This window comes from Pygocentrus nattereri, chromosome 12 (assembly GCF_015220715.1).
Source record: "Pygocentrus nattereri isolate fPygNat1 chromosome 12, fPygNat1.pri, whole genome shotgun sequence".
NCBI lineage: Eukaryota > Metazoa > Chordata > Actinopteri > Characiformes > Serrasalmidae > Pygocentrus > Pygocentrus nattereri.
The window spans coordinates 28,774,110-28,836,072 of NC_051222.1; the positions used below are offsets into that span (position 1 = coordinate 28,774,110).

General features: G+C 40.5%; 5 protein-coding genes across 5 annotated transcripts in view; 4 read left to right on the forward strand and 1 right to left on the reverse strand.

Annotated features, from left to right (window-relative positions):
- Window positions 1-1,199, reverse strand: part of rad23aa (RAD23 homolog A, nucleotide excision repair protein a) — a 13,199-nt gene extending 12,000 nt beyond the window's left edge. Inside the window, exon 1 of the mRNA XM_017720559.2 lies at window positions 922-1,199. Within this exon, the coding sequence (XP_017576048.1) occupies window positions 922-987 (66 nt within the window). The 5' untranslated portion in view covers window positions 988-1,199. The remainder of the gene's footprint in view (window positions 1-921) is intronic.
- A 4,715-nt stretch (window positions 1,200-5,914) lies between these two features.
- Window positions 5,915-18,473, forward strand: rnf11a (ring finger protein 11a). The gene is made up of 3 exons (XM_017720558.2): window positions 5,915-6,384; window positions 12,890-13,059; window positions 14,068-18,473. The coding sequence occupies exons 1-3, from the start codon at window positions 6,286-6,288 to the stop codon at window positions 14,237-14,239; spliced, it is 441 nt and encodes a 146-aa protein (XP_017576047.1). The 5' UTR covers window positions 5,915-6,285; the 3' UTR covers window positions 14,240-18,473.
- A 2,084-nt stretch (window positions 18,474-20,557) lies between these two features.
- On the forward strand, window positions 20,558-27,196 carry LOC108441197 (class I histocompatibility antigen, F10 alpha chain-like). The gene is made up of 6 exons (XM_037543550.1): window positions 20,558-20,766; window positions 21,927-22,187; window positions 23,823-24,107; window positions 24,340-24,612; window positions 24,776-24,874; window positions 26,709-27,196. Exons 1-6 carry the CDS (start codon window positions 20,703-20,705, stop codon window positions 26,726-26,728), a joined length of 1,002 nt encoding a protein of 333 aa, XP_037399447.1. The 5' UTR covers window positions 20,558-20,702; the 3' UTR covers window positions 26,729-27,196.
- Window positions 27,197-30,908: 3,712 nt separating this feature from the next.
- On the forward strand, window positions 30,909-43,990 carry LOC108441259 (class I histocompatibility antigen, F10 alpha chain-like). The gene is made up of 7 exons (XM_017720684.2): window positions 30,909-30,938; window positions 31,718-31,840; window positions 38,507-38,767; window positions 40,494-40,778; window positions 41,012-41,284; window positions 41,374-41,473; window positions 42,502-43,990. The coding sequence occupies exons 1-7, from the start codon at window positions 30,917-30,919 to the stop codon at window positions 42,518-42,520; spliced, it is 1,083 nt and encodes a 360-aa protein (XP_017576173.2). The 5' UTR covers window positions 30,909-30,916; the 3' UTR covers window positions 42,521-43,990.
- On the forward strand, window positions 43,288-58,798 carry LOC108441263 (class I histocompatibility antigen, F10 alpha chain-like). Its single transcript, XM_037543549.1, has 9 exons — window positions 43,288-43,368; window positions 45,805-45,963; window positions 48,373-48,480; window positions 48,598-48,631; window positions 49,161-49,421; window positions 54,560-54,844; window positions 55,941-56,213; window positions 56,398-56,479; window positions 57,453-58,798. Exons 2-9 carry the CDS (start codon window positions 45,937-45,939, stop codon window positions 57,469-57,471), a joined length of 1,089 nt encoding a protein of 362 aa, XP_037399446.1. The 5' UTR covers window positions 43,288-43,368; window positions 45,805-45,936; the 3' UTR covers window positions 57,472-58,798.
- The last annotated feature ends 3,165 nt before the right edge of the window (window positions 58,799-61,963 follow it).

The following is a 61,963-nucleotide window of genomic DNA, read 5'->3' on the forward strand; positions in this document are numbered from 1 at the left end:
CAGATGGACTACAGTCTGTAATTGTAGAACTACAAAGTGCACCTATCCATCATTTGTGCACATACTGGTGTGCCCAGTAAGTATATATGCAAAGGTTTAAAAACCCCAAATCAAATACATGCTTCGTTGATGTTCTAAGCGAAAACACCCCCTCTACAGAGAACAAACTTGGCAGTTTTCTGCAAGTGTAGTGCACAACTTCCATTTATTTGCTGAATTTTAATGGAAATTTTAAAAAAAAGTATTAAACTAAATTTTAAAAAGAGCTGTAAGATACACCATAATTTCATTGGAAATTTTTTAAAAATCATATCATTATTAAATTAATTTAAAATGAGGCATAAAATACAAAATAAGTTTTAAAAAATGTTTTTTGGGGTTTTTTTTTGTTTGTTTTCCAACGTACCTCTCAGCAAATAAACAGAAAACCAACCAGACCAGACTTCTGCATTCAACTGTGCAATTAGTGATCAAAAAAATTACGAATGGGAAATTCTGAACAGAAATGTGACAGAATCGACAATCGTATCGATCCTGAAAGCATCGTGTATCGTTGCATCCCCAGCCCAGAGGCGGTGGGCGGTACCTTTAACGCAGTGACCGGAGTAGTTAAACATGTCAGCGCCACAGTGAGAATGACTAAGAAAGGCGTGACAGGGAACCTCCAGAGAGAGTAATAAATCCCCCGGAACGGACGAGGCTTGCGCTGGCTTCCTATTCGGATTTTCCCGTTCCACCTTAAATGGTGCAGCAGTAAATGCTGCATTTAAGGTGGAACGGGGAAATCTGAACAATAAGCGGGCGCATAAGAAGCTGACCCCAGCTTCGTCCAAAACGGGTGGGTAAAGCGTCAAATCGCCGCGTGTTCTCGGTCAGAAACGCGCAGGCGAGGCTCGCTGTGCAGGAGAAAGTCCCACTGACCGTCTGGTCGTCGTCGATGTCGATATGAATGGTTTGTTGTTGCAGGGTCTTCAGTGTGATCTGCATGGCTGCCAAGCTCCGAAACGCGCTGTCCAGTGAACTCTTGTCCTAAATATTAAGTCCTGGTGCCCTTATAGAGGTGGATTGGACTCCGAGCGGAGGAAGCATTAGAGTTTAAGCGCTTAGCTGTGCGGTTATTTAGCTAGCAAGCTAAACACGCTTCTGTCAAGTGCTCTCCTTCATCTTCTCAGGTCTTCTTCTGCTCCTCTTCCAGCGCAGTGCGGGGATGGACAGCGCCCAGAGCGCCCCCTGCTGTTCGTATTCATGAAGTGAGCTCAGGGGGAAGGGTTTTAAACAAAAACAACCGCGTGATCAAAGGTGCGATGTGTAGGATTTCGGGGATATATACGCAGAAAGGGAATAGAGTATACCTAAATAGTGTACTATACAACTGTTAGCTGGCTGAGAGGCCTTCTAACCGTGCTGTTATTTCACCATAACATCACAGGTTTTTCACACTGTCACGCCGCTGAGACGCCGTTGCTAAGCAACGACTTTGACAGCTGTAGGAGACGCTCAAGCCATTTGAACGTTTTTTACTTCTCACTTTGCCACGAACAGAAAACGGACAGTGTTAAGATCACATTTGACCGACAGCCGATTTGGTCAGACTCTGAAGACGAGACGACACTAAATTCCCAAACTGTCGTCACCGCTGAGCCGCTTTTCAGTCGGCAGCTGTGACAGAAAAACACAAACAACCCGGAATCAGCCAGAAATGAACCCAACACCATTCGCCAAACGTGTCGTCTGATCTTCTGACCAAGTCAGACTGAGCCGTAAAACAGCCGCAATTAAAAAGCTGCGCAGTGGTGATGACAGTTTGGGAATTTAGTGTACGGAGCTGGAGAACGAACTGCCGGTTCTACAGCGAGTGAGCTGACATAGGAACACTATAATTTGGTGAAGGAACTGTGAACATTAAAACATACTGAACGCCGCGTTCACGGCCCAGTTTATTAATGTCTTACTTCATTTATTTAACTGTTGTATAAAAGCAGTACAGCACTCGAGGTCGTGCGTTTTCGCTCTAACTGTGATGATATTTCACGATAGCACACTCCCTCACCTGTTCTATTGCTTAATTATCACCTGTAACTGTGAATTGTTGTGTTTTCGCTTAAAATGAGCCCTTCATATTTACATGTGGGGCTTCAGAGTCTCGTTAAGGAGAGCCTGGCCACTTCTTATTATTGCTGTTATATCAAAAGCATGGCTGCCAAACGCCAGAGGGCACCCGCGAGTGAGTCCTAAATGAATGGAGCTAAATGGCAAAAAAAACGAAAAGTTAAAATAGTTTCTGACCATTTGTTCGTCGTCCTTTAATTGTGGACAGTAGAAGAATGTATTTCACTAAAAAGTAAAAAAAAAATAAAAAAAACTTATTTGTAAATTTTCCTTTTTCTACAGCAAACAGGTTTTGTAGGATGCTTATATTACTGTTGCTAAGCGCTGATTGGTTTAGCGTTACTGTTGCTAAGCGCTGATTGGTTTAGCGTTACTGTTGCTAAGTGCTGATTGGTTTAGCGTTACTGTTGCTAAGCGCTGATTGGTTTAGCGTTACTGTTGCTAAGTGCTGATTGGTTGGCATTACTACTACTGAGTGCTGATTGGTTAGCATTATCAGAGAAGAACCAAAGGGAGCCAAACCTCTGAAGACATGTTTAGGTTGGTGGTGTTCAGCAGTAAGTAAAATGTCTTAGATCTGCTCATTCATGACCCCTGGTTCTTATCACCACCACTGTAAAGAAATCCGAGTCACTAGGTTTCTCTGCAAAGCACCAGTCCACATCAAAACACTCTGAATGATCTTCCTTACAGCTCAATGATTGATATTTTGATGACAGAGATTTTGAAAAATCTGTGAGATTACCTTTTGACAATCATCTGGAGGTGATGCTCATTATAGGTTATACAACATAATATATTCCACATTATCCCCTTATTTACTTATAGCTGACATTGTGTTAAATGATTAATTGACAGTAAACAACTCTTTTTACAAGCATTTCACCAAACTGAACTACAAAGTTGTCACGCCGATGACGCCACTCTTGCAGATCCAGATGAAGCAGCGCCAGTACTAAGTCATGGGATTTGAGGTTCAACAACATGCTAGGCTTCACTGTTATAAGGCTCAGCAAAAGGTTTTGTTGCTGTGAACTCAGCCTGCAGATGGAGTGGATCCTCAAGGAGCTGATGAAACCCGCTAAAACAGCATCATAAACCTGGGAGAGTTAAAACGGTCATTGCAATAACAGGCAGCGTTGCTCAAAAATGAAAATAAAGCTTAAAACACCAGGATCGACAGGAAAAGGCACAGTTGCTTTATTTAAATGAAGGCTTTCCAACAAACAAGCATAAATCCGAGTTGGCCCACGCAGCAACTGACCAACCCACAAAAACCCTCATTTTTAGACTCTTTTCTGGGCAAGGTCTTATCACCTGACTCCTCTTTGCCCCTCCCAAATATTTCAAGCATTTTAATTTGTACACCATTATCTCCAAATTTCTTGTTAACTTTGAATTCCATTATTTCCAGTCCACTGTGTCTTACACCGTGTCTCTGTTTATCTATCATGTCATTATTCACATCTTTATTAACGTCATCATTTTTCCTTCTTAAGAAATCTTCCATTATTTCCAAACTGAGAAGTAACATATTTTTTTAATTAATCACAAACCAAAGTATCAAATCAAACTTTATTTACTTTATTTACTAATTTACTACTGTAAGTCAGTATGGTTGCCGTTCAGTCTCTCTGTGTATCTGCTTTCGTCCTTCAACATTTTTCCTATTTTAATACTTGTGTGGAACAACAGGGTTCTTCTCTGCATGTGTGTGGATGAGGCCTACTTGGCACACACCACTGCAATATGGAACACACTCAGGATCACCCACCCACCCACACACACACACACACACACAAAAAAAAAAGTGCACATACACCACAGACAGAGCCATACAGTATTATATATCGCTGTTGTTGGAAGAAAACCTCATATATCCATTTTTAACATTTCTAAGTTTTTGACATATTTTGAAAATACCTGTTGTCCTTTACATTGTATGTAAATTTCATGAGGAATGGACTAAAAGAAATGACCCAAAATGACCTAGAAAAATGACTTTCACTGACTTACATTAAAAGTAAAGTATTTTTTCTTCTCCTGTAAAGTTACCATTCTGGAGATACGAGGTTTTCTTCCAGCAGCAGCAATAATATGATTAGCTATAATTAAAATCATCTATTACTTTGAATAAACCTAAAGATTCTTCCATATCATTTAAAACTCTCCCTCAAAACACTAAATAATTGGAAGTTTGAAAAGTGTCTTCCCACGCTAAACTAGAGCAAAGCTGTTTTAGGTTTTAATCCAAATCTTTATGACATTTAACAGTAAAAATCTTACTAGTGTAGCGTCCGTGTGAAGAGGGTGAAATACAGAGTTTTAAATGTGCAACTCATATTAAGCGAAAGCTCGAGGAGCAGGGAAGAAAACTGTTTCAAAGACTCTTTATTTTTGTGTGTTTGTTTTGTGCATCTCACACATATTCTCCAGTGGTGGACAGTAACTAAGTAAATGTAATTATTTTCTGTACTTACATAGTTTTTTTTTTGTGTATCTGTACTTTACTCAAGTTTTTCCATTTTGGGCGACTTTTTCCTTTCACTCCACTACATTTCAGAGTCTAATATCCGACTTTTTCCTCCACTACATTTTGAGAAATCTGTCGTTCCTTTTGGTTTCTGTGCGTATAAAAACGTAACATGTCAAAACAATAGAAGCGCAAAGCCAGAGCACCAATCAGGGCCCAGCGGTCACTTTGTTCTGAGCTTGTTTTGACCTGTTGGTCATACCGACCCAGTGCAGCACGCGGTTCAACGTCAGCGCAGCAGCGTAAAGATTTGGGAGCACATGCGTCACCTAAACGATGAACTAACCTAACTTTGTGTAAATAGACCACAATATAGAAACATGTCCACACATGCAGTCGTGACTGTATAAATTCAGAAAAAAGAAACATGCCAAACACTTTCATTTTATAGTAAATCAGTTTGGGCTGGTTTATGTTTATGAACAGACGCCTACAGATCAACATAGTAAAGGAGCTCATCTGTGATCCTGAGTTTAAAGCCAGTTTTTATTCAGCTTGTAACTAATTTACAAAGTCATCTTAAACTGAAACTTTGCTTGTGTGTAAAAAGTGATTTCAGAGCCACTCGGTTCTCCCTGATGGAAACTGTTTACCTTCAGTGTTTTGTGCTTATGATCATTTTAATAGACGTCAGCGTCACTAATTAATGACGTTCTATTAAAAGACTGGTTTACCAAGAGAGACGCTGGAGGACTTTCACCTGAAATGAGTTCATGAAGCCAGTCTGGTTATAAAAATGATAACAGGATAACATCAGAGCCAGAATTACTCTTTTAGTACTTTTACTTTTGATACTTAAGTACATCTGAAGGTAAATACTTTAGTACTTTTATTCAAGTGGAGGTCTAGAGTAAGGACTTCTACTTTTACTGGAGTAATATTTTACCTTGGGTATCTCTACTTTAACTCAAGCACATGATTTGTGTACTTCGTCCACCTCTGATATTCTCAGACCCAAACAATAATTTGCAGCACATTTGGCCAACATAATCAACTTCGATGTTACACTCGTAGGCCTACTATTAAAAAGTAAAATTTTACACGTAAACAACCCAAATTCCTGGTGTGAATTAGCCCAGCTTGTGAGACCTCAGTTCTCAGTAGTAAGGATGCCTTTTTCAGCTTATTTTACACGTGTTTGTTGGCATGCTAAACTGAGACCAGATTGCTGTTTTAACACGTACGAATGTAAACGTGCTTCCGGTATGGAAACCTGATGGTAGACTACATTTCCCATAATGCAGCGGAGGCCCTACGTCCGTTCCAGCAGTTTGTAAACACAGCGAAAGGAGAGATGGAGTCGTCAAGAGGTCTCACCTAAAAATATTGCTCCGCTGGATAACCAGGCCACAGCGTCCGTACAGTAGATGTCAGGCATGGGGTTTTAATCTGCAGGGCTTAAAATAACCTCCGAGAGTTTTACTGCAAGGATTATATCGCGATTTTCGCTCCCTTTTCCGTGAAAATCCAGTCGGGGGGTCTGTGTGTTTTTCACCTAACTAACGTCAACGTTAGCTGGCCAGCTAAACAGGAGGCTGCTTAAAGGAAGACAACACAGGCAGCCTGGCCAGCGGCTCTCTGCTCTCCCAATCGTCGTGGATTTTGATTAACATCGTGCAGGAGTCTCTCTTCTGAACATTTAAATGGGGAACTGTCTCTCCTCCCAAGGTGCCGATGACTTGTCTCTTCTGAACGAGTCCGAAGGGGCGAGTCTTCCAGGAGAGCCTCCACCACCCTATCAGGTAACCACACAACCAGGACCTTTTAGCCTCGAACAAGAAAAATAAACACGGTAAACGTGGCTTTGCGTAGAAGTGAACCTCCCCCGTATCGATTTGCGCCCGTAGCTCGTTTCTCAAGCGAACTGTGGATTGTCAGGAGGATGAAGCCCCCCGTTTTGCTTTCTTCTGCTTCCATGAAGGCCTAACTCAGTCTTAAGGCGCCCAGTGTTAAATTTGCTTAGCTCCATATCTCCATGGGATGTTCCCTGAGTTGAGCACAGATCAAAAGATGGTTCAAAACGAGTGTTTTTGTCTTAATAAATCTGGTGCTTTGCTCACACAGGACTACTGATTATGATCAAAGCAGTAAAAATCCAAGTTTGATGGTGAATACAAGTGTAAACATGACATCTAATTCAGAATTTCATCACTCCAGGCCAATCATTTAGTTGTTGAACACAAATGGCTCAGCTGACCGATGAAACGTGTGAGTGGCATCCGATTAGCTTGTAAAGTTCATGGTTGAGCGTTTCATGGAAAACAGTTCCAAGGTGTGAAAGCTGAGATGGTTTCTTTGTTCCTCATTCTCTTGAATCTCTTCAGGCCACCTGTAGACCCTGCAAAGCTAACGTGGGAACGTTCCTGCCATAAGCATCAGCACTAATACAAATTAACTTTGTTTTGTGCTCTCCAGCTTATTGTATGTACCAGCTTTCCGATTGACTTGTTAACAAAAACAAATTCTCTAGGAAAGTAGGGCACAGAATCGGGCCGGGCGATATGCAGTTTATTCCACTACACTGCCATATTGACTTACCATGATCCTGTGGTTCAGTTTTACCAGCATTATTACTGATATATGACAGTGATAATGATCTGCTGGCATTTCTTCTTCATGTTGCCAGTTGGTTTGCTTTTAGTATTTTTAATAGTGTTTTGTGCATTTTAGTCACGATATCCAACCCGGCACTGACTTTGTGTTTCAGATGTGTTTTCAGACGTGCTTTCTGTCTGGTTCTCAAGGGAATCCAGACTATTAACACTTTTAATATAGCGTACATGTCTAATATTAAAATGGGATGTATAAATCAAATTTAAAGCTTGTGTTTCTTATACAAAACATGACAAACAGGCAAAATCCCTCTACTGGTAGGTCACCATTGTCACACTGGGAGGATGTCATATGGGTGAACTGAAGTCAATCCTACTGAAGAAGTATAAATATATATATATATATATATATATATATATATATATTTATGTTTTTGAGTTAAAATGGATATTTAGCTCACTTACTTACAAATAATACAATATTTTGATTGGTTTATACACCATATTTGAATAGTTATAGACACGTACACTACAGAGAGCCTTGCATGTCTCAACAGCTGGGCTTCGCTTTAAGAGAAGAAGATGGAACAAAACAGTCAAAACAAAGCTATGTCAGGTTTATAAGGCCTTCTTTTAGCATAGAGTATCAGCAGCGTCTGGAAGAATTCATTTTATTTATTCAGATTTAAATATCACCTAATAACCTGATCCATATCACTGGACTCCAGTGCAGAGGATGCATCACTTTACCTTTACCTTGACCCAAACACTCATACAAAACAACAACAGTAATCATATGACTAATAAGTTTGTTTTGTGTATCAGATCAGTTCCTAATAGCATTACTCTACTCTACAACTGTAGTAGAACCAAAATCCAGATTGTCTGGAAAACCCTGGATATCTAGATTGGGAACCACTGCTTTTCGCATTCATTCTAATAATAATTCATCAGAATATTTTTTTTTTCTGAAGCACACATTCATGACGATTGTCATGTTGTCAAAGAAAGCTGATTTTATTCGTTGAAATCAACTGGTTGTGTACAATATACTTTAACCCAGCTGTATTTGACGTGGCTCAGATTACAGTACAGGTGTTTAAAGCAACTGGGTGTGGTTTTGGCCACTGCACTGCTGCATTTAAATCAGTATCACATTAGGTAAAGCACAAAGAGCACTATTTTCATAAGCCTTCAGACTTTTTTATGAGCTTAACTGATAACCTGTGTGTCCTTCAACTTGAACAGACTGCCCTATTATTTCATAAACAAATAAGGCAAAAAGAGTGAGACTATAACTGTGTGTCCTTGTCAGTGAAGTTAAGTACAAGTTCTCATGTCAGTAAGCTTTTGACCTAAATCTGTCTATGTAATGAATTTATTTATATATATATATATATATATATATATATATATATATATATATATATATATATATATATATATGTATGTATATATATTAGTGTACGTACTGCAGTCTGTAACTGTAGAATGGACAATGAGCATAGAAACAAGGAGGTGGTCATAATGTATTGCCTGATTGGTGTGGGTTCATATATTCTGTCTGCTAATCATTTAGAGTACTGGGTACGTTTTCCTGTGGTGTATTTAAAGAGAATGAAAGCAGAGCCATCAGTCGATGTTGGGTTTGTAAGACATTATTTTAGCATCGTATTCGTGGAACAAACAGTGTCATTAACTTTGTTAATGCTAACTGCGATATACTTTAATATCTTGGTATATTTGGAAAACGTCATATTAAGTGTTCTCAGTATTGCTCAGCCCTGCCTGTTTGTGAATTTTAAAAGCTACTGTAAGCGTTTGTCTTTTATTGAGTGTGTTTAAAAAAGGCTGTAGACTACATTAGATCTTACTTTCATTGACCAAAAGTTCCCCCCCCACCCCTCACCCCCCCAAAGTTGGACAGCCCAGGCTCAAACTGGTTTGTACTGCAACCTGTGACCTAATTAGTGTGGAATTTTTCTTATGACATAATTTGTTTGGGGTCACATGCTTCACCCAGCTGGCTACAGCCAGATGTTATCAGACATTACAGTTTCTTTGTGAAGGTTCAGATGTGCTGTGAGATGCAGTCCTGCTTTGGCTCAGATTTTCCAGACGCAGATTAATGCTTTCATAGCTGATTTCCACAGACAGGACAGTTTAAAGCCACAGTCAGTGTTTTTTAAGAACGCAGTTGCCTGTAAACTGATCAGTGTTAACTCAGTAAATAGGTAGACATCTGAATTAGGCCCATCACAATCATTACACAATTGTCTAATAGCAGTTATTTGAGGTGATCACCATTATTTTATCTAACTACAGTCATTTTCCACAGTCTGTAAATTTCACAGGTGTTATGCTGCAGCAAACCAAATGTGAATTGGGTGTGTTGGGGTGAGGCAGACAACTGTAAACAAAGGCGAGCAGTGAGTGCATTTATTAAAACTTCATGGGGTTTATGAAAACAGAAAAAGTTGTAACTCTTAATTTGGTACTGTAACCTCTTTAGAGAGCGGCGCTGTGTAGCGTTTGTTTATTTGTTAGCGATGTAGCTCATTCCGGCGTTTTTAACATGTACTATATTTTCACTCTCAGGCAGAACGTAGCTTTGCCAGTTTAGTTACTTTAGGTTTACATTTTAAGATGCAAACATTGGACAAGAAAAGATCAATTATTAATCACAATAATTTAAGTCACAATTGACCATCAGCTAAAACCTCATGATCATGACAGCCCTACATAACATTTAGCTGACAAGGTCAATAAAAATAATTGTGATTAAAAACTGCATACAGTAAAAAAGACAATTAAATTGTGAAAGTACAAGTCTGTCATGGCCAGATTGGCTAATAAGCTATCTTGCTTCTGAGCTGTAGCTTCGTGCTGATGACGGAAACAGCTCCAGCTCAAATAAACAAACATTACTCACTGCTGCCCTCTAAAGGTGTTTATATATAGGACTTTCTCTCCCCCCTGATACTCATGATGGCCGTGCAAAATGTGTAATACCTCATAACACATTTGATGCAGAATTACAGGCTGGCAAAGTGAATTTACAGCTTGAGCTAGATGTAAATTAACCCTTGATTAACCCTTTTCTTATGACCCTTTGGTAGTGCTGTTATTCATGGTTTCACGGAAGTTCAAAACAACAGCAAGTAAAACGGCTTGGATGCTTTTCAGTTCAGTCTTATTTTGATGCCTTTTATCTTCAAAAGAGCGACCCCATTATACTTGTCTCAGTATGCGTGTTTTCTGCTTTCGTTTGTTTACATTTATTTATTTGAATCCAATGCACTCAGTTTATGTATTTTTGTGACATAAACATACACTTGTAAATGCTAATAATGATAGAAAATAATTGCAGTCAATATAAATAATTGCCATCAGTTGATAATGTAATAATTGTCATTGGCTTATTCTGGATAAATAATAATAATAATAATAATAATACTCCAAGTAGACATTACAAGCAAATCTAAGGTGGCATTCTGTCCTGTACCAAATGATGTAACGCACACAAAAAAAAAACATGCCTACAACAGCTTTACAAGACCTCCATTGCAACCCACTGAGATTCATATCATCCTGCCCAAAAGAATCTGTTCTGGTTTTACTGTTGATTGAAATTCTAAACTGGTCTGTCAACAGTTTGTAACTATTTCAGTTCACTAAGCCTGTGGGAGACTTTGTCTGTTCAGTTCCACACACACAGCTTGGAATTTGCTTAGAGTAAAACTGCCCAGACTCTGCGTGAAACCAAATCAGCCTTTACTACCGGGCAGCTAGAACACCTGGGCAGAAAATAACACTGCTGTGGAGCTTGAGGAAGAGAGAGCATGGATAAAATACTCACAGTGGTTGATTATTTATTTATTTATTGATTCATGGATTGATTTAGACCCCCCGTGACCCTGACGGAGAAGCGGCTTAGAAGATGGATGGATGGATGGATGGATGGATGGATGGATGGATGGATGGATGGATGGATGGATGGATGGATGGATGGATGGATTTAGTTCTGTAGTTTGTTTTTCTGTTGTTTTTTTTTTACAACCCCAATTCCAATGAAGTTGGGACGCTGTGTAAAACATAAATAAAAACAGAATACAATGATGTGCAAATCCTTTTCATCCTATATTCAATTGAATACACTACAAAGACAAGATATTTAATGTTCAAGCAGATAAACTTTATTGTTTTTTGCAAATATTCACTCATTTTGAATTTTATGCCTGCAACATGTTCCAAAGAAGTTGGGACAGGGGCAACAAAAGACCGGGAAAGTTGAGGAATGCTCAAAAAACACCAGTTTGGAACATTCCACAGGTGAACAGGTTAACTGGAAACAGCTTCAACTCTTCTGGGAACAACTCTTCCAAGGGTTAGGAGTGTATTTATGGGAATTTTTGACCGTTCTTCCAGAAGGACATTGGTGACGGTTGAGGTCAGGACTCTGTGCAGGCCAGTCAAGTTCTTCCACACCAAACTCGCTCATCCACGTCTTTATGGACCCTGTCTTGCTCTGTGCACTGGTGCGCAGTCATGTTGGAACAGGAAGGGGTCGTCCCCAAACTGTTCCCACAAAGTTGGGAGCATGAAATTGTCCAAAATCTCTTGGTACTGAAGCATTAAGAGTTCCTTTCACTGGAACTAAGGGGCCGAGCCCAACTCATGAAAAACAACCCCACACCATGATCCCCCCTCCACCAAACTTTACACTCGGTACAATGCAGTCAGACAAGTACCGTCTCCTGGCAACCGGCAAACCCAGACTCATCCATTGGATTGCCAGATGAAGAAGCGTGATTGGTCACTCTAGAGAACACGTCTCCACTGCTCTAGAGTCCAGTGGTGGCGCTTTACACCACTGCATTTAACACTTTGCATTGCGCTTGGTGATGTAAGGCTCAGATGCAGCTGCTCAGCCATGGAAACCCATTCCATGAAGCTCTCTACACAGTTCTTGAGCTGATCTGAAGGCCACATGAAGTTTGGAGGTGTAGCGATTGACTTTGCAGAAAGTTAGTGATCTCTGCGCACCATGCGCCTCAGCGACCACTTCGTGGCTGAGTTGCTGTCGTTCCCAATCTCTTCCACTTTGTTATAATCCCACTGACAGTTGACTGTGGAATATTTAGTAGTGAGGAAATTTCACGACTGGACTTGTTGCACAGGTGGCGTCCGATCACAGTACCACGCTGGAATTCACTGAGCTCCTGAGAGCGACCCGTTCTTTCACTAATGATTGTAGAAGCAGTCTGCAGGCCGAGGGGCTCTGCTTTACACACCTGTGGCCATGGAAGTGATTGGAACTCCTGAATTCAATGATTTGGATGGAATACTTTTGGAAATACAGTGTATAATGCGCATAAAACAGCAGTGTCTCTGTTTTTCATTCTTCGTTTTGTGCTATAGGACCCAACAGTAGCGTTGTACTGATGCTATTGAATATTTACACATTTGAAAATGAGACATTTAATAATTGTCACACTATATGTAATAAAAAAACATATATTACTATATGTAATAAAAAATGTAATAAAAAATGCCTAAAATCCGGATCCAAAGATTTCTGGAACCATTCATGCGTGAAGTTATCATGACATTCATTCAAGGTTTTTTTTTTTTTTTTTTTTTTTAAACCAGGATAGTAATGAAATGCTAGTTTGTGTGTTCATGTACTCTGCAGGAACGTGTACAGATTCCCGTGTATCACCCCACACCCAGTCAGGCTCGGCTGGCCACCCAGCTGACAGAGGAGGAGCAGGTGCGGATTGCTCAGCGTATCGGCCTCATCCAGCACCTCCCCCGCGGGATCTTTGACCCAGGCTCCGAACCCTCCGACAAGAAGATCAAAGAGTGAGTATTGGAGGTCTTTCACAGCTGCGAAACTTGAAACATAAACATGTAGATTAATCTGTATTATTGTGTGTGTGTGTGTGTGTGTGTGTGTGATTTGAACATGATTTACGTCAAAGAGTAGCCAAACATTGCTATCTGGCAAGGTGGAAGTGATAATTTGGTGCAAAATCGAGTAAAAATTTCCCCCCCAATATTTCTAATGTAGTCAATCAGCCAAGACATGTTTGGTGTCAGATGTTTGCTTCTTCAGCTTTAAACTGGAGCTACGAGTCTAATGTAGCTAAAAAATTGAAATGTACACTACACCGATTAGCATTGAGCGAATTGTCTAAATCATTACGCATCACATTTTCCTGAACAAGCGTTGAGATATTAGGTACTCTCAAATAGGCTTTTATGTTTCGGTTTCTGTTATGTATAAAATGAAACATGGACTAATTGCAGGTTTACTCCAAGTGTTTTTAGCTATTTAACACACTTTTGGTCAAAGTGTGTTGCCTTTGTTTGCGTAAGGCTAATTAGTGGGATTTAAACATCCATTACTTGTTAGCTTCTAATGATTATTGAAGGACATTGTGTCTTACAAGCAAGTAATCCTAATACATCATCTGGAAATCAACCCAAAAAAAAGCTTTTGAGTGCTGAGCTGTGGTGATACTCTACAGTCAAAAATCAAAAATACTGCGCTCCTTAAAAGACCAGTACGCAACTGACCCATAACATCATTATTCATAAAATTAAGCTACTTAGCAAGCCAAAAAAGAAGAATATACACCGAGAGACAATATACAATAATAATGTCATTGCAGTGGATATTTCTTTAGACTTTAGGTCATAAACAAGTACATTAAACAAAATACTAAAAATGTCTCTGTTTCATTCTTTTGGCTCCATTTTATTATTGGTCATCTGAATTTTTAGCTCCATGAAAACAGTACCAGTGACAAAATCTTCATACCAGTTAGATACTAACTAACAGCCTGTGACTGTGATGTCCTGTCGCAGGTGTGTGATCTGCATGCTGGATTTCGAGTACGGCGACCCGATCCGATTCCTGCCCTGCATGCACATCTACCACGTGGACTGCATTGACACGTGGCTCATGCGTTCCTTCACCTGCCCGTCCTGCATGGAGCCTGTGGATGCAGCGCTGCTGTCCACCTATGAGACCAACTGAGAAGCACGCCGACACTCACCGGGGAAATACGCCTGATACAACATGCCAGTGCAGTCGGCCAAGAGATGCGTGCTACACTGGGGAGTAGCAGGTGGCAGCAGTTTGTGTGCCCATACAAAAATGTAATATATTGAAAATATGTTCCAATTAATTTTACTTATCATTTGGAGCATATTGACTAAATGTGGCAGTGTGTTCCATTTTCCTATGGGAATGTGTAAGCACAGGGTGAACATGAGATACGTCCAAAGGATACAGGGAAGCGTGCCCTTGATCAGAGATGCGATTTTAACCCATTTTCATGAAGTTAATGTAGCTCAAATGTGGTGTATGGGAGCGTAGAACCTGACCGGATCAGCTGTAAAGGAGATGAAATATTTAAAGGACGTGTTAGTTGAAGGGCAAATTGTTACAATTAAGTGTGGATGGGGTGTGTTTTTTTTTTTTCTTCACTGCACCTCTTTTTTCATTTTTCCAAATGTGCAATACGAAGAAGAAGAAAAAGAAGGAAGAAGAAGAAGCCAGCCTTTTTTTTAATTGGGCTCTAATGGGTTTGCTGGGTGTGGGTCTTTAGATGTTAAGGCTGTGAAAATCCTGAGGCACAGTGTTCTTTGATGAAAGCCAGTAGTCAGAGCTGTTTAGTTAGTGAGAAAATGAAAATGTGAGACGCTAAAGTGCCATGGCTGACATGTCTGTCTCATCTGTGTATACATATATTGCACTTCACACTTGAGTCTGCTGCATTGCATTTCTCAGTAAGGCACATTAGACGTGGATAGTTCCAGCACTGCACAGTGCTGTGTTTTCTTGGCTCTACCTAGGTCTGAACAATGTAGGGGTGAAGACACGTTGCACTATTTTGTGATAAATATTACATTATGTGGGGAAAAAATACCAGGCGAACTATTCAAAATGATGCTAGTTAGCACTCTAGCAATTGAAGGGGTTTGAGTTAGATGGAGAATTTAGTCAGGAGTTCTATTTTCTGGTTCAATGGACGAAACACAGTTACGTTGGTACATATGGCAATTGCAGTATGTGTGAATTTAAAACACATTACTGAACCCTTATTGACCAATTTGACATGATTGGTTAAAGCAGTGGTCACCCACCCGCCTCCTGGACATCTGCTGTCCTGCAAGTTTCACCTCCATCCCAATTCAGCTAATGGAGGACTTTAAGATGGTTCAGACGGATTCTTATTAGAGTTGATGCTAAAGTCTGCAGTGAAGGCAGATCTCCAGGAGCAGGGTTGATGACCACTAGGTTAGAGGCTCAGTTGCAGATCGCAGCCTTCTGTGATGTCCTTGTGAAGGCTGATGTCACCACAACGCATAAGGAAAGATATGTTGTCTGATTCAGCTCGCCAGCCCGTTATCAAACCCTCAGTGCTTTCTAATACGTTCAAGAGCAGGAAACACTAAATTGTGCAGTTCACAGAAGTGCTTCTCTAGTGAACACCAACATGTACTTTGCACCAGACATGGAAAGCCACCACTATTTTGAAGGACAGTGATCCTTAACCTTTTTTTTTTTTTTGGTTTTCTTTGGTGGATTGTGGAATCCGTTGCTGCTGTTTCTTGGCTCTCGGAGTAGAAGATGCTCTTTTTGTGCTGATCTAGGACCAGCTTAAAGGGTCTCTGAAGGATATTCCAGTGTTTTTAACCTAATCTCAGCTTGAGGTGTCTGTGTGATTATCAGTAATTTGAATGAATCTTCCTGTAGTTTAAAAAACAAACAAAAAAACAAACAACAGCAGAAAATCTATTGACTTAAAACTTGCTTACAGTGGGCAGTTGCTGAATTCTGTGTTTAAATGTATGAAACTGTATAAAGCAAATTTGAAACTTTTAACTGTTACAGCTCTCAGGATGCGTCAGACATGAGAGAATGTCTTAATAAACCGTTCTTATGAACTTTTATCCAACTTTCAAACACTTGAGTGAAAAATAAGGTTACTTGTACTTTCACCATTCTGCTGTGCATTGGTTCTATGAAAACTCTGTGTGCACCACTATGCTGGTAACAAATGAACACAGATTATTCCTTCTGGAAGAATAGAGCCAGTAATAGATACCTGCACCTTAATTGACGATTACTTTTGACTGAAGAATTCAAAGTGAAAGTGAAAGTCATGACTGAGTTCAGCTCACTGCCCTTTGTCCTCTGTTATGACTGAGTTTTCAGTGCACTGTTTCTCTGTACAGTTAAACTAATTAAAATTAGTATCCGTGGTAATTAACTGCTCACTACAAACGCAGCAAACTGAGATTATGTTGAGACTACAGAACAGCAAACCGCTGAAACTGACCTCAGATCAGCATTAAAGAGCATTTTCCTTCCAAAGCTGTTTTCTCATGTTTTTTGCCTTTACATATATACCGTACTGTATGTCTCTTTATCCAATCCGCTTTGCCTTGACCTTGTGCGCTGTTGAAGTAGAACATCGGGGTGTAGTGTTGTGTTTTTGTTTTTTCTTCATGTGATCATATGTGATCTTAAAGGAATATTCCATAGATTTTTCTAGGTTTCTGCATAGTTCAATTGTTGAGATGTAAACAAAATAGTTCAGAGTGGCTTCATGTGAAAAGGTGAGTTTGTAGAAAGACTTACCAGCTTGGTTTCTTTATAATGGTGATGATCGGAACCAGCAGTCCAGTAAAGCCACAATGCAAATACAGGCATTTCATTTACTGTTTATCTGTGACTAGCAAGCCTGCAAGTGTCTTAAGTTTTAGATGTAAGGTTGAAATGGTAAAATAGTGGTAGGTCAGAAAATAAGTCTTTTTTTAGTGCAACTGCATCTCAAAGCTGTGATAAAACAGTGCATCACACCACCGGTAGCATATTCGCAACCGTTTTGTGTAATAGCTTCCTGCAAGATAGCTTTCAGGATCATTAAATGAGTCGGACGTCTGGTTCCTATCACCACTGTTGCGAACAATTCTGACCCTGTAAGCTTCTCTAGAACTGAGAATTTCACACCAAACCAGCCTGAATGACTTATTTTATTTGCCAATGATTTAATTATGGAGAACTTTTTTTTAAATCTGCGAAATTTCCCTTTAAGTTACCTTGAGAGATGTTATGAGGATTCTTTTGCCTTTGTGCACCTTTTCTTAATTTCCTTGGCCAACCAAAAGCCGACGTCTAGAGATAAAGCTTTAACGTAATTCTCCTTCCTTTTTTGTAATGTTTTTGGAAAAAAAAAGATAAAAAAGAAAGAAAAAGAAGACCGACCAGTGTCATGCGCTTTAGTTCCCGTGTTCTGGTTTTGATACTGCTTGTTGTAATGTCTTTTCTATGTGTCGGCAAAACAAAAGAGGGAAAAAAGCAAAAAGAAATACAATTTTCTGTCGTCTGTCACACTATCAGACATCTATGCTGAAAGCGGAAGAATCGTGTCTTTCCTTTTTAAGTATAGGGCTGAGTTAATCAGGTTAATCTGACTGAACTGTGTCACCTAAGCACTAATGTACAGAATTCCAGAATGTGAAGGCCTGTATTCATAAATCTCGTAGAGCTGATCCAGGGTCAGATACTTTCCTGCATGTATTGCCTTTGGCCACAATGATGTGAAATAGCAAACCTGATGCAGAAACGGCGCCCCCCTGAGGAGGATTTTATGAGCACAGTGCCTCAATTCAGCCTAAGAATGCTGTGTTTAGATAAGGCGACGTTTAGACAGCAGGAATATGATGAAGTGTCTATTCTGGGGCTGTTTTTTTTTTTTTTTTTTTTTTTTTTTTAGGCAGGAAAAGATATATATGTTTAACATGGATATGTGTAAAAAATGGCAATCTGTCTAAACGTAGCCTGAACATTTGTAGGATGTGTAAATTACTCTTGTTTGACAGTCATTTAAGGTTGAATATGTTTAGAAATGTAGCTCTAGAATTTAGTTTTTCCCTTTTTTTTCCAATGCAAGATGACAAAACAGTGATTCAGTGAACTCCTGTGAAGTACAATCATCGTTCGTGACTTTGTCTTTTTCTTTCCATCTGAATATTGACATGGTTTGTTTGGTGCCACCTGCCAGTGGTCAGTTCGCTGCAGTTACGTTAGTGTTGATTATGGCCGGCATTCCTCGGAATGTCGGATAGGGGTTTAAATTAGTGTGCGTTTTGTATGTGTGCAAGGATGGCACAGCTTTTAGGACTATTACAGACAGCATAATAAAAAAGTAAATAAATAAATAAATGAATTAATAAATGCCAAACTCTTCCAGATTTCAGCTTGTGTGTGTTCTGTGGTCCAGATGTACTGGTTGTACTGGTTGATCTCTTCCTGAATGCGTTTCGTCATAGGCCGACGTTTATTCCTCATATGTCATGATGTTCATATATCACTGTATGGTATATGGTCAATTACAGAACCCATCAAGGAACTGTTATAGGACTCATGCCTTTTATTTACAAATAAAAGTGTCGCTCAGCGGACAATAAGCTACACCTGGTCCAGATCAGGGGTGCTGCCTTTGCACCAAGTCTCATTAGGGCTGAAAATGTTTAAGGGGTGATTCCACTGATTTTTTATTTCTGTGTAACTCAGTCGTTGAGATGTAGCCAAAGTCGTTTAGAGTGTTTAGATATTAAAGTGATTTTCTTTGATTAAAGGAGTCAGGAAGTCACAATGACTTCAACCCTAATTACTATCCAAAATCCTAAACCTACTAATTAATGATTAGTGAAAAAGTGGTTTAAAGGTTTTCCAGTGCCTGTCTTTTTTATAACGCCCTACATGTCCACTTTCAGGAAAAAAGGAATGAAACTGTTACTCTTGTCACTGGGGTGGTTCCCTCAAGGGTACATCTCAGTACCTTTAGTCAGGGAACATAGCTGCACTCCACACACCCCGTCTCGTCTCCAGCCTTTTTATTTTATTGTTTTAAATCACAAATCAGTTATGAAAAGGTACAAATATCTACTATTCACCTGTGAAAAACCTATTTAAAGTACACAGTTTGACCTTAAAACCTTGTTGTACCTTTGAGTGTACAATTACATGGTTTGTACCTTGATGAACGAAAAATGTTCCTGCCCAGAACCTTTATTTCTAACAGTGTACAGATTAATACGTATACAACACATAATATAGTGTAATAATATAATATAATAAACAATAGAGTTTAAACTTTATATACAAACTGCAGCTGTAGATGAACTATTGTTTCTAACTACCTCAACAAGGTAGGAGTGTCTAATAGAGTGGACAATGAGTGGACACAAAACTCCGGCAGCGCTGCTGTGTCTGATCCACTCATACCAGCACAACACACACTAACCAGTACCATGTCAGTGTTACTGCAGTGCTGAGAATGATCCACCACTTAAATAATACCTTCCCTCTTTCTCTCTCTCTCTCTCTGTCTCTCTCTCTCTCTCTCTCTCTCTCTGTCTCTGCCTCTCTCTCTCTCTGTCTCTTCCTCTCTCTCTCTTCCCCCCCTCTTCCACCCCCCCCCCTCTCTCTCTCTGCCCCCCTCTCTCTCTCTCCCCCCCTCTCTTCCTCCCCCCCCCTCTCTCTCTCTCTCTCTCTCTCTCTCTCTCTCTCTCTCTCTCTCTCTGTCTCCCCCCCCCCCCCTCTCTCCCCCCCCCCCTCTTCCTTCCTCTCTCTCTCTCTCTCTCCCTCTCTCTCTCCCTCCCTATATATGCTTATTGTAGCTTATTGTATGAATAAAGTGGAGGGCAGAACTGAGCCGAACCGCGCTGTGACCGTCTAATGCCTGTCTGTGCTGCTTTGTCGAAAAATGCTACCGTAGCGTTAATCGTCAGCAGACTCTATCGATCTGTGCTACTCCATCGAGAAATGCTACCTTATCGGTTTGCACTTCCAGTTGTGTGTTTCCCATTAAACTCAGTATTATGACGCATTTAATTACAAAATCAAGTACGTGCACTGTATGGACAAGGGAAGCATGGATTTAAATCCATTATAACTTCCTTATTAAATATTTTCCATGTGTAGCATATCTCGATAGACTAATATCACATGTCAAATAGTGCATCCCTTATCGAAAAATGCTTCCAGTACAGACCCATATTTTTTTACATCACTACTTACTCTTTACATTCTTTACATAGTTTTTACATTCTGCAGAAAAGTGCGATGAGAGCAGGCAGGATGCAAAACATTTATTAAGGAGCCTATATAAATGTTTATAGGTCAGGAAACAATAATAAAGATAAGAAATGACTCACCTGAACGTGTACTCGACAGAAATGGAGCATAGATTAATGGGGTGGAAACTTATGACAAGGCTGTGGGTCTGCGCATGCGCAAAAGCGCAAAGTAGCAAATATCGATGCGTAGCACAACTCGACAGAACACCGGCTGTAATAACCGCTAAGCGGCGCTTATCCTGCCACACCGTCGCCTGACCGCGACCCCCTCACACCTCGACTCAGCGATAAAGAAACAGAAAGAAAACGAAGTGCGCAAGACGGCAGAGGTAAAGAAAGCAGCCATGAGGAGCAGCTTTGTTTTCTTTCTTTATCTCCTTCGCGGAGCTTGCAGTGGATCCGACGGGGGTAAGTGTTTAACTGTATTGCTGACAGAGTGTCAACATTTCCTTCCTTTCTAGTTAGTTAACGCTGGCGGCTGCTGCAGGAACTCATATAGAACTCATAGAGAAGAACAGACAGAAGAACAGACCCCGAACCATGAGCAGGTGCTGCAGGAACTCATATAGAACTCATAGAGAAGAACAGACCCCGAACCATGAGCAGGTGCTGCAGGAACTCATATAGAACTCATAGAGAAGAACAGACCCCGAACCATGAGCAGGTGCTGCAGGAACTCATATAGAACTCATAGAGAAGAACAGACCCCGAACCATGAGCAGGTGCTGCAGGAACTCATATAGAACTCATAGAGAAGAACAGACCCCGAACCATGAGCAGGTGCTGCAGGAACTCATATAGAACTCATAGAGAAGAACAGACCCCGAACCATGAGCAGGTGCTGCAGGAACTCATATAGAACTCATAGAGAAGAACAGACCCCGAACCATGAGCAGGTGCTGCAGGAACTCATATAGAACTCATAGAGAAGAACAGACCCCGAACCATGAGCAGGTGCTGCAGGAACTCATATAGAACTCATAGAGAAGAACAGACCCCGAACCATGAGCAGGTGCTGCAGGAACTCATATAGAACTCATAGAGAAGAACAGACCCCGAACCATGAGCAGGTGCTGCAGGAACTCATATAGAACTCATAGAGAAGAACAGACCCCGAACCATGAGCAGGTGCTGCAGGAACTCATATAGAACTCATGGTCATAAATAGAACAGTTGCCTTTACTAAAGAACCCATGAAGAACCATCTTTTTAGCATTTCTAACACTCTGAAAGCTCAGTAATGTACTTTGCCTAGTGCTGTTGTCAGAATACTTTATAGGAGAAGGAGAAAACCTACTTTACTTTTACTGTAAGTCAGTGGAACCAGACTTTTTTCTAAGTGATTTTGGACCATTTCTGTTGGTCTGTTCATCATGAAATTTACACACCATGTAAAGAGCAACAGGCATTTTCACATCATGTCAAAAACTAAAAAAAACAACAAAAATGGACATATGAGGTTTTGTTCCAACAGCACAAACTCACTGTGGAATTAGTACACACATTTATTTATTAGCAAAATTATTTTATGTGAGGACTTTATAAGACTTTTCTTTTTTCTCCTGCAGACCCGGAGTCTCTAAACCTATGTATCCACATAGCTGTGTCCCGTGGCTTTAACCTTCCTGAGTTTTTACAGAGGACCACCCTGAATGACGTGACCATCTTCTACCATGACAGTACCATGGCTTCTAAAATGCCCTGTCCTGACTGGCTCAACAGTATTGCAGGACAGTGGCACTGGAAACATATACAGAACTGGGCAGATCGCAACAGACGTGTAATTACTCAAGGATTCACTTCAGCTGTTCAGCAGTTTAACAGGACAGGTACTGTGCTAAATCCATCTGCTCTGTGAACATAAATGGTCACTGTTGAGGCTGAATTGTTGAATTCCAACAAAAAAACTATCATGGTTGAAATAACAAAATGTGACAGGTCAGTGTATCTGCCCTGTCAACCATCCTGTGGTCAGACTCAGATCCCTTAGATGGGAGCAGAGAGCCATCTCTAGGTAATTAGAGACAACCAGTGACACCTGTGTTGGGCTCTACTGAAACAGTGGCTCTTTGGTTGTTCTGTGCTCAGTCATGAGTTTGTATGCCATGTGCATGTATCTCTTGATAAAGCCAGTATTTGGGTAATTGCCCTCAAGTCTCTTGGAGTTTGCTCCTGATCCCTCTAAGCCTTGCTCTCAAGTCACTCAAGTAACAGCAGTGTAAGTATGGGCCACCATTTCTAGACTTTGTTTAGTTACACTATTCATTTTGTGTTTTACTGCCACCTGCCCTTGTGCTCTGCCATTGAGTTCCCCCTCTGTCCACAGCCGGTGGGGTTAACCAACAACAAAATATTTTTATTATTTAAAGGGCCCCTGTCACCCTGTTCCTTATCTTTTTGAAATGGGAGTTTGATGTACCTTTGGCAAACTTTGTTACAGTTTCAAAGCATGCCATTCACTCCCCAGTCCATACACTACCTATTTGGAAGATAAATATATATCTGCCTATACAGCCTACAGCAATTTAGCCCCACCTACTCACATTTAAGTTATGAAAAGTAGAAAAATGCTTTGATGATGCCTCGTGCGCTGTACTTGTTACTGTCGTGTGACTGCTGCGATGCCGTGTCCTAGTGGGGTCACCGAGGATGGCTGACCTCTTAGGGGGGTGCTGTGTAGCGTCGGCCCAAAGGGCTACTTCCCATGAGCCCCTGCGGCTCCAGTATTGGTTCCTGTTATGTGTAATGTTGGCGCATGTATTTATTAGTTATGTGTTTGGTTATGTGTGTTATGTAGCTTGAGTCCTCCCTTATCGGTTTATGTAGTTGTACTGTATAAGTTGTCACCTGCCGTGTGCATGTGTTGTATTGTTATTGATGCCATTCCCTCGTGAGCTGTGTGGGTGACAGGTCCATTTACCCATTTGGGTGATTACGTTGCTAAGGCATCGAATTAAAAAGAGCCTTTTTCTGTCAAAATGGATCGGTTCACTGTCTCTCCCTCCTCCACCACGCCACAATATTTTACTTGCTGAATAATTAAGAACTTTTGAACTTCTCTTGTATTTTTCCTATATATTAAATGTAGTTGTTGGATGTGAATAGATTAAATATCCAACCCATAGACTTATACAAATAATGATGCATTTTCTACATTCTCTACAGGTAATTTTGTGTATTAGAGCGCTTCAGCCTTTATAGCCCTTTTGTATTTGATCAGTGTGATTACATCATTTCCAAAGGTAAACACACTGTACATGTAGCATGATTGCAGATTGCACGGGACTTCAGTTAAATAATGTTGGAATGACATGAGATGTGGTGGATTGTTGTCATTTAATGTTTTTAAAATGAATTTATTAGGTTTACAAAGACTTTACAGTGACCATTAAATGACTTTAACACAAACACTTTACATGTAAGTACTTCTATTAGACATTGACACTGTCTTTTACTCTTTTTAGGCTTGTTGGCTGACAGTAACATATACGAGGGCTGGGGCTGCTGTACTCTCTTTCCAAATGGAACCTACAGGTCATGGCTAACACACAAATTCAATGGAAAAGACTTCATAAGTCTTGATTTGAACAAAAGGGTATTTGTTGCTGCTGTTTCTGAAGCAGTTCTGTATAAAAATCAGAGATGCAGAGATGAAAGGGACATGGATGACATAACGGATTACTACAGAAAAGTGATTATAGATCGACTGAACATATTCAAGAATGCTCCTTCAGTCCGCATCAGAAAAGGTCAGTATAACATCTGTGTGAAGTTCCTTTAGGATTGCAGCAGCTACATTCGGTTCAAAATAATGCATTTCTAACTGTGGAGGAAAAAAAACAGCCTACTTGTTTTAACTTACCTTCATTTTTATTATTCATTTATTTATTTATTATTAATTTAACCATTAATTTAGCCTGACTGATGATAGGACCAAAAATTCACATTGTACCTGTTACTAAGTTTTAAAGTGTGTTCCAGTTCCAGAAGTCAGGATCTTTGAGAAACAGAAGGCCGGCTCCATTACAGTCACGTGTCACGTGACGGGGTTTTACCCCCGGGCGGTTCAGGTCGACTGGCTCGGCCCAGATCTGCATCCTGTGGATGGAGGAGTCACTGATGTGCTGCCCAACGAGGACGGCACATACCAGACCAGAAGGAGTGTGACGGTTCCAGAGGAGGATGTAGGGAAACACACCTACAGCTGTGTAGTGCTTCATAGCAGCGTAGAGCACAACATCACCACAGTCTGGGGTAGGATGGCTTCATATTAATTTCATGTTAAAAACTTCTTGTTTGTTTTGCAAAGCAAGACATTTAATGCCTTAAACCTTCCATTATTTCTTGGTAAGAAACCGTTCTGTGGACACAAATCTACAAGATAAAAAATTTGTTAATGTGATTATATTTTGTGTAGTTGTGGAGAAACGCAGCAGGTTTGCTGTTTGGATGTCTCTTGCCTGCATTTGCTTGTTGATCATTGGATTTGGTTTCTGGAGCTGCTGTAGATCTAATGGTGAGTAAATCAACAGGATTTTGCAATTTTGTGATCAATGTGTAATTGTGAAAAAAAAAATCTTTCATTCAACCTTTCATTTAATCTCTAATCAGTGTGTAATCACTGTAGGAGACAAATCTTACAGAAAATGTCTTTACTTCAGTGCTTTGGGCTTTCAGATTAGGTTACTTGAGTTCTTGACGTTTAATTGCATTTTAATTGATTTAATGATGTGATCACAGTTACTCCTGCTCTTTTCTCTTTTTCTTACATTCATTATGCTTGTTGTGATATGTTTGTTTTGGAGGGGGGAGAAAGTTTACTGACTGAGTGTTATGATGTTGCTTCTGTTGTACCAACCCAATTCCAAAAAGTGGCACGCCTTGGCCTGTCCTTGCTCATAAAGGACTAGGCCTTTTCTAGATGGAAAAACCTTCGCCTTTTAAGTATTTTTGGTCACCAAATTACCACTGCGAATCTTATATGGTGCAAATCCAACAGTGCCCCTCTACTCGTGCTGGGACTGAATGCAAATGGCTCTCTGTGCCCTACATAGTGCACTATGTAGAAAATTAGTCACTAAAGATAGTTGTTTTCAACAATTCAGCCACATCCATACTCAACAAGTAGTACACTATTTGGCTGTAGAATTGCTGCTAGAATTGCTGCTAGAATTTCAAAACCTCTATAGTTAGCACACTATTGAGGCACTATGAAGCTTTTTGAAAAAGGGCAAAGTGTTTGGGCTAAGTAGCCCTCCAAATGAAGGCTTTTCAAAGGCTCCAAACACAAAGTGTTGAGAGAATTAAAGTCAAACCTGGTGAGAATGCTGCACAAGCAATGAAATAAAAAAATGTATTTTCTCTATTAAAGAATTATGATAAACACTGTGTTACTTTAGTTTAACATTGTTCCAATGTATAATGGACCTTTACTTTAGCAGTAGCATGCTAATGTCTCAGTAGCTAGCTAAATTTCCCTTTAAATGGTGCAGCATTTATATTCTGGCACATTCAAGATAGATGGAATGGGAAACCTCGGTCAAGATCCGCTTCTAAACAAATTCACTTGTATTGACGTGATGAGTCTTAAAATTAAGGATTAAATCATCTCAGGACCTTTAGGCAGGGATTATAACTATTTTGCTAATCCATTGATTTTCTAAGTTGTATTGATTCCACACCCCCCATCTCATCTCCAGGCTTTTTGTTTTATTGTTCTGTTTAAAATATTTGGTTATGAAAAGAAACAAAAACTTATTTTTCACCTGGAAAAACTTATTTAAGGTTCACAATTTGACCTTAAAGCTGCTGTTGTACCTTTTGAGGGCACATTTTACATTGTTTGTACCTTGATGAATGAAAAATGTACCTGCACAGAACCTTTATTTCTAACAGTGTGGGTGAAAATCAGAAGTGGGGTTGAGCCAAAGTACTTTACAGACTGGCTGTCATGACATTCAGGTTAATTTGGCAACAATTGAAAGTGCTGTGCTGATTGATGCTTTGACATTTCTGTGGATCTATGCATACCACAAAAGGTAAGCCCTATAGTACCAGCAGTTAACTTGTTCTGCACACAAGGCTCAACAGGTACCTTAACGGACCTCTGTTTAGATGTTCCAGGTGTTTAAAGATTGACCTTGAGTTTAAGCCTGCAAACAACGTCTTTCTCTGAAACATTAAATCAATGAGACATGATGAGAAAATCATTGGGGAATACACCAATACTGAACCACAGTAGTTACTGTTACTGGACAAGAGGAAATAAAAGAAATATGCGTGTACAGTTATCAAGTGAACTTAGACTAGCAAACATTTTTCAGATCTCTAAATAGCATTACTAATTTCAGATCTGAGGAATCAAAAATAAAAAGCTACTGGAGACCCACACAAGCTGACAGAAAAGGGTGGAGTGCAGTCCTCAGTGCAGCACATGACCCAGTCAACACAGGCGACACTGTCTGAAGGCCACTAGTGAAGTGAGTCAGACTGTTTAATTCCAATGCACATCCTATTGTAAATAGTTACATTCTGTCCTAAATATTTAGATTCTATCTTTTAAGTCTTACTGAATTTTATGTTGTCCTTTTTTCCCCTTTATCTTATTCGGTGCTATCAGTATTAAAGTATATACAGTATGAATTCAGGGCTTCTTTGATTTATTTTTTAATTTTGTACAAGCTGTTGTATAAAAGTGAGAGAACATTCAAGGTCATGTGTTATCACAAATAATGTCATGACAATATCTGCGGTGATTTATTTTCTGCAATTAACTTTTTTTGTCTTGCAATAAACATATGATTTTATGTGTGTACAACAAAGCTGGGTTTGCAGGTCATGTAATGCCTAGTGGTTTAATGAGATATTTCCACAATTAACTTTAGTTACTGTCACTGATACAGTCACTGATAAAGTTTGGTTAATTATTAATAGTGTTTTGATTGTTTTGGTAGCAACAAACTGGAAGGTTCAATCATTTTAAAATAATATCTTTTAATAAATATAATAACTGTATATGGTCACACAAAGCAAAAAGATTTTAGTCTAAATTACAACTTAATCTAAAGTTTTCAGCTCTGATTTTCAACTAATTTGCTGTCATAAAAGCTACATTGTTATTTATAGAGTCAAAATAAGGAATTAAAATGTGAAACAGCTGTATAGAGCTGTGATAACGAGGTCTGGTCTTACATAAGATGTAGTAGAAGGTAAAAAATAGAAATACAGTACAGACCAAAAGTTTGGACACACCTTCTCATTCAAAGAGTTTTCTTTATTTTCATGACTATGAAAATTGTAGATTCACACTGAAGGCATCAAAACTATGAACTAACACATGTGGAATTATATACTTAACAAAAAAGTGTGAAACAACTGAAAGTATGTCTTATATTCTAGGTTCTTCAAAGTAGCCACCTTTTGCTTTGATTACTGCTTCGCACACTCTTGGCATTCTCTTGAGCTTCAAGAGGTAGTCACCTGAAATGGTTTTCACTTCACAGGTGTGCCCTGTCAGGTTTAATAAGTGGGATTTCTTGCCTTATAAATGGGGTTGGGACCATCAGTTGTGTTGTGCAGAAGTCAGGTGGATGCACAGCTGATAGTCCTACTGAATAGACTGTTAGAATTTGTATTATGGCAAGAAAAAAGCAGCTAAGTAAAGAAAAACGAGTGGCCATCATTACTTTAAGAAATGAAGGTCAGACAGTCCGAAAAATTGGGAAAACTTTGAAAGTGTCTCCAAGTGCAGTCGCAAAAACCATCAAGCGCTACAAAGAAACTGGCTCAGATGAGGACCGCCCCAGGAAAGGAAGACCAAGAGTCACCTCTGCTGCAGAGGATAAGTTCATCCGAGTCACCAGCCTCAGAAATCGCAGGTTAACAGCAGCTCAGATTACAGACCAGGTCAATGCCACACAGAGTTCTAGCAGCAGACACATCTCTAGAACAACTTTTAAGAGGAGACTGTGCATCAGGCCTTCATGGTAAAATAGCTGCAAGGAAACCACTGCTTAGGACAGGCAACAGGCAGAAGAGACTTGTTTGGGCTAAAGAACACATGGAATGGACATTAGACCAGTGGAAATCTGTGCTTTGGTCTGATGAGTCCAAATTTGAGATCTTTGGTTCCAACCACCGTGTCATTGTGCGACGCAGAAAAGGTGAACGGATGGACTCTACATGCCTGGTTCCCACCGTGAAGCATGGAGGAGGAGGTGTGATGGTGTGGGGGTGCTTTGCTGGTGACACTGTTGGGGATTTATTCAAAATTGAAGGCATACTGGACCAGCATGGCTACCACAGCATCTTGCAGCGGCATGCTATTCCATCCGGTTGGCGTTTAGTTGGACCATCATTTATTTTTCAACAGGACAATGACCCCAAACACACCTCCAGGCTGTGTAAGGGCTATTTGACCAAGAAGGAGAGTGATGGGGTGCTGCGCCAGATGACCTGTCCTCCACAGTCACCAGACCTGAACCACAATCGAGATGGTTTGGGGTGAGCTGGACCGTAGAGTGAAGGCAAAAGGGCCAACAAGTGCTAAGCATCTCTGGGAACTCCTTCAAGACTGTTGGAAGACCATTTCAGGTGACTACCTCTTGAAGCTCATCAAGAGAATGCCAAGAGTGTGCGAAGCAGTAATCAAAGCAAAAGGTGGCTACTTTGAAGAACTTAGAAGTTAAGACATATTTTCAGTTGTTTCACACTTTTCTGTTAAGTATATAATTCCACATGTGTTAATTCATAGTTTTGATGCCTTCAGTGTGAATCTACAATTTTCATAGTCATGAAAATAAAGAAAACTCTTTGAATGAGAAGGTGTGTCCAAACTTTTGGTCAGTACTGTATATATATATTTTTTTGACTTGGAACTGCTTTTTTTTTTTTTTTACATGGTCTTTATTTGATTTATCATGGTGTTTATTTGATATTTTGGTGACTGTACTGCCAGCTTGTTTAATGCTGCCATCTATTGGTGAGGAAATGTAATATTTAATATTATTTAATATAACTGAATATTCAACGAGATGAACTTCTTTCTTTGGAGTTTGCTTTAATCTCCTTCTGTGTACATTCTAACCTTTGACTTAATGGCACCTTACAAAAAGCAGTTTTAGTGTTATGATCATTTTCTTATGTTTTATTGTCTTATCACAAAGCTAGTATATGCTACAATATCTGGGCGGGGAGGGGTGGTTTGGGAGGGCTCTCAAGGCCTTATGGGCCAATGATGTATGTGAAATAAAAATGCATACCTATCATTTTTAGCTTATTTTTATTCAATCATCGCACTTGTTGTATTTAAACGTTGCATTTAAGTATTGCATCAATTATTTTATTCATTAATATTTGTTAAAAGCTTAAATATATGTTGTTAAAGGTAAAATGTGTTAATGTCTGTTATGCACCTTTCAATAAATCACAGAATGACTGTTACAAGGATTCCAGCAGGGGCTTTATAAATCCCCAGGTTTATAGATCCCTAATTATGTGTAATGAGGATGACACAATAACTCCATAAGAGAACGCAGAAGACACACTGATGGGAGCCAAGACTCAAAACGAAAACTCACTAAAAGTAAGCAGAACCACTGAAACCAAGAATCCATAGGAAAACTAACTAAGAGCATGAAGAAACACTGAGAGGAACCAAGACTCAAAAAAGAAACTATCTAGAAGCATGAAGAAGATCCCATATACACTGGGATTACCTGGAACAAACCTCTGCGAGATAAACTAATGACGGTTGTCAAAGATCTGGCAGACTACTAATAACGTTCCCTCTGCTAGTAAGTGGTGGTAGAGACCAGACGTGTGTTATTTTTTAGAGGTTTTAAGATAAGATTTTGGTATTAAAATAAAAATGTAAATGTATTCAAATCCATCCAAGTGCATGTATCTCTTCATTCATCATAAAACATTCACTCGACGTGAAAGGCAGGTGCAAATGTGAGGGGAGAATATTAAAAAACTTAAAGCCACATCCCAGAGAAAGACTACAAGATCACAGGGCTGTTTAATTCTCTCTTCAGTCTATGCTGTGCAACAATGCAAACTTTTAAAAGAGGCCGCTTGGGATGGACGCTTCCGTGTGACCAGAGGTTGCAGAATCCAGAGAATCAGACTGGACATTTGTTTGTATTTCAGGTTTTTTTTATTCTACACTAATCATATTTTAAGCATAGTTTTGGGATATTTGTTTCATACTTTTATTTTTTTACATTTTCATTGACACCTTCAAAGTATTTGATGCAAATTTTAGTTAAAAAAAAAAAAAAAAGGTGGCACGGTGGCGTGGTGGGTAGCGCTGTCACCTCACAGCGAGGAGGGCCCGGGTTCGATTCGGGGTCCTCTCTGTGTGGAGTTTGCATGTTCTCCCCGTGTCTGTGTGGGTTTCCTCCAGGTTCTCCGGTTTCCGCCCACAGTCCAAAGACATGCAGTCAGATCGACTGGACATGTTACATTGCCCCTGGGTGTGAGCGACTGTCTGTGTCTGTCTGTCTGGCTCCAGCACCCCCGCGCGACCCTGACGGAGAAGCGGCTTAGAGAATGGATGGATGGATGGATGGATGGAAGTAAAAAAACCTTATTTTTTCCCCCACATAATGTAATATTTATCACAAAATAGTGCAACAGGTCTCACACAGTGTTTAAAAACTCCGGCAGCGCTGCTGTGTCTGATCCACTCATACCAGCACAACACACACTAACCAGTACCACGTCAGTGTTACTGCAGTGCTGAGAATGATCCACCACTTAAGTAATACCTTCCCTCTTCCTCTCTCTCTCTCTCTTCCTCTCTCTCTCTCTCTGCCTCTGCCTCTCTCTCTCTCTCTCTCTGTCTCTGCCTCTGTGTCTCTCTCTCTCTGTGTCTCTCTCTCTCTCTTCCTCTCTCTCTCTGTCTCTCTCTCTGTCTCTCTCTCTTTCTCTCTCTCTCTGTCTCTCTCTCTCTTCCTTTCTCTCTCTGTGTCTGTGTCTCTCTCTCTCTTCCTCTCTCTCTCTGTCTCTCTCTCTCTCTCTTCCTTTCTCTCTGTGTCTGTGTCTCTCTCCCTCTTCCCCTCTCTCTCTGTCTCTCTCTCTCTCTCTCTCTCTCTCTCTCTCTCTGTGTCTCTCTCTCTCTCTCTCTCTCTTCCTCTCTCTCTCTCTCTCTCTCTCTCTCTCTCTCTCTCTCTTCCTCTCTCTCTCTCTCTTCCTCTCTCTCTTCCTTTCTCTCTCTGTGTCTGTGTCTCTCTCTCTCTTCCTCTCTCTCTCTCTGTCTCTCTCTCTCTCTTCCTTTCTCTCTCTGTGTCTGTGTCTCTCTCCCTCTTCCTCTCTCTCTCTGTCTCTCTCCCTTCCTCTGCCCCTCCCACCTCAGCGATAAAGAAACAGAAAGAAAACGAAATGCGCAAGACGGCAGAGGTAAAGAAAGCAGCCATGAGGAGCAGCTTTGTTTTCTTTCTTTATCTCCTTCACGGAGCTTGCAGTGGATCTGACGGGGGTAAGTGTTTAACTGTATTGCTGACAGAGTGTCAACATTTCCTTCCTTTCTAGTTAGTTAACGCTGGCGGCGTCTCAGACTCCTCAGCCCGGTGAGTTTCCGCTGTCGTTGCGGTTTTTAGTTCATAACTGGCTTAAATCTAGACTACAGTTTTAAAAAGCACCTGAGGAGGAGATGCAGCGAACAGACCCCGAACCATGAGCAGGTGCTGCAGGAACTCATATAGAACTCATAGAGAAGAACAGACCCCGAACAGACAGAAGAACAGACCCCGAACCATGAGCAGGTGCTGCAGGAACTCATATAGAACTCATGGTCATAAATAGAACAGTTGCCTTTACTAAAGAACCCATGAAGAACCATCTTTTTAGCATTTCTAACACTCTGAAAGCTCAGTAATGTACTTTGCCTAGTGCTGTTGTCAGAATACTTTATAGGAGAAGGAGAAAACCTACTTTACTTTTAATGTAAGTCAATGGAACCAGACTTTTTTCTAAGTGATTTTGGACCATTTCTGTTGGTCTGTTCATCATGAAATTTACACACAATGTAAGTCCAGGCTTTGGTAAAGTCTGTGTGACCGGACAGACTTTACCAAATGCTATCGGCATTCCTGGCGAAGTTGGTCCGTGGCCTCTTCATGTACTTCCTGCGGTCACAGAATTTGAACAATTTCAAGCCAAGCTGCTGTCATTTCTTAAAAGTGAAGGCAAAAGCATCGCTGATGTTAAAGGACTATTAAACCCTCCCTCGCTAGATGTAAATGCTGCTCTTGTCAATGCTATTAGCTGTCTTGTGGACAAATGCAATGCTGCGCCAGCTGACACTCAAAGCTACAGGAAGCTGCGGATGTTTTCCATCAGACCTAGTGGCGAAGATGAGTATGACGCTTGGGCAGAGCAAACTACACACATGCTGGAGGAATGGCAATGTGGAGACAGCGTAAAGAAACAAAGGATAGTGGAGAGTCTGAGAGGCCCAGCTGCCGACATAATACGATTCTCAAGAGCACAAAATCCCAACACCACATCAAATGATTATATGCAGGCACTGGAAACAGCATTTGGAACTACTGAAAGTTCAGCTGATCTCCTAGTCAAGTTCAGAAGCACATTTCAAATTGAGGGAGAGAAACTGTCAACATACCTGCTACGACTAGACAAACTGCTGCATTGTGTGTTCTGGAAGGGAGGCTTGCAGTTATCTGACATGAATCGACTCCGTACTGAACAAGTTGTACGAGGTGTTCTACCACATGATATGACTGCAATGCGCATACGAATGACACGCAAGCTAAGAGAACCTCTAACCTTCAGTGAACTTTTGAAAGAAGTCAGAGAAGAAGAAGATATGCTGCAGGGCAGAAATGACACTAAAAGTGCCGTAATGTCAAAAGCAGTCACTTCTGTTACCACGTCCTCACCTGAAGTCAAAACTGGCCCGGAGGTGGAACGACTCAAAAGGGAACTCAAGGAAATGAAAGCTGAAATGAGCAATCTAAAAGTTGTGAGCGTCGCCACAGCTGCAGTACAACCTGAAATAAAGAGTCCAAACTATGAACGTGCAAATAAAAGCAAGTACAAAGGGAGCTCATTGGCACACAGGCCAAAGACTAGTTCAGAGATTCCTCTTGGCGTATTTTGTTACAAGTGTGGAGAAGATGGTCACTACAGATTGTAATAGCCCAGAAAATCTCCTAAGAGTCAACAAACGTCTTATCAAACAGACAAAGAAATTGGGAAACTATCACGGGGCCCAGTAGTGGAACGACCTGGGGTCCCACTGGTAAAGACACGTTCCAAGAGCATCAAAACAGAGAAAGAATTGGAAGACACTATTCCCCAAGGCTTAGTTGGCCCTAGTTCTGCTGTACCAGTACAGATTGAAGGCATTTACACTAAAGCTATTCTTGACACTGGTTCTCAAGTCACTCTGCTCTATAGATCCTTCTACGACAGATACCTGACTCATCTGCCATTAACGCCTATCAGTGTTCTGCAGATATGGGGCCTCAGTCCCGCCGATTATCCGTACGATGGCTATTTGTCACTAAAGCTGGAGTTCAGGGAAGCTGATGTAGCTGTGACTGAGACCATTGATGCACTTGTGCTAGTCTGTCCCAATCCAGCTGTGAAAGACAATGCATCTATGCTCATTGGCACAAACACTCCCACTGTGAGAAAACTTCTAAAAAGCTACAAGGACCGTGATGGGGGAAATGTCATGGCAGCGAAACATATCCATCCTGCTTTCAAAAAGGCTTTAGAGGAAATTTCAAAATCCCCACCCGAAACTGACACCTACAGAAGGGGATCCGTTTGGTTTGCTCAAACAAAACCAGTGACATTGCGCCCAGGTGGTGTAGCAAGGGTCAAAGGCGTGCCAAAATTTCAAGGGATTCCAAACACTCAAGCCATTTTGGTGGACTCACCTGATGATCTTACAGGGGAATCAAGGTTTCCAGATCAGCTTTTAGTGAGACCCGAACTGCAGTCAGCCACTGTTGTAAGTTCCAGAAAAATCACTGTCCTGGTTAGGAACAATTCGACAAAAGAGATCTCACTTACCAGAGGTATGCCAATTGCCCACCTCTTCCCTGTTGATGTGCTGTCAATATCGGCCACCAGTAAAGAGATCGATCTTAAGTCTTCAAAGAAACTAACCTCATCATCTTTTGACTTTGGAACATCACCTGTTCCCGAGAAATGGAAAGAAAGACTAGTGACTAAAATGATGGAACACAGTGAAGTTTTCTCTACTCATGAGTTTGATGTAGGCTGTATTAAAAGCACAATGCATACAATCAAAATAAATGATGACAAGCCATTTCGAGAAAGGTCCCGTCGCTTACCACCTGCTGATTTAGAAGCACTCAGAGAGCATCTATTGCAGTTGAAAGGTGCTGGCATCATTACAGAATCGTGCAGTCCTTATGCCTCACCTATTGTGGTGGTGAAAAAGAAAACTGGCAAGATTAGGATGTGTGTGGACTATAGGACACTAAACAAGCGTACTATTCCTGATCAGTACACAGTACCCAAAATTGAAGATGCACTTACCTGTCTTAATGGAAGCAAATGGTTCAGCGTTTTAGATCTGCGAAGTGGTTATTACCAAGTGCCCATGAGTGAAGCAGACAAAGAAAAGACCGCTTTTATCTGCCCACTTGGCTTCTACCAGTTTGAAAGGATGCCACAAGGGGTGTCAGGCGCTCCTGCAACATTTCAGCGTATCATGGAAAAAACAGTCGGAGACATGAATTTGCTGGAAGTTTTGGTCTATTTGGATGACCTCATAGTGTTTGGCGCTACACTTGAACAGCACGAGCAAAGACTATTAAAAGTGCTCAACCGCCTAAAAGAGGAAGGCCTTAAGCTGTCCTTAGACAAATGCCAGTTTTGCCAGCCATCAGTGTCTTACATCGGACACATTGTTTCCCAGAAAGGAGTGTCTACAGATCCAAAGAAAACGGAGGCAGTCACTTCCTGGCCCCGACCAACAACTGTAACCACCCTACGATCATTTCTTGGATTCTGCGGGTATTACAGACGCTTTGTCAAAGATTATTCCAAGGTTGCTTTCCCGCTGAACCAACTTTTGTCTGGCTACCCCCCTCATGGAAAAAGGTTCAAGAATAATCAGGAACAACCCTATTTCAATCCGTCTGAGCCCTTTGGTTCAAGGTGGGATGACCATTGCCAAACAGCTTTTGAAGAGTTAAAGCACCGACTTGTAAACGCTCCAGTACTAGCCTTTGCTAACCCGCAGTTACCCTATGTGCTACATGTTGATGCTAGCAGAGAGGGACTAGGGGGTGTTTTATATCAGGATCAAGGTGAAGGACTAAGACCAGTTGCATTTGTAAGTCGCAGTCTAACCCCATCGGAACGTCACTATCCGGCTCACAAGTTGGAATACCTTGCCTTGAAGTGGGCCGTAGTCGACAAGCTGCACGACTATCTGTACGGTGCAAAGTTTGAAGTCCGAACAGATAGCAACCCTTTGACGTACGTCTTGATGTCAGCCAAACTAGACGCAACAGGTCACCGTTGGCTCGCAGCCTTGTCAACATATGACTTCAGTCTCAAGTACAGAGCTGGTACTCAAAATATTGATGCCGACGCTTTATCAAGGCGACCGCATCCTGACAAAACTGTTGAACAGCCATGGACTGACATTTCCGCAGATGGTGTGAGAGCTATGTGTCAAGTGTCTACCATGATCAGGACAGATACTTGTCCTAACAAAGCAGTTGATCATTTAGGCCTTCCCATGCAAGCCACACCCAAGGCCTTCTGCAACCTGTCTACACTCAGTGTCAAGGAAATGCCTATTTTGAGCCCCTCGGAGATCTCGAAGGCTCAACAAGAGGATCCCAAAATCGGTGAAATATGGAAAGCTCTCAAGCAAGGAGACACAAATCAAGTTAAGTCAAAAAGTTCTGCTGGCTCACTACTACTGAGAGAGTGGGGCCGACTAAAATTTCAACAAGATGTCATGTACCGAATCACTGTTCCACCTGGCCGAGCGCGCCGTTCACAGTTAGTGTTGCCGGAAAAATTTAGGAAAATGGTGCTGCAGTCACTCCATGATGATTCTGGTCATCTCGGCATTGACAAGACCTATGGACTCGTTAAAGAAAGGTTCTATTGGCCTAAAATGAAATCCGACGTCGAAGGACACTGCAAACTCTGTGCTCGGTGCATAAAGAGAAAGACACTTCCAAAGAAAGTTGCATCATTGTTCCACATGCAAAGTCATGGCCCTTTGGACCTTGTATGTATGGATTTCTTATCCATTGAACCAGACTCCAACAACACAGAAAATGTCCTGGTCATTACCGATCATTACACCCGCTATGCGCAGGCCTTCCCAACAAGAGATCAGAAAGCTTCTACTGTAGCTAAAGTCCTGCTTGAGAAGTATTTCGTCCATTACGGATTGCCAAAACGCATGCACAGTGATCAGGGAAGAGATTTTGAGAGTCGTCTCATACATGAGTTGCTGAGTTCCCTTGGTGTAGACAAATCAAGAATGACCCCATATCATCCACAAGGGGATCCCCAACCTGAGAGATTTAATAGGACATTGTTAGATATGCTTGGGACCCTAGAGCCTGACAAGAAAAGAAAATGGAGTCAACACATTTCACATTTGGTCCATGCTTACAATTGCACACCGAATGAAGCCACTGGATTCTCGCCTTATTATCCTATTGTTGGGGCGTGACGCAAGGATGCCGGTGGATTTGTGTTTTGGAACATCCAGGGATGATACAAGCAAAGACACTTATCTCCGATACATCACAGACATAAGGAAAGAGTTAAAAACGGCTTACGAACTTGCTGAGGCTGCTGCTGCAAAACAAAATAAAGGAAACAAACAGAGATACGACAAGAAAATCAAATTCTCACAATTGTTACCTGGAGACAGAGTCCTAATACGCAATCTTGGATTACAAGGAAAACATAAGCTAGCAGATCGCTGGAGCTCAACGCCTTATGTTGTAGAAAGCCAAATGTCAAACCTACCTGTGTTTCGGCTGAAACCAGAAGATGGAAGTGGACCCATCAAAACCCTGCATCGTAATCACATTTTGCCTCTGGGTCATAAAGTGTGTTTGGATTCAGTGCAAAGCTCAAGGCTTGCTCCAGAAAGAAAAAGAACAAGGAGAAAGAGAAACAATACCAGGAAAGACAACAACGAAACCATCCTCAACCTCGACATGCCAGTACAAGGCAATAATGAAGAGGAATACACAGATTCAGAAGATGAAGAATTTGGAGTCTGGTATGACATACCATTCATGACACAAAATACAAGAGGAGACAAGGAGGCATCAGAACCATTCAGTTTGGATTTGGATATTCAGTCTGAAGATCCAGCTGCTCGAGAGGGACAGGATGCTGACAAAGACGAGACTCAACCTGACATAGCTGAGCACACTGACTTGCAAGGGACCAGTGACCCACAGCCTGACGTTCCAAACACTATGATTTTGGACTCGAACCCTGACCCTGACTCTCAAGATGACTTACGCATTGACAAGACAAGACAATCTAACCGACCTAGGAAAGCCCCCTCGAGACTGACCTATGACACACCGGGTACTCCTAGTGTTATTTACCCTACCGTGAAATATGTTTCGTGTTTGTACAAGTGGATTAGTTCCCCTTTTATATATATATATATATATATATATATATATAAACTATACAAAAAGGCCGAAGTTAATTTATTTTTGACTGGGGAGTTTGTGTTATGTTTGGCATTTCATTAATATAAATTTCTAAAAAGTACATTATTGTGTGGATATTATTTTTTGTTGTACACTATATTTGTTTACCGTGGGAAACCTCTTTAGAATCAGTTAAATTCCTAGACACAGTTCATATACATTGGAATGTCTTTTTCACCACAGTGAGATTACAAATTGAAGAGAACCTATGAAAGGTGGTATCTTATAGCGAGCTGAGTGGTGAAAGGGTTACATAAAGAGCAACAGGCATTTTCAAATCATGTCAAAAACTAAAAAATGACAAAAATGGACATATGAGGTTTTGTTCCAACAGCACAAACTCACTGTGGAATTAGTACACACATTTATTTATTAGCAAAATTATTTTATGTGAGGACTTTATAAGACTTTTCTTTTTTCTCCTGCAGACCCGGAGTCTCTAAACCTATGTATCCACATGGTTGTGTCCCATGGCTTTAACCTTCCTGAGTTTTTACAGAGGACCACCCTGAATGACGTGACCATCTTCTACCATGACAGTAACATGGCTTCTAAAATGCCCCGTCCTGACTGGCTCAACAGTATTGCAGGACAGTGGCACTGGAAACATATACAGAACTGGGCAGATCGCAACAGACGTGTAATTACTCAAGGATTCACTTCAGCTGTTCAGCAGTTTAACAGGACAGGTACTGTGCTAAATCCATCTGCTCTGTGAACATAAATGGTCACTGTTGAGGCTGAATTGTTGAATTCCAACAAAAAAACTATCATGGTTGAAATAACAAAATGTGACAGGTCAGTGTATCTGCCACAGGCAGGAGCCCTGTCAACCATCCTGTGGTCAGACTCAGATCCCTTAGATGGGAGCAGAGAGCCATCTCTAGGTAATTAGAGACAACCAGTGACACCTGTGTTGGGCTCTACTGAAACAGTGGCTCTTTGGTTGGTCTGTGCTCAGTCATGAGTTTGTATGCCATGTGCATGTATCTCTTGATAAAGCCAGTATTTGGGTAATTGCCCTCAAGTCTCTTGCAGTTTGCTCCTGATCCCTCTAAGCCTTGCTCTCAAGTCACTTGTAACAGCAGTGTAAGTATGGGCCACCATTTCTAGACTTTGTTTTGTTACACTATTCATTTTGTGTTTTACTGCCACCTGCCCTTGTGCTCTGCCATTGAGTTCCCCCCTCTGTCCACAGCCGGTGGGGTTAACCAACAACGCTTTGGCCTTCCTTACCCTGAGGCCTGGATTTAATTCCACTTTTGGGTGAACCCTGTTACACAAAAACCTGTAAAATAAGGGGGAAATGAGAAAAAAAATGCCAAAAATCCCATAGAAAATTATTGTTGGCTCCATCTCCCTGCTACAATATTTTTATTATTTAAAGGGCCCCTGTCATGGAAATTCTAATTTTCCTTGTCTTTTTGAAATGGGAGTTTGATGTAACTTTGGCAAACTTTGTTACAGTTTCAAAGCATGCCATTCACTCCCCAGTCCATACACTACCTATTTGGAAGATAAACATCCATCCATCCATCCATTTTCCAAGCCGCTTCTCCGTCAGGGTCGCGGGGGGATGCTGGAGCCTATCCCAGCAGTCTTCAGGCGAAAGGCAGGATACACCCTGGACAGGTTGCCAGTCCATCGCAGGGCAGACAGACAGACAGTCACTCACACACTCACACCTAGGGGCAATTTAGCATGTCCAATTGCCTGACTCTTTTGGACTGTGGGAGGAAACCGGAGAACCCGGAGGAAACCCACGCAGACACGGGGAGAACTCCACACAGAGAGGACCCGGGCCACCCGGCCGGGGAATCGAGCCCAGGCCCTCCTTGCTGTGAGGCGACAGCGCTACCCACCACGCCACCGTGCCGCCCGGAAGATAAACATATATCTGCCTATACAGCCTACAGCAGTTTAGCCCCACCTACTCACATTTAAGTTATGAAAAGTAGAAAAATGCTTTGATGATGCAAAGATATTTTACTTGCTGAATAATTAAGAACTTTTGAACTTCTCTTGTATTTTTCCTATATATTAAATGTAGTTGTTGGATGTGAATAGATTAAATATCCAACCCATAATAATGATGCATTTTCTACATTCTCTACAGGTAATTTTGTGTATTAGAGCGCTTCAGCCTTTATAGCCCTTTTGTATTTGATCAGTGTGATTACATCATTTCCAAAGGTAAACACACTGTACATGTAGCATGATTGCAGATTGCACGGGACTTCAGTTAAATAATGTTGGAATGACTTGAGATGTGGTGGATTGTTGTCATTTAATGTTTTTAAAATGAATTTATTAGGTTTACAAAGACTTTACAGTGACCATTAAATGACTTTAACACAAACACTTTACATGTAAGTACTTCTATTATACATTGACACTGTCTTTTACTCTTTTTAGGCTTGTTGGCTGACAGTAACATATACGAGGGCTGGGGCTGCTGTACTCTCTTTCCAAATGGAACCTACAGGTCATCGCTAACACACAAATTCAATGGAAAAGACTTCATAAGCCTTGATTTGGACAAAAGGGTATTTGTTGCTGCTGTTTCTGAAGCAGTTCTGTATAAAAATCAGAGATGCAGAGATGAAAGGGACATGGATGACATAACGGATTACTACAGAAAAGTGATTATAGATCGACTGAACATATTCAAGCATGCTCCTTCAGTCCGCATCAGAAAAGGTCAGTATAACATCTGTGTGAAGTTCCTTTAGGATTGCAGCAGCTACATTCGGTTCAAAATAATGCATTTCTAACTGTGGAGGAAAAAAAAACAGCCTACTTGTTTTAACTTACCTTCATTTTTATTATTCATTTATTTATTTATTATTAATTTATCCATTAATTTAGCCTGACTGATGATAGGACCAAAAATTCACATTGTACCTGTTACTAAGTTTTAAAGTGTGTTCCAGTTCCAGAAGTCAGGATCTTTGAGAAACAGAAGGCCGGCTCCATTACAGTAACATGTCATGTGACGGGGTTTTACCCCCGGGCGGTTCAGGTGGACTGGCTCGACCCAGATCTGCATCCTGTGGATGGAGGAGTCACTGATGTGCTGCCCAACGAGGACGGCACATACCAGACCAGAAGGAGTGTGACGGTTCCAGAGGAGGATGTAGGGAAACACACCTACAGCTGTGTCGTGCTTCATAGCAGCGTAGAACACAACATCACCACAGTCTGGGGTAGGATGAGTAGTCTGACATGAGCTCATTTTGTGTAATGTTTAAGAACATGATTTGGGATGATGATAATATGAATATCTTTTGTGTAGTTGGGGAATCTCAGATTTACCGCAGGGCTGGTGTTTGGATATCTCTTGCCATTTTCCTGTTGCCCACTGGATTTATTTTCTGGAGACTCTGTAACAGACTGTAAGTAAATCAACTAACTAAGTAAATCAACAGACTTTTGCAGTCAGTGATGAGTGTGTCATTGTGAAAACCACCGCTTTGCTATAGAACAAATGTTGAGAAGAGCAATTTTGTCCCATTTCAACAAAAATCACTCCAAAACATCACTTATTGAAGTAAAGTTTTACCAGTCTGGCTGTAAATATGTCTCAGTATATGCTAATGTACCAGAATAGGCTAAAAATATAAACAAAAATCTAAACTAACTTTGCTCTGCTTTAAGCTCAGCAATAGCTGCTTTTCTCACATCTCTGGCAGGACACTTTTACAGAATAGAATAGAATAATTACTTATAAAATGTCTCGTAACGTTCGACTTTTTACAAGGCTGAAGTCAGTTTGTCATTTGCCAGCTTCTTGTTCGAGTTTTCCTCCTTAAGTGGTGCCTGAGGTGCCAGAATGTAGCTGCTGCACCCTTCAAAGTGGAACGGGAAAATTCGGACAAGAATCTGGCGAGGGAGAAACTGACTTCAGCTTTGTGACTTTTTAGTGTTTGACAGTTTCTCACCACAGATTAAACGTAGCAGTAAACCAGCTGGAGTGCTTATGTAAAGAAGTCCATACATTTATATCTAAATTATCTACTACTTAGCTACTAGCTGTGCGAGATTGTTATCTGCGTTGCTATGATGACCAGCAGTCTGCATGCCAATTTTCAAGGTTAAAGAGTGAATCAGCAGTTATACATTAACACCAACTTTTAAGACCATTTATTGTTAAAACTGTGTTGAATGATCAGCAGAGCTTTATTTTACTGCTAAGGAAGATTATTTTATTTTGGCCTAATTCTGCTGTGGAGCCACAACAGGGCAGTGAAAAAAACTGCATGTGGATTGAGAGCCGCATGTTGCTGACCCCTGCTCTAGGAATCCATCAGTAACAGTGGGCATTTGAAAGGCTGAGCTCATTGATAGGGCTAACAGATTTGCTTATTGTACTGCACAGTAATTTGCCTTGTTTAATCAGTCTTATTACTGTGTTATCCTGTAGATGCTGTGAGCTGAACTGAACTTTTACTGCAACTTGCTCTGGTTCCAGAAGAGGACTTACTCTGAGTCATGTTTCAAGTTTTTTACTCATACAGTAATATGCAAGTTAAATGTAGGAAGCCGTTACATCAGGGAGGTGAGACGGGTCTGCAGAGGCAGCAAATGTTCACCTGCTGTCATAACTGCTAGGTTCTGTTCTCTGTGTTAACCATGACACTGAATTCACCAATTCTATATAATTATATAATATATACATATTATGTAAATATTGTAGTAAACATGGCTGTTTTTATCTAAGAAATATGCAGGATTTGGATGTATGAATTGTGTTTGAAATATACATTTAGAATACAAAAATTAAGTATCTGTATTCAGTCCAAGTTACATTTTGTAAAGGCAGTATTTAGAATACAGTCACAGTGAAATTATTAGGAGAATACTTTTAAAATACCCACTAAATGAAAAAACAGTCTTTGAAAATAACACTAACCGTGCTTGTTAACTAACTATTTAAAAATCAGCACACAGCATGTAGTAAACATGCTCATTAGATGAACTCTAAAGAGGACCTTAATTAACCCCTTCTGTACACACGCAGAAGCTCCTGCTAAAGCCTGAGTTGATATGTTTATCTCAGTGTTACTGAGCTCATTTGAGGGATTATCAAAGTAATGATCTTCTCAGTAGTGGGCCTGTTTGCGAGTGTTAAGTGTAGGATTATAGAAGCAGCGGTGGACTGGAACAGGCACTGAGAGAGAGAGAGAAAAAATTCAGAACTTCATTTCAATTTTTGATCAAATGTATTAACAGAATAATTACATGAATAAAACTGCCAACCAGCAGCAGCATTGAACAGTAACAGTGTGAGGTAAAAATAAAATGTGCTTCATTAAGATGTATTCTAAATGTATTCTGAACACGTTGCTTTTTCATGTGTTGTAATGAAGTACTTTTCTGAATACTCTCTGGATACTTTCTGAATACTTTTAAGGCAAAGTATTTTGCCCAACTCTGGATGTAAGTACAAACTATAAAGTAGAAAGTTATCTCAGGTTAGAATTGCTTTTGTCATAATTGACAAATCAGCCATTATTATAAGGGATTTTTCACATATTTAGGTATTTTTATTTTGCCAGTGTTTGATTCTTTTTTATTCTTCATCTATTGCCCAAGTACAGTGAACCAACTGAATACCTAACATTGTGTACCAATGTGTTAAATATTATATTATTTATGCCTGTGTTTTATGTTTAAGCATCTTCTGGCTTTTTTACCTCAAGCTCATGATTTCAACAGAAAGGAATTCTTGAGTTGGTACTGTTGAATATTCAGTTATAAGCATTACATTTTTATGCATTATAAGCTTTCTGTCTTTAAGCTGTTTTGTATATTTGCACATCCTGTTTAGAAAGACAACCAGGCATGAAAAACTTGTTTTTATATTTTGCTAATGCTAAATTTAAATAAATAGTTTATTTTTTTACATTTTATCGACTGCTGTATTTTAATGTGTCTGGCTTATTTATCAGGTTATTAGAGTTAATGGTGACCGTACAAGGTCCTGTACTAAACACATCTGACTTCTGTGTGTACATCTAACCACAGACACTCTTTCAAACATGTTCTGTTACGTACTTAAAGTATTAAAGTATATGGAGACACTATGTTGTAAAAAACATAATATGGAAATAAACGTTCTAGTTTTCCAGTTCTGGAAGTCAGGCTCTTTAAGCAGAAGAAGGCTGGATGTTGCAGGTGGACTAGTCTGGACGGTCCAGATCTGTAGCCTGTATACAAATATATAATCTATTATTCAAACTGCTGCATGTTTTTTTACACTCTTAATGTTGTAAAAGTGCACCATGATATTTCTGCTTGTACTTTATTATTTATTTTGCCCTACTGTCATTAACAGTAAACTGTTCCATGTGGATGTTTTGTGCTAGATGTAATGACTATCAAAAACCACCAGGAGGTCTCCAGCGCTCTGCCTCTTAAAGGGGAATTCCACCAGATGTAAACGTCAACGAGAGTGTTTTGATAAACGTACTGACTTGGGTTTCTTTACAGTGGTGGTAATGGGAACCAGGGGATCTATTCAGCAATTTAACCAGACAAGTGGGCCTTTGTTAAATGTACTTTTATGAAATTTGCTTTGATGACGAGATAACCTAATCTGCAGTACATAACATTAACCCCTTAAATGACCAGTCCCTGTAGTTCCTGAATAGTATGTATCGATAAGTAGTAAGTCTGGGATTTTAAGGGATTAGGCGAGTCCCAGAGGTGTAGACTCGAGTGGTTGCGAGGCCAAATTGTTTCATATATGGCAACCTGGGATGTTGAAATGGTACTGGGAAATGGGCATGTGGTGAGATCAAAGGCCAAAACATAAACAGACTTGTCACTCTGGAATGGAAATTTTCAAAGGAGAACAGGAGAACATACTAGCTGTAGTGTTGATGTCAGAGAAGCCAGTATTTTAACTTAGCATGGTTCCTCAGTCTCTTCTGACACATTATATTCATTTTATGCTTTAGTGCAGTAAATATATTGCATATTGTTCCTTTAAGTGTGGTACTATTACTTTATTAGCTTAAGGGAAGGTGATGAGTCCTTATAAGGGTAAATAATTAGGTGAATTAAGCAAAGTGCCAACTTTGAAGGGGAACATGATGTCAGTGAGATCTTTGGGAGCAGCTTTTGTTCAGAAGACGCAGCTGTAAGTGGTTGGTTTTAAAATTGGAAGGATAGAAGTGTTACAGGGACAGTAGGTGTACAAAAATAAACAGTGCACAGAAGAATTACTGATAGATTTGATAATATGCTTAGTGTTGAAGGTTTTTGTGTAACTCCTGGTTAATGTTTTCTGTTTTTTTTTCTGAAAAATAAATAGTTTTTATACAACAAACCTTTTTTTACTAGAAACTGCCAAATGAAAGGTGCTATCTGAGCTTTGCACAGTACTGCAAGACATTCAACATATGGTCTCATTTTATTTGGAATGTACACTATAACCCCCAAAAGACAATGTGTAGATGTAGGTGTTACTTTATTGATTCTCAGCTGTGTTAGGATTAGAGTCAGGACCAGGAAGAGAATTAGGCTTAGGTTTTGGGTTGAGGTTAAGGTTAGGGCCAAGTTTAGGCTCTAAGGGAAAATAAACGTGAATATGATAGATATTCAGTTATGTAAGTCAAAAATAAGTCAAATAAAAAAAAAAAACACCTAAAGTGCTATTTAAATGAAATGTTACCTGACAATATTAAAATACTGTATCATCTCTGTCTTCTACTGTTTTTAGGCTGAGAGGAACATACACCAGGGCAGTGCCTGCTTTTACCTCTCTCCAAATGGAACCTACAGGTCATCACATTCAATGTAAAGGACTTTTTTCTCCCAAACACGACTGTAGAGTGACTGAACATATTCAAGCATGCTCATGGAGTCAACATCAGAAAAGGTTGGATAAATGTCTGTATAAAGTTACCCAATAAGGTATATAAATTACCCCAATAAGTGCAAAATGATTCCTTTATAACTGTTTAAGTCCTGCTCTGGCTCACATCAAGATGCCTATATCTTTTGTGCTTTGGTAACTGAGAGTTTGCTACACCTTTGAAGTTGCCTATACTGATTTTTTTAAAAACATATTAATGTCCCAAGCCTCTTACATTCTAAAGTTTATTATTTAGAGACTACTCAGAAACTATATATTAAAGGAGAATTCCACCCATTTTTCAAATTTTCTGCATAATTCAGTCATTCACATGTAAACAGCATCATTCAGAATGGATGGATGTGAAATGTTTAACTGTAGAGAAATGTACAGACTCTGATTCCCTTTGTAGTGGTGGTGATAGGAACCAGGGCTCTCAATGTCTACAATGCAAATATAGCAACTTTATTTACTATCTAAACCCACCCGTGAACCTTCTGAGTTTTTGTATGTAATGTTGATGTTGAAATAATCAACATTAATCAACAATAAATACATTTTCCTTGGGGACTATTTTGCCTATTTTGGAGACTAACATCCTGCATGTCTCTCTCTGTCACGAACAGATTTAAAAATACTTTAAATCTTAGTTTAAACCTATCATATTGCAACATCTCAGGCATCATCCAATGTATTTGTAACCATTTCATGTTTGCAATAAAATCTTCAGACATCTGGTTCCTGTCACCAGCCCTTTGAATAATTCTGAACAATTCTTTGAACAGTTTGGTAGGTTTCTCTAGAGTAAAGCATTTCATATCGCATAAAAACAGTTTGAATGACCTTGTTTACATTTGAATGATTTAATTATGCAGCCCCATTAAGCAACACAAGCTGGCCGAGATGCTCTTAAGTTATAGAAGTGAAGAATAGAAGCCTGGAACTGCTGAGTATAGTACACTAAACAATACGCTGAATAACACTTTGCTTACACTAATGACAGATGTCTAAATCATGGAACTAAGAGTTCTATCACATATGCATTCTTTTATTTTTATGGGAGAATTAATAGTTTTTCATTGTTTTCCAGTTCCAGAAGTCAGGATCTTTGAGAAACAGGAGGCCAGCTCCATTAAAGTCACGTGTTACGTGACTGGGTTTTACACCTGGGCAGTTCAGGTGAACTGGCTCGGTCCAGACCCTGGAGTGTTATCTGTTAGAAACTAAGTTGAGTGTACATAAAGTGACTATCTTCTTTTCTTTATATCTTACTCTGCTGCCTCCTGCCTGCAGGCCCTGATCTTCCAGTGAGCCACTAGTAGGCACTTTACTATCAACACAGCAGTAAAAATGAACTAATCTGTCATTCTTTTACAGTTGATGATAATCCTGATGCTCTACATCTGATTTTCTAAAGGTCCTCTTAATTTTCTCCTCCAGTCACTACTCAGTGCAGCAATGGTGGACGAAAATACACAAACCATGTACTTGAGTTAAAGTAGAGATACCCAAAGTAAAATATTACTCAGGTAAAAGTAGAAGTTCCTCCCTTTAGACATCCACTGGAGTAAAAGTACTAAAGTATTTACCTTCAAATGTACTTAAGTATAAAGTAAAAGTACTAAAAGAGTAATTCTGGTTCTGATGTTGTCCTGTTATCATTTTTATAACAAGACTGGTTTCATGATCTCCTTTCAGGTGAAAGTCCTCCAGCGTCTCTCTTGGTAAACCAGTCTTTTAATAGAACGTCATTAATTAGTGACGCTGACGTCTATTAAAATGATCATAAGCACAAAACACTGAAGGTAAACAGTTTCCATCAGGGAGAACCGAGTGGCTCTGAAATCACATTTACACACAAACAAAGTTTCAGATTTATTTGCGACTCAGTTACAAGTTTAAGTTTAATAGAAACTTGTTTTGTACAGATTCACAAATGAGTTTTCCTTTCCTATATTGATCTGTAGGTCTCTTCATAAATATAAATGAACTAATTAAATAGTGTTTGTATAAATTCAGAAAAAAGAAACATGATACCCTGATTTGTGTTCTTGCTTCGTGCTTCTTTTGTTTTGACATGTTATGTTTTTATCGATACATAAACCAAAAGGAACGACAGATTTGTAGTTTGATTCTGAAAGATGTGTTGGGTGTCTGTAAAAGTGAGGCCTGAGACCTTCACAGAGTAGAGAATGCCCTTTTCCAAAGCCAAATAAAAAAGTGCAAGCGTCATATCATAAAAAAACTAAGGTAGCCAGGTAGGAGCCCAAAAAATATTAGGGACCGAATATTGGTCCCAACAAACAAAAGAACCATAAGCTGAGAAACGTACCCCCTCCTAAAGACCATTCTGCAAAACAGAGATCTCACAGTTCCTGATTTTTGGGGTCAAAGTAACTAAAAGACGAACTAACTCTGCCCTTGAAACTCAAGATGCAAATGTGCTCGCTCCAGAGAGACAGAGGGGCAGAGGCCAGAACAACACCGGGGAACACTGCACAAGTCATTGGCGCCCAGGGGACGGGTCCCTGCCACAAACAGGTAATCACCACAGATACAGTCTACAACATTAAACAGAAGAAGAGGAGTTATAAACTCGGTGTAGAAGTGAAGAGAGCAGCTATGAAGAGCAGCTTTATTCTCCTCTTTCTCTTCCAGCTCCTCCACCAAACGCATAGTGAGTTCCACCAAGGTAGGCAGCCTTTTACTTTCATTTCTGGAATCTTACAGGCAAACAGTAGCAGATCATATCAGTTACATGTGATATAATAAGTAAACCTAAGAACTATCGCTTACTGAATAACACATATGGTCGGGGATTAAGTTGGAGATTAAGCCTAAACCTAGATAGATTTTCCTTGTGAATCGTAATTGACATTGCAACTTAATGCAAAACTAGACTTAAAGAATGAGCAGAAAACAGTCTGATAACATCCTAACACAGCCCCTTTGTTTATCTTCATAACCTGAAACTGATTTGATTCCAGCAGATTATATAGACAATAAAAATGAAAGACAGTCAGAAATTATCTGTAACATTGCAAGATGTTTGAATCTGGATTAAAATACTTCAAATTTAAGCCTTTGTGTAAAAATGGAACAACAGTAATGGTGTAAAAAAACATGAATATTTATTTATGCAAATGTTCTGTTTGTGTGTGTGTGTGTGTGTGTGTGTGTGTGTGTGTGTGTGTGTGTGTGTGTGTGTGTGTTTTCTGCAGACACTGAGTGTGTATACATATGTTCCCATGGGATTTTCTCTCGTGGTTTCAACCTCCCTGAGTATATAGAGAGGAACACTGTGAATGACATCATTCTCTTCTACTATGACAGTAATATGGACTCTAAAATGCCCCGTCCAGACTGGATCAACAGCACCGCAGGACAGTGGCACTGGAACCATATGAATCTGTGGACAGAACGCAACAGACTTTTTCTTACTCTGGGATTTGAGTCGGCTATTAATCAGTTCAACAAGACAGGTAATGTGTTTTTGATTCATTTGCACTGTGAATGATAATAATGGGTCTCACTCAACAGTACATGTTTTTTTCATAAAGTTGTTCTTGTTCTTGAGGTCCTAAAAGCGTCTGATGTTCTTACACTGCAGAATGTTCACACCTTTGTGCTCTTGATTGTGTGTAGATTCTGTTCTTGCCTAAGAACAAATCCCAAATAAGAAAACACTGGTGAATCTCAAAATCTTCCTGAAAACTGTGCAAGTGGGCAGTCGCGTGCCCTGTGCCCAGGTGTTATGCCGTGTAGTGCATTAATGAAAAGACACACACGGTCAGCGTGGGTTTGTCTGTAACTTTACTGAACCGAAAAACTGCCCGTCCGCCTCTATGGTCCCCCCTGCCTTCTGGGTAATGGAGTATATTTAAGCAACGCATAACAACACATCTCCCCCCTTTAGAAAAGAGATTAACTTTACCCTAACTAAGATTATGACTATGTCTAAGACCTAATGTACCTTGCATTAACATACTCTAAATGCTCTGTTTTAAACATTCACAACATCACATTATGAACTTTTTTTTTTCCTCTTCACACACAACAAATTTACAGTCTCTAGTGTTCAGCAATGTTCAACGAGTCTCTTAGGAGGCTGAACCGTGCGCTTTGGCCTGCACGGTGTCTTGGCAGGAGAGCTATGGACAGTTGCTGGCACTTCCGGTTCCACGGTATGCTTCAGGATGTTGTCTCCGGCTTGTGGCTTTGTGTCTGGCTGTTCCACCCGTCTGTTTAGACATTTGTGGCTTGAGATCGACACGGTTTCTTCTCAGATACCCTCCATGCTCCTTCTGAACTTGATAAGAGCGTGGTGCCGCCTCTTTTTGCACTGAACCCTGCAGATTCCAGATGCCTGTCACATGATCTCTGATCCTGATTTGTTCTCCAGGCCTTAATACACGGTTTCCTTGCTCTTTTGTCGTGTTGCAGTTTTTGCTTCTCTTTGTCTTTTTCTTTGTCAATTTTGATCTTGTGTGCTCCTTTGGGTGTCAAGAGATTCTCATGTATTGGCAGATTGGTTCTCAAGCGTCGTCCCATTTGCATTTGGGCTGGGGACAGGCCGTTCTGCACTTCTGTAGATCATCAGGCTGTGATGAAAGTCTTCTTTTCCATCGTGCACTTTCTTCATGAGACCTTTGACAACTTTGACTGAGCTCTCTGCAAGGCCATTGGACCTAGGATAATGTGGGCTAGATGTTATGTGCTGAAAACCCCATTCTTTTGCGAAGTCAGCAAATTCACTGCTTGCGAATTGTGGACCATTATCTGATATCAGTTCACATGGGACTCCATGTCTTGCAAATACAGTCTTCAGGAATGCAATGACTGCCTTGCTAGATGTTGTTTACAAGGTTGCGACCTTCTGCGGTAGTTTGAGAAGTAATCTGTCACCACTATATGGCTCTTTCCATGGCATTTGCACAGATCCACTCCTACTCTGTAGAATGGTCTACCTGGCACAGGGTAAGACATAAGTGGTTCTGCCTGCTGCTTGGATCTGTAAGTCAAGCATACTTCGCATGAGGCTGTGGTCAGGCTTATGTCTTGGTTCATTCTCGGCCATTACATGACTTCACGAGCTCTGCGTTTACACTTTTCTTCCCCCAGGTGCCCTTCATGTATCTTCCTGAGCATGTCTTTGCGCATTGAAGACGGAATTACAAACTTGTTGCCCTTGAACACAATGTTGTCGACCACTGTCAGCTCTGTTTTGCAGGTCCAGTAATCTTGAACTCACTGTGGAGAGTCGCTCTTGTGCTCAGACCAGCCTTATTTGATCATCCTCTTGAGTTCTGTCAATGTCTCGTCCTTTTCAGTTTCTTGTTTAAGTTGTTCTGTTCTTTCACGTGACACAGGAAGTGATGTCATGATCATGTCAACATATGCCTGTATGTCAGCACATTTTTCCTTGTCTGGTTTCTCATGTTTGTCAACAGCCCGTGACAGTGTATTAGCTGCATACATGAATTTTCCTGGTGTATATGTCAATTTCACATCGTATTTCTGCAGTCGTATTAACATACGCTGTATTCTCAGTGGACAGTCAGTCAATGGCTTGGACATGATGGCGACCAATGGTTTATGGTCTGTCTCTGCTTCTACAGTCTGCCCATTTACATACTGGTGGAAACGTTCGCATGCATACGTGGTGGCCAGCAATTCCTTCTCAATTTGCGCATAATTGACCTCAGCGCTGGTGAGGGCCCTCAACGCATAGGCCACAGGTTGCCATGTTTCCTCGTGCAACTGTAGAAGGACGGCTCCTAAGCCATCTTGAGAAGCATCAGCTGAGATTCTTGTCTCTCGTTTGGGATCATAGAACCTAAGCACTGGCTCTGAGATGAGTATCTTTTTCAGGTTCTGAAAACACTCCTCTTGCTGTCGTAGCCACATCCACTCATTTTTCTGCTCTAGCAGCATCCTGAGTGGAGCCGAAATGGCAGACAGCTGGGGTATGAACTTAGCTAGGTATGTGACCATCCCTAAGAACCGCCTCACTTCATCCTTGTTCTGGGGCCTCTCCATATTGACTATGGCTGACGTCTTTCTTGGGTCAGGACTCACCCCTTTCTCGGACACAACATCTCCGATGAACGTCAGTGACTTGACTGCGAATTCACATTTGTCTCTGTTTAGCTTCAGGTTGACACTTTGTGTCCGCTCAAGCACTTGTCGTAGCCTTGTGTCATGTTCCTCTCTTGTGGATCCCCACACGATCACGTCATCCATCATGGTTGTGACTCCTGGAATGTGCTCGAATATGGTGTGAATAGTCTTGTGATAGACCTCTGGAGCAGATAGGATTCCATATGGAAGACTGAGGAATCGGTATCTTCCTTCTGGCGTGTTGAAAGTACAGAGTCTTGAACTAGCGTCGTCAAGCTTCATCTGCCAGAACCCAGAAGACGCATCAAGTTTACTGAACCACTTGGCTCCTGTGAACTGAGACATAATCTCCTCACGGGTTGGCAACTTGAAATGCTCTCTTTTGACTGCTTTATTCAAATCTCTGGGATCCAGACATATGCGTAATGCACCATTTTTCTTTTGTACGATGACAAGGGAACTCACCCAGTCTGTCGGTTCATTGATTTTCTGTATGACCTTCAGCTTTTCCATTCTTCCTAATTCTTCCTTCAGTTTTTCTCTCAGTGCAAATGGAACTTTTCGGCATGTGTGAACTACTGGTGCAACTGTTTCGTCCACATGTATTTTGTGTTCACCTGGTAAGCAGCCTAGTCCCTCAAAAACATCCTTGAACTCCGTTGTCTGTGTTCTTTTTGTCTGCTGTCTGTGGAGCCACCTTAAACACTCTCTTTACGAGATTGAGTTTCTCACATGCAGTTACACCTAATATTGGTTGCACTTCCTTTTCAACAATAAACAACTGCGCCTTTAACATCTGGCCTTTGTGTTTGAATGTAACTATACAGCTGCCTTTAACTGGTGCACTTTCTCCGGTGTAACCTGTCACTTTCAATTTCACTGGATGTATCTTGCTTTTTATTTTCAGCGTTTTGTAATCAGCAAATGACAACAAGTTTACCTTTACCCCCGTATCCAACTTAAACGGTATTGTTGTCTCATTTACAGTCACTGGAACAACCCATTCTTCTTTTTCAGCATGGGATGCCTGTACCACATCCACGAAAAACTCATCTGGTTCCTCGTCCAGTGTATGCACTTTTTTCTTTGTCTCAGCCGTGCAGCATTTTGCATAATGGTTTCTTTTTCCACAATTATTACACGTTTTCCCATAAGCTGCACATGTTCTTGGCGCGTGACTGCCTCCACATTTCTTACAAGTGCCATCCACCTTTTTGTCTTTATTTTGTTTACATTGGCGTTTCTTATGCTGCTCCTTTGTTCTTACTGCATGCACCACTATTTCTGGTTTGGCCAGTTCTTTGACTTGCTGGCGTGAGCTCTGTGATGCACAGGTCCACTGCCTTATCAAAAGTCAAATCTTTCTCTCTTAGCAATCTCTCTCTCAGGCCATTGTCTGCAATTCCACAAACTATGCGTTAAAGTATACAGTTCTGCCAGGTACAGATCAAAAGCATTACCAGGCTTTTGGTCACAGGAAAAGAACTTGTAGCTCTCAAACGTTGTTTTTTGTAGGCACGAAGTAGTCTTCGAATTTCTTCAACAGTGTAGATAGTTTCAGATCAGCGGGTGCAGTTTGGAAACTGTTGTACCGACTCTGGCACCACTCCTTCTCCGCGTTCGCCGAGTTCTTCCGTGCTTTCCTCACTGCTAATGCTGCTGCTGTTCTCCTCCGTCGTTAGCATTGCACATTTAACTTCTAGGCTTGTAGGCACAACCTCACAGCTCAAACTCGATCACTCGTCACCGAAACTCATCTTCCCTACTTACTTTCTAAGATTTTCACCATCTGACACCATGTTATGCCGTGTAGTGCATTAATGAAAAGACACACACGGTCAGCGTGGGTTTATCCGTAACTTTACTGAACCAAAAAACTGCCCGTCCGCCTCTATGGTCCCCCCTGTAACCTCTCTCCCTGCCTTCTGGGTAATGGAGTATATTTAAGCAATGCATAACAACACAGAAGGTTGCTGGTTCGATCCCCTCAGCTGACAGTCCATGCTCTTGAGCAAGGCACCTAATGCCCAGTTGCTCCCTGGGCACTGTGGATAAGGCTCCCCACCGCTCCGGGGAAGTGTACTCACTGCCCCCTAGTGTGTGTGCCCACTAGTGTGCATGTGAGTGTTTCACTGCACGGATGTTTGAGAAGCAGAAAAAGCAACCAGCTTCTAAGACTGAACTTTGTCAGCCTAATATGATTAAGACTGTGCTCTTTAGTAAAATGTCAAAGTGAATCAAACAGGCCATTAATATTCATACTAGGGCATTAAGTTGTAGAAAAACTGCAACATACATAAAAATAAATGATATTTGAATGTCAGACAAATGTTAACTGTCTGTTCTTAAAGCAGAGCCCCCATATGTATATTAAACTCAGTATGGGAAAGTGAATGTACGCCATTCTTAGCAATGCAAAGTGGAGACCTAGCAGAGAAACATACATAACATACATAAAAAAAAGCCAAACTGTATTTCTCTCTGTCTGCTACTGTTTTAGGTTCCTTGTCTGACCAAAACGTGTACCAGGCCAGCGGCTGCTGTTACCTCTATCCAAATGGAGCCTATAGGACATCCCTAACTCACATATTCAATGGAAAGGACTTCTTAAGCTTAGATGTTGACAGAAAGACGTTTGTTGCTGCTGTTCATCAGGCAGTAGTTTATAAACGCCTGAGAGATGGAGATGAAGTCGATCTACAAGTCTTAACAAATTTCTATAACACAGTGTGCCTGGATGGAATTAATGTCTTCAAGAACACTCCTAAAGTACGTCTCAGAAAAGGTAAGATAATTCTTATGGGTGTACTCAGTTCTGGATATTTTTGTAAAATTCTGCCCTAGTCAACTGTTAGTGCTATTATTATGAAATGGAAGTGTGTAGGAGCAAAAACAGTACTGCCTCAATATGCTAGGCTACCAAAACTCAGTGCTGAAGAGCATAGCAAGTAAAATCACCTGCCTATACTTTGTTGCATGACTTCCTACAGTCTGGCTCTGATAGCAACATCATTACAATGACTTTGCACTGGGAGCTTCATGGGTTTCGATGGCCAAGCAAGTGCACACCTGACATGACTATACACAGTGACGAGCATTGACTAAAGTGATGTAAAGCACACTGTCAATGGACTGATTGCTCTGTAGTGATTCAATATCTGAGTCAGCTGGAGGAGGGATAACAATCTGGGGCTGTTTCTCAGGGTTTAGGTTCAGCTGAGTAAATCCAGTGAAGGGTAATATAAATACTAAAGCACACAAAGACACATTAGATAATTATCTGCTTCCAACTTTTCAGCAACAGTTTGGGAAATGCCAGGGACATTGGCTGGGCATGTAAATATCCAGGACTCCATTTCACTGTAGGATTGTTTTGGGGTTTTCTCACACAAATTATAGGTCTGGTCAAAAATATTTGAGGCTGTGGGTTCAGCCTGACTGTGTACAAAGCAAGGTCCATAAAGACATGGCGTGATGAGTTTGATGTGGATGAACACCAGGGATCTGCACAGAGCTCTGACCTGGATCCCACTGAACACCTTTGAGATGTATTGGAACCTTGTTTGTGAACCAGGCCTTCTGGTTCCCACAAATGCTTTTTTGACTGAATGGGCACAAATTCCTCTAGAATCACCTTAAACCTTGTGGAAAGCCTTCATAGAAGAGTGGAGACTGTCTTAGCCACAAAGGGATGAGGGCAACTCTGTATTAATGTTAATTGGTTTGGAATGTGATGTTCAAGAAGCACATATATGTCCACATATTTTTGGCCATATAGTGTATATTCACTAATACGACAGACCGTGAGGCTTAAATTTTCATTGGTTTCTTTTTTCATTTCTTTCTTATGGAAGATGAAGTAGTTTTAAAGTGTGTTCCAGTTCCAGAAGTCAGGATCTTTGAGAAACAGAAGGCTGGCTCCATCACAGTCACGTGTCACGTGACAGGGTTTTACCCCAGGGCGGTTCAGGTCGACTGGCTCGGTCCAGATCTGCAGCCTGTGGATGAAGGGGTCACTGATGTGCTGCCCAACGAGGACGGCACATACCAGACCAGAAAGAGTGTGACAGTTCCAGAGGAGGATGTAGGGAAACACACCTACAGCTGTGTCGTGCTTCATAGCAGCGTAGAGCACAACATCACCACAGTCTGGGGTAGGATGACTCCTGCACATTGCTTTAGCTGTTACTTGATCTATCAGTACTAAAGACTTATTTTATTTGCTCTATCAAACCAACACGTGCCTTAACCTTTTCACTATTTTATTACATTGATCCACATATTGAACAATAAGCTTTAAAACAGTGTTGAATGATAATATGGATATCCTTTGTGCAGTTGTGGGGAAACGCAACAGGTTTGCTGTTTGGACTTCTCTGGTCTGCACTTGCTTGCTGGTCATTGGATTTGGTTTCTGCAGGTACCGTAGATGTAATGGTGAGTTAATGATCAATGTGTTATTATGAATATCAATACTACACCTTAGAGTAGTTGTAGGAGCTATATTGGTGTGCGGTTTATTATTGAAAATTTGATGCAATGATTTAGTTCTGACACTGGGCACTGGGTGGCGAGGGCAAGCACAAGTGCATATATGGTGGTACCATAGAAGCATAGGGTAGCACAGGCTTTTACCAGCAGTTAAGAAGAAATGCAATGGAAACCTTGTTGCTTGCTCGAACTGTGGAACAAACCTCATAAGAGACAATAAACCTCTGGACATTTTTTCAGTTGCTGTATAAGCCTGTGATCTACGGTGCTCCAAGTGGTTTTGGTATGTAAGTTTGCCACCACTAACAGCAGTGGTTCACAGTTCTGGTCCTAGAGCACCACTGTCCTGCTCATTTTAGAGTTTCCTATGCTCTCAAACCACTAAATGCTACTAATGAACTTTTAACAAGCCATTCTTGAGATGAACTGAGGGTGTTAGAGCAGAGTGAACACTACAGCATGCAGGACAGTGGTGCTCCAGGAACATTTCTGTTATTTTATATATAGTAATAACTTACAATACCATACAAGAACAGTACAATAACAATAACAGTACAATGCAGATTTACTAAACCTAGACAACAAGTAGTACTTTTGAATATTATATGTAATATTTCAAATATTCTGGCATGAGATATTTTGAAATATGAGATATTCTGGATATTTATTTTATTCAGTCGTTTAGAATCATCTATATCTCTGCACATCATTCTGGGCATTTGATAAGCGGCTGTGACCTTATAAATATGTTCCCATGTTCCAGGTGTATTTAAGACATTGTTTACATCTCACTCAGCTTTCAGATTTTATATATAAGTTCTTAATTAGCAGTATTTATCATGTCATGTTGAATCAGATTCATTATATTTTCTCTTGCTTATTGTGCTGCGTTTATCCTGTAGGTGCTTTGAGCTGAACTGACCCTCTTCAGGAACTCTTTACAGCAGTTTGCTCTGGGACAGAACAGTGGAGCTTACAGATCTGCCATCATTCAGTCTCCTCAAGTCTTTCCTTGCATTCATCCTCTCATTCATTTAGTGTCATGTCTTGTACTGATACCACGTCTGGATCCATAGATGCAGTAATATGTAAACAAACTGGACAAATAGGAAGACAAACAACTGTGAGCTGTTCTTTCAGGAATTAATTTCAGTAATTGTGATGCATCAAGCTGGTCTTTCACTAGATACATATAGAAAAGCAATGACACATTTCCACCAGAGGGGTCCCCAAATCCCCAAAACACACATAGTGCAGCTTTAAATACACCCTCAAAGACTCCACAGCTAAATATTAAAAAGTGGGGGCCCTTTTCAGCACATCTAGATAAAATAGAGCCCGGTATCTGTCAGACACCAATTAAGTGCATTTACTGTGACTTTCTTCTTTTCTTTATATCTTACATTGTTGCCTCCTGCCTGCTGATATGTCATTATGTTTAGCTGATCCTAATCCTGATGCTCCTGATGTTTTTCTAAAGATCCCCTTCATTTTCTCCTCCAATCACCCTTACACTATCCACCATTACCTCAGTCAAACTTTCAGTACTTTAGCGGTGAGCTAGTGTTCCTTTCAATGTGCTTTGAATTTGAAGCTCCACATATTCAAAAATATATGGGGCTGGTCTGTAAAAGTGAGGCCTCACAACACACCTGATCAACTAATCAGCACATTAATAATCCCTTACTGGGTTAAAGTGGGTGTGATAAAGTAGGAAAAGCACCAAAAGTGCAGGCAGGGGGTCTCCAGGACCACCATTATGAAACACTGATCTATTTATAAATGGATCACTGTCATTGATGCGTCATTTTAATCAATATGGAAGCCGAAATCTTTAATTATTATACATGACAGGTAAACTGTCTTTGTGAGATTTAAACACTTCAAAACATCCTGACTCTGCTGAGCTTCAACCATGTGATGAAAAAGTTTGCAGTTATTAAACAAGTTACCTTCAAAGCCAAAGAATTCACTCACAAGGCAGAAAATAAAGGCAGACAGAGAGAAAAACATTTCAACAGACTTTAATAAAGTAAATGCTTGTTTTTCTTAATGTTATATATAAATGAGACAGACCCATAGAGGAATAACAGCATGAATCAATCAACAGACATCAAGAGAAAATAACAGTCTAAAAATAGTCTCTCTATGAAATGCAGGTGTGTTCTGGCACTGTTTCACTACTAGTACCATCACTATTAAACTGTATTACATTATGATTATATTATCTGTGCAGTTACTCTGTACAGCTTAGAGGTCTTTAATCATCTGTTACCACGTTTTGAATTAAGTAACTAACTTAAAAAAGAAAGAAGCTGTGAAAAACAGCTTTTACTGGAATTTCATTTCATCTTAAGCAGGAAAATGAAAGCTGATCTGTGGATCACTGGAACGTTCACAGTTTGAGTTTTCAGACATTTTGTGTTCAGAGGTGAAAAGAGTTCCTGAAAGAACATCATAGATCTTTGGAGAACTGACCCCACATATTGGACTACACTAAACAGAGGATTGACCCACTGTAGAGGTGAAACTCCACATTGTACAGATTCATGAAGCACTAGATATTCAGCCCTGTGATAAATCAGACTCTGTATCTGTTAATTCAGCACTTTTTCATTCAGTATCAGCAGAAGCTGATTTTACTGTGTAGTCTCAGTGTCTCTCTCTCTGATGTCTGTGCCGCTCCGCACTAGAACTCACTGGACTCTGAGCTGAACATTGTTTTACCGGTCAAACTGTGAACTTGGTCCAGTGAATCCACTGGAGCTCTTACTGTATTACAGTGAAAATTCCTCTAAAATACCAAACTCTCCAAACGTCTCAGCATCACAGAGAGGAGTCAGTCAGAACCGCTCAGTCCTCCAGAGCCACACATGAGAGTCAACACTCACCAACAGACAAGCCCACCCGCTCCCCACAACACACACAGCTCCCCTGCAGGCAGTGACGTCACTCGTCCCTTCACTAGTGAATCTGTCAGATGGTCCATTTTCACTGTCAGGCAGTGAAACTCTGCCGGCAGAAAATTCACTCACTCTTAAAGGGAATGGAAGGAGCTGATCTGATTGGCTGTTGCTGTAGAGCCTAAACACGCCCACTGAATACGTTTTACTTATGGCCCCGCCCACTTTCCCAATCGGTAGCCAGAGCAACGCTTCAAACCAAAAACGTTAAAAAGCCACATAAATTTAACAGAATAGAGTTTTAATCGTCATTAAATTCAGATTCTACTGAGATGATTTTAGTACTTTGTTTTCTTCAGTGCTGAACTGAGAAACTCAGAGTATCATCAGAAAACCGTTTCAGTGACAAACAGACTGATGGAAGTATTAGTTTTTAAAAGTTATGAGATATTAAAATTCATATTTTTCATTATATATTATAATATATCATTATATATTTTTCATTATATATTATAATAATAGTAATAGTCATTTGTAATTTAAAATATATTATAAGTATGTATAATTCAAATACAGCAGCTTGCCAGCTTGCCAGCTTGCTGGGAAGCCCCCACAAGAACCCCCTTTTCCACAAGAAACTACGATGCTTCCAAGACATCCTGGACATCGTCTTCAGTCTGAGTGATGAGTAAGTTTCTTCTCTGGGTTTCAGGTTCATTCTCTGTCATGATAATGAGAAAATTATTAACACACTAATCATGCAATGCTTGGCTTTTCAGGGAATGGAGGGCTTTGAGCAGCGATGTTCTGAATGCAGTCAGTACAGAAAAGATAATGATCTCAGTGCTCACAGTGCTGAGTCTGAAGATGCTGTAAGAATTGGAAAATCCTGAAACGTGTCTTTGATTCTTCCAGGGAACAAAGCTGCAGTTTGTGTGTCTGAGCACAAAGATGGTCATATCTGTCTGTAGATCAGCGATGCAGAGTTACCTGCCCACTCTTATCCGTGCAGTTGGGATGGAAACTAACTAACTAAACAGCAGAAGAGAAGCTGAAGAAGAGCTGAGTCTGTTTCCATAAGCTTTTCTACCAACGCTGCCCCTTCTTCAGAGCACTCAGCTCAAAGGTTAGACTAGCTCACTTCTCATTCACGGTGACATAATTTCCTCTTTTGTTTTGAAAAGCAGTTTTAATACAACACATTAAAACACACACAAATATATTTAGTCATATTAAAGATTACAGCACACAGACGGTTCCTTAAATACCTTAATCATGGGTTTGTATCAAGATATGAGCTCTAATTCAAATACATGGTACTCGACTTATTTCTGAACTTCCAAAATATTTTATAAGTTCTCACCTGCTCTGCTTCCCAACATAAAGACCGTGATATTAATATTAATATCTTTTCTCAATGACTGATTTCTTGCTGTGTTTGTCTGATTATTTTGTGTCAGTGTAGATCTGCTGTGGACCCATCTGATCAGATCTGCATTATCGTTGAGGACTTTGTCCATGAGGTGAAAATGGCGATGCAAAGGGGAATCTGCAAGGTCGCCTCATATAAAGCGCCATCATGGTCCAAGGACTGGAAGACAACATGCAGCCTTGTGGCCAAAGAGATATTAAACATTCTGGAAACAAAAGCTCAGCCTTCCCACCACGAGGACACTCCTGATTTGAGAGAGGAACAAGGCAAAGACAGACTACACACTGAAGCTCTTACAAAGAAGGTGATCATGGTGGTGCTTGATGTTCTGGATAGCAGCAGTGCTGGGAGAGCAGATGGTGAAACCTGTGATCTATTCATCACTGCTGCTGAAAAGCTCATGGAGACGTCTCTCTAGGCATAAGAAGAAACACAAAACTCAGCTGTCGTATGAAGATCTCTGGGTAAAGGCCACCGGGCTGTAAGTCAGGTGTTACTTTGCCATGCTGGAGCTTGGGGAAAGGAACAGCAGCTCCCCTGAGATGCCCAGTAGCCTGGCCAGTCAGACGGATCTGGACTCTATGTTAGAGGCAATGACTAAGGCAGTGTTCCCAACTGATCTACTTCAACATAATCTACTCGTCACTCATCTAGAGACATTGTCAGCACTACTGAAAGCAACATGGACATGTTGTCATCAACCAGCCACTCTTCAAAAAAGAAGGAAACTGAACACTCTGGAGTTTTCTCCATCATGAACTATATGATCCAGAGAATTAAGGAGAGACTGAAGATATTCTTTAGAGTGATGAAGCAACCTGAGAAGGAAAGAAGATCAGCTGAACCTTCATCAAATGTGTCACAGGACTCAAAGACTTTGGTGGCCAAACCTGCCCACAGAGCCAAATCACAGGCAGGAATGTAGAGCGTAATAGAATTAACTGGACATTTACATAAGAAAACAGTTTAGCCAGTTGATGTGATTCTGGTTCATCTTATCTTTTGCAACTTCACAGAGAGAATCAAAGGACATGTCAAAGGTCAGATGACACCTTTTAAGAAAACCTCTGTCCAGGAT

Coding starts and splice junctions, on each gene's coding strand:
- LOC108441197 (XM_037543550.1), top strand. CDS start 20,703: ATGAGGAGCAGCTTTGTTTTCTTTCTTTATCTCCTTCGCGGAGCTTGC. Junction 22,188..23,822: donor TCAGCAGTTTAACAGGACAG/GTACTGTGCTAA, acceptor TACTCTTTTTAG/GCTTGTTGGCTGACAGTAAC. Junction 24,875..26,708: donor GAGCTGCTGTAGATCTAATG/GTGAGTAAATCA, acceptor TACTAATTTCAG/ATCTGAGGAATCAAAAATAA.
- LOC108441259 (XM_017720684.2), top strand. CDS start 30,917: ATGGATGGATGGATGGATGGAA. Junction 38,768..40,493: donor TCAGCAGTTTAACAGGACAG/GTACTGTGCTAA, acceptor TACTCTTTTTAG/GCTTGTTGGCTGACAGTAAC. Junction 41,285..41,373: donor CAACATCACCACAGTCTGGG/GTAGGATGAGTA, acceptor TCTTTTGTGTAG/TTGGGGAATCTCAGATTTAC.
- LOC108441263 (XM_037543549.1), top strand. CDS start 45,937: ATGCTCATGGAGTCAACATCAGAAAAG. Junction 48,632..49,160: donor GCATAGTGAGTTCCACCAAG/GTAGGCAGCCTT, acceptor TGTTTTCTGCAG/ACACTGAGTGTGTATACATA. Junction 54,845..55,940: donor TAAAGTACGTCTCAGAAAAG/GTAAGATAATTC, acceptor AGTGTGTTCCAG/TTCCAGAAGTCAGGATCTTT.
- rnf11a (XM_017720558.2), top strand. CDS start 6,286: ATGGGGAACTGTCTCTCCTCCCAAGGTGCCGATGACTTGTCTCTTCTG. Junction 6,385..12,889: donor AGCCTCCACCACCCTATCAG/GTAACCACACAA, acceptor TGTACTCTGCAG/GAACGTGTACAGATTCCCGT. Junction 13,060..14,067: donor TCCGACAAGAAGATCAAAGA/GTGAGTATTGGA, acceptor GTCCTGTCGCAG/GTGTGTGATCTGCATGCTGG.